This window comes from Lepisosteus platostomus, chromosome 6, assembly GCF_059453375.1.
Source record: "Lepisosteus platostomus isolate fLepPlt1 chromosome 6, fLepPlt1.hap1, whole genome shotgun sequence".
In the NCBI taxonomy this organism is placed as follows: domain Eukaryota; kingdom Metazoa; phylum Chordata; class Actinopteri; order Semionotiformes; family Lepisosteidae; genus Lepisosteus; species Lepisosteus platostomus.
Genome location: NC_142616.1, coordinates 14,706,467 through 14,778,290, shown reverse-complemented (window position 1 = coordinate 14,778,290; position 71,824 = coordinate 14,706,467). Strand labels below are relative to the sequence as shown.

The following is a 71,824-nucleotide window of genomic DNA, read 5'->3' as shown; positions in this document are numbered from 1 at the left end:
AGGACTTTGCTCACCTCCAACGCTTTCTGGACGCCGCTGCAGATCTTGGTGCCTCCACCGGCTGCAGAAGGCAGCGCACTGGCCAGCTGGGTCCATGCCGCCTGCCCATCGATGAGAACCAGACCCTTCAAGATCCGGGCAGAACCTTTGAACTCCACGATGCCCACTCGCGAGCCCTGCTCCACAATCTGGTCCAGGAAGATCATCGCAGCCTGCCGGAGCCTGTTGATCCGGTCAGACTGGAAGAGGGAAAAGGGAGTTAACACAGCTCACATTGTCATCTCCTGAAGGGAGACAGCTTCCTGAGAGGAATTTTGAAATATTCTAACTTGGAGATGATGATCTAGGTTCTGGTGCAGTTAATAAAGTGGTGAAGTTTTCAGATGATACTAAAATAAATGGGGGTTATCAAACACTGCAGAAGCAGGAAATGTAATTCAAATAGATTTAGGGTAAAGACCTGGCATATGACACTGAATGTAGACTAGTGCAGGGTTTTGCAGTGCAATTCCTGGAAGGCAAGTGATAATTTAGTATAATGAGTTCTCACCAAGAACATCCCACATTCAATTTCCGATCAGGGCACAAGTTTTATTTTTTACACAAAAATCCTTCTTTAAAAGTAAAACACTCAACAATATGTACTCTATGTTGACATTTTTATTTTATATATATATATCGCAACATGTTAAATATTAAAATAAAAAAATGATTGAACATGAAAGAGTTACTGTGGCAAACATGAATACTGTTAATGGTGGGAGTAAATAAACAGTTCTGTTGGTTTACACCTTAAAATTAAATTGTGTATATATTTTATAATTATAATCTAGAATAACAAAGTGATATTAAAATGCCACTGAAGAAAAAATGAAAAAAAATGAGAAAAGACCCCCCCTGAGAATAAAAAAACACAAAAAAGTAAAGGAGGAATGGTAGCTAAAAATAAATCAACTGAAGTATAATAACATCTCTGAATGTTAACACATTTAATATATGAATAATACATAAATAACTTTAAACTGGTTGTATTTTGTTGACAGTGGTTTGTCATTGTTTTCAACTTGCGTTCATAATGTGAGAATAGCTATTCAAAAGCTACAGTATGACCAAATGAAGCAGAATAACAGAAACACAAACTCAAAAACCTTTTCTATTATGCATCTTGTGTGTGTACTGGGTTCAACCAATCTTTCCTTTGCGAAACTCTTTCTGTATTTTCTATTTTTCTTAGGATGAACTACACATGCAATTCAGGTGGGGAGCTGCGTCAGCATGCGTAGGCTGAAAAGGAAGTAATAGGTTTATTCCAGGCTGAAAAAAAGAAGAAAGAAAACACAACGTTTCTTCTTCAGGTGTGAGAGAGACAGGGCAGTAGGCAAAGGTAAAGTAGCGGGAGAACAAAGGTTGGGAGGGAGGAGGAGTGACAGGTGGGAGCAGGGGACAGAAAGAGAGGCCAATCAAGAGGTGTGAAGTCAGAATGGGTGTAGGTTCTCTTAGGTTCTCTTAACGACAGACTACTCTTCTTCTAATTTTCTCCTTTCATTAGAAGTTTCATTTCACACCTCTCTACACCTATTCTGACTTCACACCTCCTGATTGTTGATTGGTTTATTTCTGCCCTAGCGTCATCTGGCTCATCAAGCCAGCCCTTGCTTTGCGCAGCTTTGCCAGCGCTTCACCCTGCGTAGCCGCCTCCAGTACAACTTTCTTTACCAGTAAGCTTGCAATTGTTTCTCCCATGCACAACACTACCTGTTTTCAGACTGGCAGATGCTGGAGGGAGCAATCTCAGCTTCCAGCCTTCGCTCTGCGCAGCAGCTCTCAGCATTGCCTGGCCCACCAGCTCCATTGCCTGATGCAGAAGTCTCTGTTTCTAGCCAGCGCTTCTTTTCACACCTTTTCTTTTCACTGCTCACTGCGTTGACCCTCAGGTCTGCCAATCTGCACCCCCTGCCGTCCAGCAAATTCATTTTCATTTTTCACTCTCTGGTCTGATAATCGCCATCTGCACCACTGTATCCAGCATCAACATTAGATTAGGTCTAGATTTGAAAGAGCTCAGAAAAGGAGACACTCCGATATTCGTAGGGAAACAGAGAAACTAAAAAAACCTGTTATACTGTAAATAAAATATCTGCCTTGCGGCAATTCTCAAACTGCTCCATCTAACCTGAATGCCATGATAGGCACACCACCAATTACCCGTACACAGCACCTGTAATACAAAGGACTACTAAAAGCTAAAACAAGCCCAAGTGCACACACACACATCAAGGAAAAAAATCCAAGTGCCACAAAAAGGATCAAAGATCCTGGACCAGTTATCAAAAGTGAAAGCAGGGAGCAACATTAAAGCCGGAAAGTGTATTTGCAAGAATAGTAATTACAAATCTTTTTAGAAACGCACTTGCAAGATAAACATCACAGTAACACACTTTTATGTTGAAACTAACTCTCTAGGGCACTACATGGTGGGGGATGCTCCCCACGAACCCCCTTTCCTGAAAAACAACAAAAAAATAAAAAGTACTTGCACAACTACTGTAAGTGGCTACGCTGAAATAAACTAGCCTAGAAGAAATAATTTGAAAAGCAAATACTTTCCAACCTCTCCAACATTAATCCCCAAAATATCCCTAACAACATATAAAACATACACCACTGCCAGACAACCAGCAAGATCCTAAAATTCTCAGCTGACACAATCCAACAGCTGACTTCTAAGGTGAAAAACAAGGAGCTATAGCTCAGGAGCAAAATATTATTTTCATGCCACAACAATCTGCACCAACAGAGCAATAACAAATGTGGGGATGTTTCAATTTTTGTGATGATTGTAGAAGAGCCAACTTCAGGTAGCTAATTTCCAACTGGATACATTTTGATTATGCCTCGTAAAACCAAGAAACAGACGTTTGTTAACAAATTTACCCAGCTGAGTAATCTCACTGTGTTAAATAGAGCCCGGGTGCTCACTGCTTCTTTACACCCGCAGTAGAATCCAAACAAAACAATGATCTCATGTGTAGGTGTGAAATACAGTAGGGTTAATAACCTCTTTTCAAAAAGATCTCAGATTTGTTTTAAAATGTTTACCTGTTGTAACTGTTAATACAATGGCGAATATATTTGTGATTCTCTCACAATAAAATAAGATGCAAGCCATATTCACATTTCAGATAATTGCACATATCACAGTATGTCAAATATTAAAAATAATATAAATAATAAAGGAGTAACATGAATACACCTCCAGGCGAACAATCTCCAGGATGCTTGGAAAGAGCAAGAGAAGTTAAATACATCCTTAAACAGAAATTGCAAGTGTATACAGTATTTAGTTTTAAATACAAATGTTGATGCCAGTATGTATATTTTTAAATTATAAAATTTAAAATCTTAATTTTAGTTTTTTATGTACATATTTTTACTGGCCTGTTTTATTGTGGTGCATAGCAGCTATTTTAGTTGAACTTTTCTGATGTAGCACTAGAAGGAATATTTTGAGCCTTGGTGGCACATTATATCCTCACATTAGTGGAAGGGAACTGAGCTTTTATTTCCCCTTTTTGTCAATTCACATTCCCTATAGTCACTAATGCAACTCCGGCATAGAAACTCCAATTCCCATGAGCCCCATAGGGACTACTTCCTGGCAGCATCCACATCTCCTGGTACTAAGAAATCCATGGTTTTAATCTGGTCTTTTAAATATGAAAATTTTAAAGTCACTATATCTATATATATTACTATAATTAAAATCTTAAATTAAATTTCTAATAATCAAATCAAACTAATACTGTATGTATATTATATTGTCATTTTTATTAATTTTATATATCACAGTATGTTAAATACTCACTTTACATTCACAATCTCTTAAGCCCATAGTGTTACGCATTCCACTCGTGCCGCTCTCCCTTCTTGCATTCCCACGCGCACACCCTGTAAGACAAGCTCACGCCTCAAGTAACGCCAATCACCTTTCTCTCCCTTCTCTATCTTAGTTCTCCTTTTTCCTCACTTCCCCGCTCACTATTGCGGATTCTCTTCGAGCTCCCTAGTGCGCGGTTTTCTCTTGCTTGTCTCAGGTTTTTGAACTCCTAGTCTGTCTTTCGTTTTCGCTTTCGTCTAGTGATTTGGATTGCTACTTCCCTGTTTGCGCCTCCGTGTTCCGATCGTCTCGCCTGCTTCCTGGATTAGATTTTTGCCTAGTGTTTTGGATTGTTGCTTCCTGCTCGTCTCCCTGTGTGCCGACTTACTCTCCTGCCTCCTGGTTTTCGTTTTTGACTAGCGAATCTGCTCAGTGTTTTTCTCTAGTCTAGAGTCCAGCATAGGAACCTATTGCTCTAGCAGCCCTATCTAACACATAGCAGTGGTGGGGATGTATCAGATATTAAGAAGGAAGGGAAACAATAACTTCAGCCGCAAACCCCACACCCTGGACAGACTGAGAAAGGTGTTATATCCAGTCAAAAGGGTGCAGTGTTGCAGAGGTCAGCACATTTGCAAGATAATGAGAGGATATGAACTGCAGCAGCCACAAGTCATGTGCCGATGTTAGTGGTTTTCAGATAAATCAAATTCCAATAAGATTTACTACAGTAAGTCTTCTTTTTCTGTTTCAGATAAATGAGACAACTAGAAAGTCGAATCAGTCAGGATCTCAGTATTTAATAAGCAATTCATGGGGTTATTTCTCAAGAGAGGTGAGGTGAGTGTGAGAGAGGCTGGGAGTTTAATAATTTGATAGTGTGGGGGTAAAAACTGTCATTGAGTCTGGTAGTCCGGGCCCGAATGTCCTGGTACCGTTTTCCAGATGGTAGAGGGTCATAGAGTCTGTAGCTGGGGTGTGTGGGGTCTTTGATGATGCTTAGAGCTTTCCTCAAGCACCGTCTGTGTCCTGTGTCCTGTATCGATGGGAGGGCAACCCCAGTGATGGACTGGGTAGTTTTCACCACCCGCTGTAGGGCTTTGCGGTCAGCAATACTGCAGTTGCCATACCACACTGTGATGCAACCTGTCAGTGTGCTTTCTGTAGTGCATCTGTAAAAGTTAGTGCGGACCTGGGGACATATATTAGCCTTCTTCAACCGTCTTAGGAAGTACAGGTGCTGTTGCGCTTTCTTGATCAGACAGGTGGCGTTGAGAGACCATGTGAGGTCCTTGGTGATATGGATGCCAAGGAATTCGAAGTTCCTGACCCTGTTCACTTCAGTCCCGTTGATGTGGATAGGGGCATGTCCGGTTTGCAGTTTCCTGAAATCAATGATCAGCTCTTTGGTTTTGCTGACGTTGAGGGTGGGGTTATTGTCTTCACTCCACATTGTAAGGAGATTAACCTCCTCCCTGTAGGCCCTCTCATCATTGTCTGTGATCAGACCTACAACTGTGGTGTCATCGGCAAACTTGATGATGGAGTTGGTGTTGTGTTTGGCCTTACAGTCGTGGGTATAGAGGGAGTAGAGCAATGGACTAAGCACACACCCCTGGGGGACCCCAGTGTTCAGAGTTAGTGTGCTGGAGGTGTGGTTTCCAAGCCCGACAGCCTGAGGTCTGCCTGTCAGAAAGTCTCGTATCCAGTTGCAGAGGGTGGTGTCAAGACCCAGTGCACTGAGTTTCTTGACAAGTTTCTCTGGAATGATAGTGTTAAAAGCTGAGCTGAAGTCGATGAATAGTAGTCTTGCATATGTGTTCTTTTTATCTAGATGGGATAGGGCAGTGTGTAAACAATGGAGACTGCGTCATCTGTGGATCTGTTGGGCTGGTAGGCAAATTGTATTCTGTATTCTGCTTATTCAAATACGGTAAGGGGTGTAGAAGTGTTGTGAGTCATGTTTTTTTTATTTTCCATTGTGTGGAATTAACCTTTTTCTTATGTCTTGCTCCTTCAGCCAACATTGCTCCCCACTTGAACCTTTGTTAATTTACAGTATCTCAAGTCCCAGTGTTTAGCTACAGGAGATCTGTTTGCAGTAAAGGTATTTAACCAATAGATACAATCCATTTCTCTAAGATCAGTACATACTGTAGTCTTCTTTCTTCATGGCTTTGAGTTGTAGACACAGATTTTATCCATTTATCCCTACTACCTTAACAGTACTGCTCAGTACAGCAGCATGGCTTTAGTTGCTCATGGGTGTGATATGAGGAAAAAAAGAGGTAATCTATGTGACTGGGGATGTCTGAGGCACAGTATCTTTCTACTGGAGCTCACCTGTGCAATGGAAGGCTGATACATGATTGAGACTTTTGTATTCTGCTCTCTGTCGGGGATGAAGACGCAGCTCTTTGTGGGCAGCCCCGTGCTGGGGTCTATCTCACAGTCTGTCTCCCCACTGGGGTTCTTCAATGTGCCCCTAATGTGCTCAGAGCACCTGAGAGAGTATGGAGGGGCAGCTGGTACATTGATTGGGCACTTAAAGGTCATGAGCATTGTGCTAAGTCATGGCAGACGTGTAGAGCATTGGAGAAAGGAAGACACTGAACTTTGAACTTCAGAGAGAAAACCAGAGTGAAAGTTGTTGCTGTAATTCAGCAATAATAGAGGAGCAAATATCTCCTAAACACAGGATTTTAAAACTAAAACTGAGTTGAATTGATGAAGAAAGCATTTTCACTCACCTAACAGCTTCTGTCTCACCAGTTTCACTCATATCAAAGGGTTCCTGGAAGTTAAATTCACTGAACACCCCCCATCGCAGGATTGCCCAAGTATACACTAATACACGACCTGGAGCACAGAAAGAGGAGAACATTAAAGTCTATTAACACAAGTTGTAAGAGACAAGGGGATTAAAACAGACTCACAGAACATGTATACAACACAGAGAAAACCCTGCATTTACATCTTCAATCTGTTCCTATTGAAATAGCCATAGTTGATAATGTGATTACTTCGCACTCAACCACTGCTTTGCCTGTTGTGCACTTCTATAATATTGATAATAATAATAATAATAAAAATAATAATAATAATAATAATAATAATATTGATGACTGTGCTTCCTGATCTGAATTTTCAGTTATTTTTTAACCAAATTTTTCTTTACCAAATCTTTATCAAATTCTTTACCAAACTAAATGCCCCCATGATCCTGCTCAAGGTCTCCAAAATGTTGTCAAACACCTACAATGGAAGCCCCTGTGCAACAGGACCTTGACTATCTCCAACAAGCATCCTCCACTGTCCTCTCACTGGCAACATGGATCGTAGCACCCCAGAGCTCCAAACTAATGACATCAAGATGATCCAATTATATGCTGTAATGGGTGAAGACCAAAATATGTGCTATAACATGAATCCCTTCCTGACTCAACCATAGTATAAAAGAAAGAAGGACTCCTATTAGGAGTTCATGATTAAACAACATAGGGGAATGGGCAAGCAATGTCTTCTACCCCAGTATAAATCAAATTCTGAAGTCTAGAATCTTGAAGGTGATACCAGAATTTCATGCTTTGATTGTCAATAGCAGGATTATCATTGTCAAACCACACTGACAATGGATAAATCTAAGGCCTATAATAAAATTGATACACTAGTTTAGAAGAAGCCAGGCTTCCTAAGAATCTTTCAGACTATAAAACCAGTCGCTTCTTTTTACATTCAAATTTCAAAATTCTGTGTGTCCCAAGAGCCTGAAAAGGGAGAGAATGACATCAAAGCATTTGAGGGAAATATATTCATTTGTGTGATAGCAAATTAAAGTTGTTCACTATAATGTCATGGAAGTAAAAAATAATGAATAAGAAAGTCTTTAATCAGTGGCAATTGGTAAGTTAGCTTTCTCCGCTGCAAAAATGTCATGGCAGTAATGCTGATATTTTGACAATTAATTTCATACACTGAAAATCATTTCTAAAATTGAAAAAGTAGGGATTGACAGACATTGTTTGCATACAACCATATACCATCTGCATAGAGTAATACAGATAATTTGAGGATTGTTACCAGTAAAAGGGGCAAATGTATTAGATGCTGAGCTAGAGGCTCCAAAGACAAGGCCAGTAACAAGGCCAGTAAAAAGTGAGTTTTACTGATGAGTGACTCTAACTGTGACTGCAAACTGGGATGGATACGTGTCCTTTCAGTACCATTGAAAATGGATTACAATATCTAATGAACGTTACAGATGAAAATATTTCCAAGGACAATATGATATTCATAAATCCTAACCATCAAATGATTCTCCTGTTTCACATTCAGAGAGTGAATCTGACCCATTCCTGATATGATACTGTATATACTCAATATTAATTCAGTCCCTTTTCTATAGCCAAATTAGGTTAGTAATAAGGTAATAAGGGTGGTTGGCATTGCTACAGTACCTTGCAGGGCTCTGTGTTCAATTCCTGGGGTACTGTCTATGTGGAGTATTACACATATACTACATATATAATGTGTATATATAATACATATAATATTGTAGCGTTTTGCAGGTTCTTTCTCAGAACTAAAGAACAGTGGAGACGCGATTAACCAAGCACTGGCTTTATTTTACAACCACACCAAAACCAAACACAGGATCTACACACACATGAGGAGACTGACGAACACGTACACACATTTAGGGTGGTAATTACCTAACAACACACTCTACTTTTACAGGACTACACAGGGCACTAGAATTACTAGGACATTATTTACACAGGCAGGGTCAGCCGCTGGTCATCGTGCTGACCCTCAGACTCTTCCCGGCTACCACTCCCAGCATGCCCAGCGGTACTACGAGCGCCTAGGGGCGCTTCCTCCTCACCACCAGGCGAGGGCGTTACACTGCCCCCACCTGAAGCGTCTGGCGTCTCGCCGACGTCGAACACCCCCCTCAGGCTGTACTCGTATTCGGCCAACTGCTGCGGAACCCTGCGTGAGCGGCCGCTGCGCCGCGGTGACGGCTGGCGATCCACGGACGCCCCACTATCGGCCGGCTCCGGCCCCGGCTGCTCCTCTGGAGCCTCCCCACACGGCTCCTCCTCCCGGGCCCGGTAGGGGGCCAGGCGGTCTCGGTGCAGGACCACCACTCTCCCCCGTGTTCGCAACCGGACACGGTAGCAGACCTCGCCCACCACCCCGAGTACCTCAGCGGGCCCCTCCCACGACGGCGCCAGCTTAGGGCTGAGGCCTTTGCGGCGCCGCGGGTTGTACACCCAAACCGAGTCCCCGCCACCCCCGGCGCAGCACCCCGTCCTTTACCTCCAAGGCCTCCCACAGGGCGCAGAGGGCCTTGACGGACTTCGGGTGCGGGGCGAGCTCCTCTCGTGTAGGCCGCACTCCTGCTGCCCTCCAGCGGAGCACCGGGCCCATGTCAGGATCAGCTGCCTGACGCTGCGCCAGGTCTGGCAGGCCCACCCCCAGCGGCCCCTCCCGGGCCGTGGCCGCGGCGCTCACCCCCGCCACGGTGCGGACAGCCTCCTCACGCTGCTCCCGCCGGGCGCAGTGATGGCAGTCCGCGGCCTCGCAGGGGCGCCGCGAGAGAGCGTCGGCATTGAGATGGCGAGACCCCGCACGGTGCACGACAGTTAAGTCGTACTCCTGCAGGATCTCTATCCATCGCGCCATCTGTCCCTCTGGCTCCTTAAAGTGGAGCAGCCAGGTGAGGGACGCATGGTCGGTCCTCAACCGGAACCGGGTCCCGAACAGGTACGGCCTGAAATGGTGGACCGCCGCCATCACCGCCAGCAGCTCGCGACGGGTCACGCAGTAGTTCCGCTCAGGCCTAGTCAGAGCCCGACTATAGTAAGCCACTACGCGCTCCCCATCCGGCCCCTCCTGCGCCAACACCGCCCCCACCCCCGAGTCACTCGCGTCGGTGTCGAGAATATACGGCAACCGCGGGTCGGGGTAGGCCAGCACGGGGGCCCCCACCAGAGCTTCGCGCAACCGGCCAAAGGCAGTCTCACAGCCCGAGTCCCAGTCAAAACGGCGGCCCTTGTCGGTGAGGCGGTGCAGCGGGGCGGCGATGCTGGCAAAGTCCCGGACGAACCTCCGATAGTACGAGGCCAACCCCAGAAAGCTGCGGAGCTCCGCGACGGTGCGTGGAGTCGGCCAGTCCCTCACTGCGGCGACCTTACCTGGGTCCGTAGCCACCCCTCGCGGTCCAACAACGTCCCAGGAAGGTCACCTCCCGCCGCAGGAGCTCGCACTTGCGGGGGTTGAGCCCCAGGCCAGCACCGCCTGGAGGTTCGTCAAGGCCTGGTCAAAACTCCGTGCATGAACCAGCAGATCGTCCAGATATAACACGCACTGGTTCCGCGGGACCGATGCCGGCACCCTCTCCATCAGCCTCTCGAACGTCGCCGGGGCATTGCACAGGCCAAAAGGCATGACAGTAAACTGCCAGAGGCCCTGGCCGATGGAAAAGGCCGTCTTCGGGCGAGCATCGGGAGCAAGCGGTACCTGCCAGTAGCCGCAGCGGAGGTCCAGGGAGCTGAACCAGGTCGACCCGGTGATGTAGTCCAGGGCGTCATCTATCCTCGGCAGGGGGTAGGAATCTTTCCGGGTGACCTCATTCAGCTTGCGGTAGTTGACGCAGAACCTCCACGAGCCATCTTTTTTTTTAACCAGTACGGCTGGCGCCGACCACGGGCTCGCGGAGGGCTCAATCACCCCCGCTGCGGCCATCTCCCGGATCTTTTCCTCGACGGCGGTCCGCTTGGCGTGGACCATGCGTCCTGGTGGGATGCGGATGGGCCGAGCGTCGCCGGTGTTGATCTCGTGTTGGACCAGGGCAGTGCGGGTGCAGTCCTCATCCCTCGCCGCAAAGAGGTCTTCGTTCTGGGCGAGTAGCTGCTGGAGCCGCTGCCGCTGGTCCTGATCGAGGCCCTCGCAGCTCCGCTGGAAGAGGTCCTCAACGGCACGCTTCGCTTCCACGCAACGCTCGGCCCCCGCCGCCGCCTTGTCTGGCCCCCCGGCCGACTCAGGGGCAGGATCCGGCACGCTCGCTCCCCGGCTCGCAGGCCTGGTCTGCCCCGGCGACTGATGCCGCCGCCGCCGCTGCCTCTTGTTCCCCCGGCTCCGGCAAGCCCGCGTCCCTCGGCCTTCGCCGGACCTGCCCTCCACCAGGTGCAGTCGCTCCCCCTGCCACACCAACTCCTGCCGGTCCAAGTCCAACCTGGCCCCCACTCGCTGCAGTAGGTCCAGCCCCAGAATGCAGTCCTCCTGGATGGGTGCAAGGTAGCAGGGGTGGCGCACCGTCGCTGCACCCAGACGGAAGGCAAGCACCCGTTTCCCCCGGACTGCAGCGAGCTGTCCCGTCACGGTCCTCAGCCGCAGGCTGGAGTCCTCCCATCCTGGGGGGTTGGTGCCCTCGGTGTCGGGGTGGACGCCCGGCCGAAGTAGGGTCACTGATGAACCGGTGTCGAGTAGGGCCAGGCAGGGTTGGTCCTCAATCCGGCAGTGGAGGTACAGGCCCCGGCTACAGCCGACTCGCCCCACGGTGGCGTGAGGGGCGCCGGTTTTTACAGCGCTCTCCGGAGCGGGGGTTGAGGTGTTCAAGGGCGGCCTTCCCCGCGCTGAGCCGCCCTGTTCCCGTTTCCCGACGCCGATCGGGGAGAGCGAGGTTCGGGTGCCCGGCAGACCCGGGCTCGGTGTCCTCTTTTCCCGCAGCGGTCGCAATTCAGCGTGCGGGGCTGTTCCGCGGCGGTCGCTGCACGGGCTGGCTCCTCTTCCCCCTCGCTGGATTCCTCCGTCGCCGCCTCGGTCAGCCGGCAGGGCGCACTGCGTCTGCTGGCGCTGCCAGTCACCCCGAACACTACCTCAGCCCGTGTAGCAAGGGCCAAGGCCTGCTCCAGCGATGTTGGCGCGGCCAGCTGCACGTGGCGCCGCAGCTCCTCGGGCGAGAGGGCCTTGAGAAAGGCCTGGAGAGCCATCTCCCGCTGCGCCTCCCGGGGGAAAGTTGGGTATCCTCGGCGGGCGAGGAACATGACATCCGCGGCGACCGGGCCCAGTCGCTCTCCTGGTCGGCGCCGCCGCAGGGCCAGCCTCTCCCGCATCAAGTCCGGCGCCTCCTCTACACCGAAGCGCAGCTGGAGGGCTGCTGCCAGCGCCGTGTAGTCGCCTCTGTCCTCCTCTGGGACGTCCAGGAGCACCTGGCAGGCCGCTCCTTCCAGCGCCGCCGCCAGGTGGCCGGCCATCTCCGCCCGGCTCCAGCCATTCGTCCGGGCCGCGAGCTGGAACTGCGCCTCATAGGTCTCCCAAGGCGCCTCACCATCGTAGCGACCTGGTCGCACCCGCGCCGATGGGTGTGGGAATCGCTGATCGGCTCCGGCAGGGAGGGCATCCTCTCTCCGGGGCGGCCGCCCCAATTCCACTGGCGGGACCACTACTGGGTAGCCCTGGTAAGGGCTGGGGCCACCTGTCGCACCCAGGAGTTGCTCAGGCTCCCTATGTGCGCCGCCGATGGGTTCTGCGTCTTCCAGCGTCAGCCGGCGCTTGATGGAATCGGGTAGTGTCTGCCACGAGCTGTTCATTCTGCCCGCTTCTGACACCAATCTAGCGTTTTGCAGGTTCTTTCTCAGAACTAAAGAACAGTGGAGACGCGATTAACCAAGCACTGGCTTTATTTTACAACCACACCAAAACCAAACACAGGATCTACACACACATGAGGAGACTGACGAACACGTACACACATTTAGGGTGGTAATTACCTAACAACACACTCTACTTTTACAGGACTACACAGGGCACTAGAATTACTAGGACATTATTTACACAGGCAGGGTCAGCCGCTGGTCATCGTGCTGACCCTCAGACTCTTCCCGGCTACCACTCCCAGCATGCCCAGCGGTACTACGAGCGCCTAGGGGCGCTTCCTCCTCACCACCAGGCGAGGGCGTTACACTATATACATATATAATGTATATATTGTATATGTACATATATATACATAGTATTACACATATAGTACCTATGTGGAGTTTATATATTCCCCCCACGTTCACACGGTTTTCCAAACAGTCTAAAGACATGCGAGGAGGTTGATTGTCTTCTGGGAAATTTATCCCTGATGTGAGTGTGTTTGTGTCTGTGTGAGCCCTGCATTGAACTGGTGTCCTGCCCAGGGTGTATCCAGCCTTGTGCCCTATTCTTTTCAGTATAGGCTCTGGGCCCACTGTGACCCTGAATTGGATCAGCAGTTATTGAAAGTAATGTGATCTGGTAATGTATTGAAAGAACATAATTTCCTGTAGTTGTCTGGATACTTGTATCCATACCTCTACTAGGATTTAATTTACAATCCAGAAGCTCATGACTAGCTGAGACATCCAGGACTCAGCAGATACGTGTGGTTCATCACACAAGGTGGAAGAATGTGTTAAAATACACTGAGTGCATTACAAGGGTATGTCCAGCAGAGGGAACCCTCTGTTCACTCTTTCAGACTTGAAAATCTAAATCCCTTCATAGTATTAAGACTCAGCAGCACCCAGTTCCACGGCAAGGCAGCCTGCAGTCAAAACAATAGAAACACATTTCGGACTGATTTTAATATTAATTAAAACTGTCATTGTTGTGCAATGGATATAGAGTTTGAATGCTAGACTGCTTGTGCTGGAAGTCTTAAGTCAATTAATTAATTATTCATCTTGAAAATTCACTTTTACGTGTTTTGCGGTTACTGTTATCCATGGTGACCTACTTTTTAGACAAAGTTTACATAAAGCAGAGATTTAATAAATTATTTAAGAAATAATGTTATTGTCACAGCTTTTATTTATGTAGTATACGTACTGCGCATACAATACAAGTCCAAAAGCAGCTATTGTAGCATCTGTCTGTCTAAACCAGTGTCAGATGTCCTGTCTGGGAGTGCAAGAAATGCCAGAATTAAAATGATTCTAGATAAGTGTGTATTTTTAAATGTTTACTTTGCAATTGTAAAATATAATTTCATGTCTTTCATTCTTCAGTTATTAGTTACCTAGTCATACCCTGTACCCTATATCTCAGGTTAAAAGAACTGGTCTACTTCAACAATTATTCACAAGGGGTGTGAGAACACATGTTCACAAGAGGAAAATTACCAGAGGCAGAAGAACATTGCTGTTTCCTTATCAAGGCTGTCGACCCCTCCTTGGGAGGTACTGTAGTTCAGGACGATTTGTGGCTCCTTGTTCCCTCTCGTGCGCAGAGATGCATCTTTGTTCATTGTGCACATAAAGACTTTTTTGTTCTTCTTTGAGCAGTAACAGCATGATTGCTTTCAGAAAAAGCATTGTTTAGGAATTCACAGATCTGCCCTCCCTATTCAAAAGGGAACTCTGGCTTATTTTTTACTCTATGTTGGCAGGACGTGAATCACATGTTATGTTATGACCATACAGCCCTTCACTCATATCCAGCACAACCTGTAGGCCCTGATTCTTCTCAGGTGCTCCTTCAGATGGTTTTCCAGAATAGACCTGCAGATATTTATATATTTTAGGCATATTTATTGCATATGTTCTGGGCATAGCTAGATTTCACATCACGTGCTGCCCAAATTTCGATGCCTTACTTTGCAGGCTTGTTTGGCTCATGCACCATAATGTGCGAGGCCAGGATTGCACAAGAGGCAGGATCTCGTCCTATTTTACCCCAAACATCTCTGATCGCAGCCAGCTTGTCTCTTTCACAGTGAGTGGGTCTGGCATGACGATGATTGAAACAAATTACATGAAATTCTTCCGGTTACATGGTTGCTGAAAAAGTTCCCACTCTGGAAACTACACAGGGAAAATCCAAGGGAAAATCCAAAGAATTTGAACTGTCCTGAGCCTGGGTTCTGCCTCTTTGTAGAGACAGTAGGAAAAGCTGGATGGATGGTGTGAGTAAACATGAACTCATGCACTGTTTGTGCAAAACTGACTCATGAGAGCTGTTTCTCATTTTGGGTTAGAAATTTAGATGATTTAAATGATCTAACCGCACATTCTCGTGTCCTTATTTCTAGAGGACAGCTCTTTGTTCCAGATCCAGTTCCAGATATACGGCCTTACAAAAGTATTCACCCCCTTCCCATGGTGCCCCACTGTTGCTTTTGCTGATTTCAGCGGCAGGTGAAAGAAGCTTCATATCATTTCTTTCAAATCAGGGAAGAAAACGGAATGATACATTGATAAGAACTACTTCTTTTTCATAGTCATTTTATTGTCTTTTAGTGTATTTTTGTCATGTTCTGGTATATAAAAAGACTCTGTTCATAACATATAACTATATATATATATTATATATTATATATAACATTTTTGTTAGATTAATTATTACATTTGTTCTAGCTTTGGTTAGGCATTTGGTTTTGAGTGTTCTGCCCCTAACCCTGTTTTTCCCATAAGCCCTGTTATTTTTATTGCGCAATTTTGCATACCGCGAAGTTTTACAGGAATGCATCTATCACGTTATAGCAGAGACGCCTGTACTTTAAAGGAGAAGCTGTGGTATGATGCAAAACAGACTTCTCTGTGAGAGAAAACTGAACAGTGCTGAAAATAAACACAAACAACATCCCAATTAGAACCACAGCGCGGACAATATGTTTTGTCTCGAAAAAGAAAGAACTGGAGGAGTAAGCAATAAGCAAGGAGCAGCTTATCCAAGGAAGATGACAATATTTGATGATGAAAAAACTAAAGTAACAGCCAAAGAGATAGCAGATAACCCCCAGAGTGCAGAGGTAAAAGTATCTCCATTCACTGTGCTCAGAGGACTTCAAGAGGAGAAACCCAAGGGCAAATCTGTCATCAGCAGTAGACCAGGCTAGATCTGAGTTTGCACAGAATTTCAAAGATGTGCCACAGTACATTTCTGGACAGATGAGATGAAGATAAACATTCATCAATGAATTGGCTACATTACTCTGCTCTCCACCCCACTGATAGCTGCTGTGTGGTGAGCGTTCTGGCGCACTATGGCTGCCGTTGCATCATCCAGGTGGATGCTGCACATTGGTGGTGGTGGAGGGGAGTCCCCATTACCTGTAAAGCGCTTTGAGTGTAGTGTCCATATAAGCGCTATATAAGTGTAAGCAATTATTATTAATTATTATTATTATTATCAAAGAGATGGAGAGTCTCTCTCTCCAAAAGTGTGTGGAAAGAGAGGAACTGCTGATGCTTCTCAGCACACTATCTCATTTGTGAAGCGTGATGGAGTTGGTGCCATGGCTTGTGCAACAGACTCTGGAAATGACTCTGGTCTTCATTGATGATGAAACAGACGATGACAGCAGCAGAAGGGTTTCTGAAGTGCACCAAAACTTTTTTCTGCTCCACGTCCAAAACAAATTCCTCCAAACTCATTAGGAGACAACCCTGCAGTGATGACCCAAATATAAATATCAATTGTTGTGCATGCATTTCACATTTTGAAGAGGAAACCAAAGTCAAAATAACTCCACAACCAAGAAGCAACAGAACGTAGCTGCAGTATAGGCTTGGCAAAGCAACTCAGGAGTCTGGTGCTGTTGATGGATCACAGACTGGAAGCAGTCATTGGTAGTGTATGCATGTAATTGGTACTATTTGTGACTATAACAGCGCAGCCAGATCTGTTTCAAAACTGGGTTGGGCTACCAGACAACAGCATGGAGACACTGCAGAACCAGAAGGAAAAAGAAGTGCAGTACCTGCATTTTCACCAGTTTTTTTAGGGCATAGGCTTTGCCTTCTTGGAAATGGTTTCCCTATTTAGGGATTGAGAGAGGAAACAGAAATTGCTTACTCTGGTTATGAAACAGACATTTGCGGTCTCTCCGACAGTGAGAAATCTGGTATAAATGAATAGTGTCGCCATCTCCTTTTGAATTGTCGTGTCATCGAAATGAACAGTTTTGGATAGTGCTTCAGGACAGATTTTCTGTCTCCACATGCTGGCCATGCATTTAAAGTCACCAATCACACCTCGATCCACAGGTAAGATCAAGATATTCCCAAAGGACTACTCTCTCGGATTGTTCGCCTCGGCCACACCTCCCCCGTGCACCAGCGCACCTTGGACGCGCCCCCCCTGTCTTCTGCCCCGTTTTCCTGCATGACGTTTCCCCAGTGTTTCCCCACTCCGTCGGACTCCGTTCGTTACATGGCCTTCACCAATTATGGCCTCTTAATACTCCCCATGTCTGAACTTGCTGTGGCTGCCGTCTATGACTACACCAGCAGCTGTAGTAGATGTGGAAGCTGAGCTAGTATTCAGAGCTGTAGCAACTCCCTGTGTTACCTTGATCTTGTCAATGAGCGCTGGGTTCTCAGGCACACGGGGGTTGATGGCGACGACCACCCCCCTGTATCCATTATTAATCAGCTGGACTGGAGACCCCAGAGTTACAGAGACCGTCCAGCACAGCAGCAGCACAGAAGACAACATTCCTTTGGAGCTCAGTAGGAGGGTTTGCTGTGTGTGCGCTGTGTTCCTGCACTATTTATTGAAAGACCCAAGCAGGGGAATACCTGTTGGGAGTGGAACAGCTGGAGCATGTCTCCACTTTTCTCCATATCTCTCCTTCTGACGCAGTCTCAGAAACACTGTTTTGCCTTTTCCTTCCTCTCATACTACTGTATTGTCTCTCAGAAGAATAACACAGTTTTATCACCATTACTTTGCACTTTTAACCCATTCTCTAATTACAGTTTACAGTGTGACGGCCCATACCTAAATCATGATAAAGAACAATTATCTTCAATTTTGAAGTAAGACCATAGCAAAGAATACATATGTTTTACACATTTTTACACATTACACACCTGCTACACACAATTGTTACTGGTGGTTTGTCAGACTGCAGAGAGATTTCTTTCCTGTTTGGCAATGCACAAGAGTGACAGAAAGTGAGCATTTCTCACTTTCTATCTACTGGTACATATTTTGGAAAATTACACGAATCCAAGAATTAATCCTCTAAGTCACCCTACCAGAAGTGAGGAACCCCCATAGCTCAGACCTCAAGAGAAGCTCAATCTCTCAAAGCAAAGTCACATTTTTTGGCTGAACTTATGAAAAGAATAGTCTATTTGTTTGCTAGAGGTTGACTTCCAGGCAATCCGGTTGGACTCCTGCCAGAACAGCTGAGAAGAGCCAAGAAAACCAGCTGCAGTTACAACAGAAATCTCATTGTCTGTCAAAACTGTTACTACTGTACGCATACTAAGGATTTTATTTTTGTTTGTAACAGGATCACAAAGATTCTACTTAGAACGGCTTCCATACTCTCCCCTACCTCTGTATGAAGAAACATCTTGTGTTTTGTGGCTCACAACTAAGGTTATTTTCCAAAGATAAAAGGTTTTCTGAGGGGTTTGTCACCTTTTTACAAGTAGAAATATCCTGTGAAATGAATGAATCTGTGCCCTGATGAAATGAGGTAAAGAAGTACACAAGCTTATTCACAGGTATGTCATGCCCATTCTCACAGAAACTCTGGTTTGTGCACCTGAAGCACGAGGAAACACTTAAAAGGGAACCCCAGTTCCAATTTCTCAGACCAGTTATTACATCTCAGTAATAAATTCATTGACAGTATAGAAAACCTTTACGTGACTATGCTCAGGACCGTCTTTTGTGTTTTGAACCCAGCTTGCTTCTTCAACAGCTCTCACGGACCATCCTTGTGCCTTGTGTACCTGTGGCTTTGAAGCCCTTTTTTTACTACATCTCTTTACTACTCTTTCAGATACCTGCTGTGCTCTTGGCCAGTATACTACTGGCTTTGATCCTCGCTTGCTTGTTACAAACCTGTCCTGGCGAAACGTCCCATTGGCCTTTACCAGTCATGGCTTCCTAATAATCCCCAACTATGAACTGGCATCGTCACTCTGCTCTCCTCGCCACTGAAAGCTGCCATGTGGTGAGCATACTGGTGGACTATGGCCACCGTCACATTATCCAGGTGGGGCTGCACGTTGGTGCTGGTGGAGGGGAGTCCCCATTTCCTGTAAAGCCATTAGAATGGAGTGTTCAGAAAAGCGCTATATAAGTGTAAGGAATTATTATTATTAAACCTGGATTATGTTTTTCGTTTCACCTTTGCCTGCCTGTTCCCTGCCTGCGCAGCTGCTTCACATGCAACTGGATTCATCCTTCCATCCCACTGTTGACTTTGGAAGTGCCTGGTTAGAGGAGGCTGTCATTGCGCTATTTAGACAGAGCTGCCTGAAAAGTTAAAGGATGAGCTGGTCTCCAGGGATCTACCCCACGAACTGGAAACTTTAATTAACCTGGCAATCCTTTTGGACAATCATCTTCATGAAAAGAGAGGAAATGTCTTCATACCAGACAAGATTTAGACAAGATGGACTTTATTTTTCTTACAATTTAACTTTACCATCCCATACAAACTAAAGGCTAAGACACACAAGACCAATGCCTTCACAGACCTTAAAAATCTGACCTACTGTATATAGAGAAGGCTTAAAGCCTAAATCCTAGACAGGCAAGATACACAAATTTTCAACAGACCCGCAGCCCATCATCCCTCCCTCCTGCATCATTGGAACCACCCTTCTGAAGGAGGAACAGCCAGCGTGATCAGCTTTGGCCTCTAATCCTGCATCTCCAAACACTGCTTGACAAGCTGTTCATCCCTCTTGCTGCCAGGTTGGAGGTTTTGCTTCAGGGACATATTTTGCAGCTTGCTGGCTATCCCAGTATGCAATGAACCAAAAACCTCTTTTCACGCACGATCCCCTGGCAATCCTTGTTGTGTGCCCAGATGTGCTCCACGAGGCGGGGTGGGGCTGGTTGTCATACACTGGTCTGTGCACCTGAAGCACTACTGCTAAAAGACAAGCCTCCACTCGGTTAACTTGTCAATTACTGCCATACGTTAATATGGTCGTAGATGTTTTCCACATGTGCTCAGTTATCCAATACTGACCTTGTCCACCAGTGGATATTTCAGAACGGTAATGACAGTCACTTCTGGATTATACCGTCTGCATAGGGTCCTAAATATGCACTACACAGGAGTCAGGACCAGCTCCCATTACAGGAAACCCATCAAATATGTAGCTGCTTTGTGCCTATTGCTTACTGGGATAGGTCCTGGTTTCCCCTGTACTAGATAAAGCAGTCAAAATGATGGATGGGACAAATAGATTATTGCACAATCAAACGTGTTCCCTTCTGAGTATTTTATTTAGACAGAAGGCAGGTTGATCGTAATGTCTTCATTACTTCATTGAAAAATAGTAGATGGGTGAAGATACAAACCATTTCTTATTGAACTGAAAACATTCAATCTGTACAGTCAATCTTAAGTCAATGACATTATACTTTTCATCAGTGAGGATTTGAATCTGTAAACTTAAAACATGAATTAGCTGTTAAAAAAATAAAGAAGAAACTGTCAGCTAACCGAATGTGCCCCTCAAAAAATCCAAGGTGATAAAATAAAAGATGACACTCTGAGCTGGACTAAAAAGCTGAATGCATGAAATTGCTCGATTAACTACAATTCTGCCAACCCTTTTGAAATCCGAATAACAAGACTGAAAATATGTTTAGTGATATACAGTAGCAAATTATCTGACAACAGACACAATTACGGTAATTATACACCAGGTTTTAAATTCCGTACTTTAAAGCAAGGGCAGAAGCATGATGCTGTGACATCACAGTGTTATATAAGGACCTGTGTGCATTTCAGATACTCAGATCCAGCAGAACCAGAGCTGTTACCAGCAGAAACACAGAACAGAATCCAACAGGAGCTGGGGAGGCGTGTCCCTGGGATAGGGGCAACATTAAAGGGTCAAATGTGGACACTTGGGTGATGGTGGAGGTCTCAGAGGTGCCCCCCTCTTCATCTGTGGCACGCAGGGCGAGGTAGACCACTGATTGGTTCATGGCAGCCAAGGGCTCCAAAGGCAGGAGGAGAGTCTGGGTCTGTCCTGCTGGAACACTGTGCAGAGAGGAGGTGTTGAGGGGCAGAGCAGCAGTGAAGCTCTCTCTCAGGGCCTGTGGGCTGAGGCCAATTCTGATGTCATAGCTGGAGACTGGAGGAGAGGGAGAGGAAGATCAGAGGGGGGAGGAACAAGGACTGAGGACTGGAGGAGAGAGCCTTCCCATTGTAGTGATGGGTGTCCAGTCAGTGTGTCTCTCACCTGTCCCAGTGTAGTGATGGGTGTCCAGTCAGTGTGTCTCTCACCTGTCCCAGTGTAGTGATGGGTGTCCAGTCAGTGTGCCTCTCACCTGTCCCAGTGTAGTGATGGGTGTCCAGTCTGTGTCTCTCACCTGTCCCAGTGTAGTGATGGGTGTCCAGTCTGTGTCTCTCACCTGTCCCAGTGTAGTGATGGGTGTCCAGTCTGTGTCTCTCACCTGTCCCCTGTCCCAGTGTAGTGATGGGTGTCCAGTCTGTGCTCTCACCTGTCCCAGTGTAGTGATGGGTGTCCAGTCTGTGTCTCTCACCTGTCCCCTGTCCCAGTGTAGTGATGGGTGTCCAGTCTGTGTCTCTCACCTGTCCCAGTGTAGTGATGGGTGTCCAGTCTGTGTCTCTCACCTGTCCCAGTGTAGTGATGGGTGTCCAGTCTGTGTCTCTCACCTGTCCCAGTGTAGTGATGGGGGTCCAGTCTGTGCTCTCACCTGTCCCAGTGTAGTGATGGGTGTCCAGTCTGTGTCTCTCACCTGTCCCCTGTCCCAGTGTAGTGATGGGTGTCCAGTCTGTGTCTCTCACCTGTCCCAGTGTAGTGATGGGTGTCCAGTCTGTGTCTCTCACCTGTCCCAGTGTAATGATGGGTGTCCAGTCTGTGTCTCTCACCTGTCCCAGTGTAGTGATGGGGGTCCAGTCTGTGCTCTCACCTGTCCCAGTGTAGTGATGGGTGTCCAGTCTGTGTCTCTCACCTGTCCCCTGTCCCAGTGTAGTGATGGGTGTCCAGTCTGTGTCTCTCACCTGTCCCAGTGTAGTGATGGGTGTCCAGTCTGTGTCTCTCACCTGTCCCAGTGTAGTTATGGGTGTCCAGTCTGTGTCTCTCACCTGTCCCAGTGTAGTGATGGGTGTCCCGTCTGTGTCTCTCACCTGTCCCAGTGTAGTGATGGGTGTCCAGTCTGTGTCTCTCACCTGTCCCAGTGTAGTGATGGGTGTCCAGTCTGTGTCTCTCACCTGTCCCAGTGTAGTGATGGGTGTCCCGTCTATGTCTCTCACCTGTCCCAGTGTAGTGATGGGTGTCCAGTCTGTGCTCTCACCTGTCCCAGTGTAGTGATGGGTGTCCAGTCTGTGTCTCTCACCTGTCCCAGTGTAGTGATGGGTGTCCCGTCTATGTCTCTCACCTGTCCCAGTGTAGTGATGGGTGTCCAGTCTGTGTCTCTCTCCTGTCCCAGTGTAGTGATGGGTGTCCAGTCTGTGCTCTCACCTGTCCCAGTGTAGTGATGGGTGTCCAGTCTGTGTCTCTCACCTGTCCCAGTGTAGTGATGGGTGTCCAGTCTGTGCTCTCACCTGTCCCAGTGTAGTGATGGGTGTCCAGTCTGTATTCTCATCTGTCCCAGTGTAGTGATGGGGGTCCAGTCTGTGTCTCTCTCCTGTCCCAGTGTAGTGATGGGTGTCCAGTCTGTGTCTCTCACCTGTCCCAGTGTAGTGATGGGTGTCCCGTCTATGTCTCTCACCTGTCCCAGTGTAGTGATGGGTGTCCAGTCTGTGTCTCTCTCCTGTCCCAGTGTAGTGATGGGTGTCCAGTCTGTGCTCTCACCTGTCCCAGTGTAGTGATGGGTGTCCAGTCTGTGTCTCTCAGCTGTCCCAGTGTAGTGATGGGTGTCCAGTCTGTGCTCTCACCTGTCCCAGTGTAGTGATGGGTGTCCAGTCTGTGTCTCTCACCTGTCCCAGTGTAGTGATGGGTGTCCAGTCTGTGTCTCTCTCCTGTCCCAGTGTAGTGATGGGTGTCCAGTCTGTGTCTCTCAGCTGTCCCAGTGTAGTGATGGGTGTCCAGTCTGTGCTCTCACCTGTCCCAGTGTAGTAGTCATCTCCAGGTGCAGTCCACTGCAGAACGACAGTGTTGTTGACCACAGAGGCGGTCAGGTCGGTCACTTTTCCAGGGGGGAAGTCATCCCTGGGCACAGCTGGCACTCCCTTCACTGTCACTGTGCCCCCACTGGCAGTGCGGCTGAAGCTGCCGAGAGCTGTGCTAGTCTGGCGAAGAGAGGGGGCGCTACGACGCATCCTACCTATGAATTAAAAGAAAGAAAGATTACAGTGTTACAAGGCTCCATACTGAAGGTCCCAGCTGTGACTATGTGTGTACAGTATGTGTGTGATAGGCATAGTTATAACACAAGTGTACTGTACACAGTTTTTGTGTGAGAAACTGATAGTCAAATTGTGTTGTTTCTGTCTGTACTGTGTATTCTATTGTATAGTGTGTTGTATGGTGAATGTTATAGTATGTGTATTGTAGTGTGAATGCTGCACTGCATATATGTTCCTGTGCAAGTTATATTGCATGTATGCGGTGAATCATTGTCAGGGTTACCCTGTCAGTCGGCCTCTGCTCCAACCACTCATCACTCAGTTTGGACTCCAGTTCTCAAGCTTGCTCCCTTCATTCTTTGAAGCCTCCTGTGTTTTGTATTTTTGCTGGGTTTCTTGTTAATTCAATCACGATTGCTGGATCTATGCCTTGCTTCATTACTGTTTCCCGGATTGGACCTGCAATGCCCAACCTTGACTTATCTTCTCCAGCGAAACACAATCTCTCCTGCTTGAAAATTCCCTGTGTGCTTCTGCCTGTTTCCACCTCAGCAGGATGTCTCCAGCTCTGCAGCTCTGTGACCGCAGATGTCAGCTAAGATCTCTGCTTTGAACCCGTCCCCTTCTCAGCTGTGGCTTTGAACCCCTGCCTGCGCGCAGCACTACTCTGCAGTCTCTGTCAGTGCACCCCCTGCACTCCCTGGGTCTCATCCGCCTTGTGCCCAGCAAGTAAGTCATCTGACCACTCCCTGTGTACTGCGAGTCCCACCGTGCAGCAGGATCAGTACAGTTGTATTGTGTGTATTGCCGTGTGTGTGTTACAGTATGCCGATTGGCACTTGCATGTATCGTGCCCTTTTGCATACATTGTGTTTCGAAGTGTTTCGTACCACTGCTTTGTCGAGGTCTTTCAGGAACACTGTTGTCGGGGTACAGTCTGGTCTCCACTTTGCCCTCCACACCCTGTACCTCAAACTTCAGGCCGTATCTCCCATTAGCCCTATAGTTGTAGAAGAGACCTGAGTATATGCCATCATTTTTCTTTTTATCAGCTCCTGCAAAGAGAGAGGAGAGGGAGAGAGGGACCAATAAACAGTGATTGGCTGATTGTAGCCAGAGAGAGAGAAACTGCCTTAAAAATCACTTGAAAATCCTTCTTAAAGGCTCCTTTTATTATTCTCAATTATATATATAATGTCTTGCAAAAGTATTTAGCCCATTGTGCAGTTTTCACACTTTGTTACTCTAAAGATTGCTATCATGACACAAAAAACATTTTTGTTTAGGTTTTCTAAATGTTTGTCTGTTTCTCAATTCCTTGCTCTACTGCCTTCCTGGATAACAGTGGTCAGCAGCTCTGTAACAGGTAGACAGATGACCGGTGATTCCATCCTACTGTGGAATATGGCTCCAACAAGAACCACCAAAAAGTACTTAGTTCTGGCATCATAATGACCCACTACTGTGGAGGATGGTTTACAACAGCAGTGATCTCTATTGGCCCCTATACCAGCTGCTGTTGTACCCTTGAATGAGATACTGGACTCAGATTGCTTCAGTAAATGCTAAGTATCTTTCAGTACTTTTTCAAAGTTGTCTTTGGAAATGAGAACATATTCTCAGTTGATATGTCTGGTTAAATAAAGGGCTGTAGCTCCATGGCTCCCTGAACTATACTGATACACTGTAATCAGAAAATGATGAACATTCAATAGACTTGCCTATACCACCATCGAACAGATCCAGCTTCACTGTGTTCTTATCACTGAGGTCCACTACGGCCTTGACATCAGCGTTGATGACAGGCCGGGCGCCCTGGGACAGCTGCGCAGAGATGACAAGGGGCTGGGGGTAGGTCACCTCGGTCTCGCTCATGCCTCCAGTGACAATGACCGGAGGGACACATTCATCAATGGCTCTGGAGGTCACTTGCAAAGTGAAGGTCTGGGGGGAGCTGTGGGTATTGACAACTTCATAGCTCCATGTACCACTCTGCAAAATTTGACCAAAAAGGAGAATTGATAAGCAACTATTCAGCTAATGTAAGCAAGCTCAGTCCGTTAATAAGGAGATCACCTCTCTGTACCTTTCTCTCTCACCCTCTCTGTACAGCCTGGACACAGACAGAACCTCCTCATCCTCCTTGTTGGTAGTGAGGAATCCAGAATAAGTGCTTTTAACAATTTATCTTCTAAAGATCAAGCTGCATATTCTTTGCCTGTCAGCAGGAAACATATAGCAAGTGGTGTCCATTCATGATTTCACAAAATACTTTCACTAATACTTTGTTTGTTACACTATATTAAAAGACTAACTTTATAACCGTTCCTAGAGATTGGCTGTGGCAAGCTACTCTCCCACATGCATGCGTAATAAACGACTCCTCTTTCACCAACATCAGGACTCTGTCATTTTATATGACACTACAGTAGTATAAGGATGTCTAACTCATTTCAGCTCCTTTCCCTCATGTGGATTTTCATTCCCACCGAGGTCAAATCACTCACTGAGAGTCCACCCAGGTTGATGACAGGTGAGAGTAGTTTAGCACATGGTTTTATTATATTTGTTTAAATCAGTGAGGATGGACAAAACCATGATCCATTCATTTTCTAGACTACTTTATGTTGTGTAACCCCGGCATCCTGGCCAAATTTCCCATTGGCCCTTACCAATCATGGCCTCCTAATAATCCCCATCTATGAATTGGCTTCATTACTCTGCTCTCCTCCCCACTGATAGCTGATGTGTGGTGAGTGTTCTGGCGCACTATGGCTGCTGCACATTGGTGCTGGTGGAGGGGAGTCCCCATTACCTATAAAGCGCTTTTTTGTGTCCAGAAAATCGCTTTTTTAAGTGTAAGCAATTATTATTATTATTATTATTATTATTATTATCTAAAAAAGGGTCACAGGGCAGCTGGAGCCTATCCAGCAGTCAATGGGTGCAAGGCTGGTACACCCTGGACAGGACACTAGTCCATCACAGGACACACACAGACACACACTCTCACACACCCTGGGCAGGATGTCAGTGCATCACAGGGCAAATACACAGACACACACCCTCACACACCCTGGACAGGACACCACTCCATCGCAGGACACATCCAGACACACACTCTCACACACCGTGGACAGGATGTCAGTCCATCGCAGGGCAAATACTCAGACACACACTCTCACACACCTTGGACAGGACGCCAGTCCATCGCAGGACACATCCAGTCACACACTCTCACACACCCTGGACAGGACACCAGTCCATCGCAGGGTAAATACACAGACACAGACACACACAATGCCAGATGCCAAGTCACCTACTAGCATGTCTTTGGACTGTGAGAGGAATCGGGGGCAGCTGGAAGAAATCTGTGTGAACTACATGCGTATAACACCCCAGGCATACATACTGTATGTAATACAATCAAATCTTACAATAAATCCTTTTGGGGAAGACGATACAGTATATGCAGCAAGTGTTTTTACTTGCATTTATTAATTGTAAATGATTAAATATGGAATTGTATTTTTTTAAAAGTTTGATGTTCAAAAACAGTAACTAATTTAAGTGGATGACATTATTTGACTACTAAAATGAACTTTTCTAGACTGCTGCTCCGCATGTATTTAGTGATGAAGACTGTAGTCTAGTCTATAGTATAATCTGATCTAGACTGTAGTCTAGTTTGTAGTATTGTATAGTCACATCTAGACTGTTATACAGTATAAGTCATAGTAAGAATATAGTCTCAACACAGTATAGTCTGATCTAGGTTATATTATAGTCTGAATTTTCAAAACCAGAAAAAGTACAAATGCAAAAATGCTAGCAATGCTAGCAAGGTACAAGTAATCATAAACGTTTGTATGTTAGTAGACATGTGGCGCATGAAGTTTAATGTGGATAAATGCCAAACATTAGAAGCTGGCTGAAGAAGATATTCTCTGAATATCAAACAGGTGATATTTAACTATAAGAAACAATAAATCAAATAAGATTGAGCATTTTCTACTGATTACATAAGATGAATACCTTATGGATAAACGTAGACATCTCTAACCAACTCCCAAATTACAGAATGTCCTTTTCTGTTTAATAATTGTTCCTGTGTGTTCAGTACCTGAGCTATTCCAGGGATCTTAAACAAGACGATTTTCTCCCCTGAGTGTATTTCCATGTCGTTATTTTTGTAGGATCCTCCACTCGGGCTGCGGACTGTGATGTCCGGCTGGGCGTGTTCCCAGGTGAATGTCAGCACGGTGTCGTTGCCCACAGTGGGGTCCACAGGGACTTCACCCTGAAACTGTGACCCCGAGTCTGTCTGACTCCCTTTGCTCAGCAGCTGAGGGTTTGGAGGAACAGAGAGAAAGAAGTCAAGAATGAAAATCTTCAATGTGTATAAAGAAGATAAAGAATATAGGTTTTTAAAATGTTTTTAAATGTTAATGTTTAAAGAGTTCAGGTTTTCTAAAAATTTGTTCTTAAAGTTAAATAGTCAAATTTTATTTTTAGATTTATTTGAAAGTTACTTGGATATTGTTGATGAATCTTACTGAAGGTAAATCTTGCCTCTTTTTGCAATCCATTATTTTTTCTAGAATCACATTTGAATGGATACATTTTGATTTCACAAGGCCTAAAGCTCAATATTTCATTACAATGACTGGCAAAAGCATTCACCCCCTTCCAATGATGTCCTGTTTAGTTGAACAGGACTAAATATTTCATAAAGATTGTTTTATGGTGCATCGTTTTCTTTATAGTAATATGGCGCATCTAGATTTTATTTGATTCGTCTTTGTACCTTGAGAAGAAAGGGAATTGAATTAAAGGTTGCATAATTAATCATAAAACCTTTAACCTTTTCACCTGTAAATTTAAGTTAGTATCTCCACTCTCTCGATATTCTGATGAGCCAGTTGATTTCTATAACCACCTCCACCTAAGTACTTCATGCACTTGCTCTGCACTTCTGAGTGGATTTCCAAGAATTCATGACATGTCCTGTCTGAACGTTTTGCTTTGTTAGCATTTTCCATGTGACCAACATGAGTAGTTGACATACAGTACGTGACACCTGAAGAGGTTTTGCAACATCTTGTTGGGACATTCCAAAGCCTGAAGCATTCTGCGCCCTTGATTGCTCCCATCATTAGCCAATGGCTACATTACTGTGTCACGGATGGGTATTATAACACCAGGTACAGTGAGAACAGCTCAAAGCCCCACCTGGACAGCACTGGTGATGTCATCTCCAGACTGAGAAGTGATGCTACCGAATGAGATGATCAGTTCGTTGGAGTCCAGTTTGTCACTGGCTGAGAAACGTGTTCCTCCTGTACAGTGACATCACAATGGATTTGAATATGACAGTACCAGATGAACAGCACTGCAAGACAATGTGATGTCTCTAAACATCAAAGCATAAAGGTGCACATTCTTGTCAGACTGAACAGAAGTGTTTAGTCACAACTCCAGTCACTCTGCCTACAGCACTTTTACTGCATTATTCTGCACTTTTAGTGCACTAAAGCACTTATTTAAATGTGTTGGCATATGTGCAGTAATTCGGAGCCTCTGTTAGAATATTATAAAATATCATCTCCCATAAGACAAGGATAATGCGGTCTATTAAGCAAGAAAGAAACTATAAATATATCCATCCATATTCTAACCATTTCATCTAATTCAGGGTCATGGGGGAACCCGTGTTTCTCCCGGCAAACACCACTCCATCACAGGGCAGACAGTTACAAACACAAACACAGACACATCAGGAGCAAGTCTTCCAGAAGCCAACCAGCATACTGTACATTTGGACTGCAGAAGGAAACCAGAGCACCCAGAGGAAATCCATGCAAACACGGCAGAGAGAGTCCCGACCTCTGGCTGAAGTACCTGTCTCTTTCGCAAACTCCTCCAGCCGGGGGTCGGCACTGGGTCCCAGAGCGATGGTGTGGACGTGGACACCACTCCTCTTCACTTCCTCCAGACAGGACCCTACGCTGCTGTCTTCACCGTCCGTCAGGAGAATGATCTCGTCCCCAGCCGTGTCCCCGTCATCCTGTCGGAGAACCTGGGAGAGGAGGAGCTGGTCAGGACAGCCGTGTGGAGCAGCGCTCGGGGTTCAAATCCCAGGTGAGACACTGCTGCTGTGCTCTTGAGCACCTGAAATGTTCTACTAAAATCTCTTGCCTGTATAAAAGGAAGTTGCTTTCTATAGAAGTGTTAAACATGCAGGCACAGTGGTGAGCATTGCTGTCTTGCAGTGCTGGAGCTGGTTCAATTCCTGGGGTGCTGTTGTGTGGAGTTTATGTGTTCTCCTGTACTCTCATGGTTTTTGTCTGGACATACTGTACTGGCGGTTAATTGGCTTTTGAGAAAACTGGCCATGGTGTGAGTGTGTCTATGTTTATCATGCAATGGACTGATGGCCCAGGGTTTATCAGGGTTTAACCAGGTGGGGCTGCACATTGGTGGTGGTGGAGGGGACTCCCCATTACCTGTAAAGCACTTTTAGTGGAGTGTCCAGAAAAGCGCTATATAAGTGTGAGCAATTATTATTATTATTATCATGCCTTGCACCTGTTGCTTGCTGGGATAGACTCCGGCCCCCCTCAACCCTGTACTGGAATAAGTGAATAGAATGCTTAAAATTATAAAGACGTTTTTACAGGGGTGCTGTGCTATGTACCTATAACTATACACCCTCTACAATGCACATGAGGTTATTTTAATCATACTTCCTGCCCAGACCTTGGTAGACCTGTAGGAGGTGCTATAATCACAAATCCTTACAGGCGAAGCACCTTGACATTCTTGATTTAAATTCAAGTTTCCCATAATTTTCAATTTATTTAGTTTTAATAAAATATTGATCTGGTTTATTACGCAATATTCTTTTTACAAAAAAGATGTACAGTACTTATGTCCACACAACACTTACATCTTCTACACAATGTGCCGAGGCAAGAAAATTGTAAAATGATTCCAATATATAGTTAAATGTGTAAAATTCTGGCAGGTCAATGCAGAGCTCGCTCACCTCAAACGCTTTCTGGATGCCGCTGCAGATCTTGGTGCCTCCATCGGCTGCAGAAGGCAGCGCACTGGCCAGCTGGGTCCGTGCCACCTGCCCATCGATGAGAACCAGACCCTTCAAGATCCGGGCATAATTTTTGAACTCCACGATGCCCACTCGCGAGCCCTGCTCCACAATCTGGTCCAGGAAGATCGTCGCAGCCTGACGGAGCCTGTTGATCCGGTCAGACTAGAAGAGGGAAGAGGCAGAACTAATACCACTCGTTTGCCAGAGTTCCACGAATCTTTGAAAGGCTTAAATGAAGAGTCTGAGACAGACTTTGTTTATTTGGAAATTTAAAGGTGAGTCTGAGAGACTGTATGAATTGCTTGTTTAGAATACAGTAAGTGGTTTAGCTGCTCAACTTGGATGGTTAAGGTCTTCAAGAAAAAGTTATGATAAAAGCTCAAAGGACAGCAAAACCTTTTGGCTGCGGTGTTTTGATTTTTCTTACTCTGTGAAAAAAGGCACTTTGAGTGCTTTTAAACCTCACAGCTGTATTTTTGTTCTGTCTGTTGGACTAGGCCTACTTATTTTAAAAATCCTACAGTGCCTTGCGAAAGTATTCGGCCCCCTTGAACGTTTCAACCTTTTGCCACATTTCAGGCTTCAAACATAAAGATATAAATTTTTTATTTTATGTGAAGAATCACCAACAAGTGGGACACAATTGTGAAGTGGAACGAAATCTATTGGATTTTTGAAACTTTTTTAACTAATAAAAAAATGAAAAGTGGGGCGTGCAAAATTATTCGGCCCCCTTGCGTTAATACTTTGCAGAGCCACCTTTTGCTGCGATTACAGCTGCAAGTCGCTTGGGGTATGTCTCTATCAGTTTTGCACATCGAGAGACTGAAATTCTTGCCCATTCTTCCTTGCAAAACAGCTCGAGCTCAGTGAGGTTGGATGGAGAGCGTTTGTGAACAGCAGTTTTCAGTTCTTTCCACAGATTCTCGATTGGATTCAGGTCTGGACTTTGACTTGGCCATTCAAACACCTGGATACGTTTATTTGTGAACCATTCCTTTGTAGATTTTGCTGTATGTTTGGGATCATTGTCTTGTTGGAAGATAAATCTCCGTCCCAGTTTCAGGTCTTTTGCAGACTCCAACAGGTTTTCATCCAGAATGGTCCTGTATTTGGCTGCATCCATCTTCCCCTCAATTTTAACCATCTTCCCTGTCCCTGCTGAAGAAAAGCAGGCCCAAACCATGATGCTGCCACCACCATGTTTGACAGTGGGGATGGTGTGTTGAGGGTGATGAGCTGTGTTGCTTTTACGCCAAACATATCGTTTTGCATTGTGGCCAAAAAGTTCGATTTTGGTTTCATCTGACCAGAGCACCTTCTTCCACATGTTTGGGGTGTCTCCCAGGTGGCTTGTGGCAAACTTTAGACGAGACTTTTTATGGATATCTTTGAGAAATGGCTTTCTTCTTGCCACTCTTCCATAAAGGCCAGATTTGTGCAGTGTAAGACTGATTGTTGTCCTATGGACAGACTCTCCCACCTCAGCTGTAGTTCTCTGCAGTTCATCCAGAGTGATCATGGGCCTCTTGGCTGCATCTCTGATCAGTCTTCTCCTTGTCTGAGCTGAAAGTTTAGAGGGACGGCCAGGTCTTGGTAGATTTGCAGTGGTCTGATACTCCTTCCATTTCAAGATGATTGCTTGCACAGTGCTCCTTGGGATGTTTGAAGCTTGGGAAATCTTTTTGTATCCAAATCCGGCTTTAAACTTCTCCACAACAGTATTACGGACCTGCCTGGTGTGTTCCTTGGTCTTCATGATGCTCTCTGCACTTTCAACAGAACCTTGAGACTATCACAGAGCAGGTGCATTTATACAGAGACTTGATTACACACAGGTGGATTCTATTTATCACCATCAGTCATTTAGGACAACATTGGATCATTCAGAGATCCTCGCTGAACTTCTGGAGTGAGTTTGCTGCACTGAAAGTAAAGGGGCCGAATAATTTTGCACGCCCCACTTTTCATTTTTTTATTAGTTAAAAAAGTTTCAAAAATCCAATAGATTTCGTTCCACTTCACAATTGTGTCCCACTTGTTGGTGATTCTTCACATAAAATAAAAAAATTATATCTTTATGTTTGAAGCCTGAAATGTGGCAAAAGGTTGAAAAGTTCAAGGGGGCCGAATACTTTCGCAAGGCACTGTATAATGGATCGTGTCAATGTCCAAGGGTCTGTCACACTATACTGTATATAACAATACAAGCTGGGAAATGCTGAGCTTAAAGATGCTACAAACAAAAACTGATGTAGTTCTGTTCACATACGGGCTGACCTAGTCATCTTTCTTAAAGCAAGTCTAAGCAGCTTCACTCTTCACATTAACTTTTTAATAAAAACATTTGCAAAATATGCAATTTTGTTCATAAAAAAGTTAGTACTTTCATAAAACTAAGTTCAATTTTAATTTTAGTACATTAATAGGTGATGATTTTTACGGGGTAAGAAGTGGACGTAGGCCTAGGTGGTCCACCGCATCTGTGACTTGGATTAAGTGGTCCGCGGACCATAGAACTTTGAGAGCCACTGCTCTAGACAATGTGGAGAAGCAAGAAAGTTATATTATTATTAGAATACATAGATAAAAATGTAAAATTAAAATCAATGGATGTTATTAGAATATAGTATGACGCACTAGCAAAGCTTCCAAATTGAATCTGCAAATCTGTCTAGTTTACGAACCATACCAGAGGAAAAGGCTCCCATCAATGATATATTATATTACTGTATGTACTGTACTGTATATTGGCATACTGTATATGACACCAGAAGCACAGACTGGAATGTGCACTCCAGTGGTCCACATTTCATCCTGAAAATAACACCCTTTTCAAGCGTCCATTTCATTCCTAAAAGGTGAGGTGAAAAAAAACTTACCAGGTTATCTACTGTTGGAAAACAAAAATCACTTTTCCTTTACTGAAAGTGCAGAAATGAGCCTGTTCTTATACAGTAGCTTCATTTCTACTGTTCAAGTACTGCCTGACAGTATTGTGTCTAATTTTGTATATTGTGTATTGTGTCTATTCTTGTAAATGACCCTCATCAGTGAGAGATAAAGCAGAGAGCTCTGGGAGTCAGAACTTGCTTCTTGCTTTTTGCTTATGAACCCCACAGCAGCACACAGGGGAGATTTGCAGACTCCTTCAAGCCAATCATCTTTCAGCACATGGGCAGCACCGCCCTCTTACTGGATGCTCAGAACTGATTGGAGGAGACGCACATCCCTCATGACAGCACCAATAGACTGCAAGCTGGGTATTATCATGACCCAGGAGAGGCCCTGGCTGGCAAGTCCAATCCTAGAAGTGGTGACGCCACTTAACAAACCCAAGTGTCCAATAGAGCTGCCTAGTGACATGACCCAGGCTTGAATTCAAAAACTTTGACTGAGCCTCTCAGGACACCTTACCTTGATGTTATGTTTAACACTGTACTTTCATTTGAATTGCATGGTAGGAAAGTCATATTGGCATCTTCCTTCCACCTGTGTAAGACTGATGGGTAAAGGCCTTTGTTCTGCCTGTCTGATATTGAAATATTGATACAGTATGTGACTTTTCATGACATAACATCACCATTTTCATGCAGGTGAAACAGGTCTCAAATCTTGTTGTCTTAGTACCAGCAGGAGACATAGCCAACAGATTCTGTGCATGTGCACCACAGACCACCACAAGAGAAATGTTTGCTTTTAAACTTAATTCAATGCACAAAGAAAGGGAAAGAAACTGATACTGTCAGTCTACTGTATATATGATTAAAAAATCAGGCCATGCATTCACTGAGCTGCTTTATACAATGCAGAACTCTGGCAACTGTGACTACCCATCCTTCTCTTGGTTGTGTAATAATGAAAACGTACCTGTGTCATGCTCCCGGAGGTGTCCAGCACCAGACATACCACTCGTTGTCTGGCCCTCAGCAGAGTGAAGGTTGGACTGGGGGGATCTGCTGTCATGGGGGCGTTGTTGCCACCTTTGAAGTCAGGAGTCTGGCTGATGACGTCCCAGACACTCCTGTAGTCACAGAGCTTGTTCTGGGCATTCTGCACCCAGAAATTGTGAGTGTTCTCATCACAGAATGTGGCTTCCTTGGAGCAATGAATAAAAAAAACATATTATATGTAGTATATAGACATGTGTAGGTTAATTCCACCCTGGAATGTAAGTAATCGGGGGGCATGATGTCACAGTGGTTCTTATTACTGCCTTGCTGCCCTGGGACCCTGGGTTCAATTCTGAATATGGGGTGCTATCTGTGTGTAGTCTGCATGTTCTTCCTTGGTTCACGTGGGATTCCTCAGGGTCTCTGGTCTGCACCCCAAGTCCAAAGACACAGTAGTAAGTTAATTGGTTTCTGGGAAAATTGTTCCTTTTGTGAATGGTGTTGGTGTCTGCCCTGTGATGGACTGGTGTGCTGCCAGGGGTGTATCCTGCCTTCACCCATTGCTTGCAAAGGATAATCTCTGCCTCCCCTCTCAACCCTGAATTGGATGAGATGGTTAGAAAATGGATGGATGTAGAATGGTTCTTCATTCTATATTTCCACATGGAGTTGACCATTTTTTGTTTCCATTGCAGCCAACACACAAGCTGAGAGCTCCTGACTCAAACCTTTGTTCATTTGTCTCTAGTCCTATGTTTACCTACAACCTACAGATCACAGTTAAGGTACAGTATTTGACCAACAGGCACAATTGACTTCTTCATGACCGGTCTACTTTCTTCATTGGCTTTGAAGGGGTAGAGTTGTAGATACAGATACAGTATTTCCATTTCTGCCTGCTATCTATGTTAACAGTATACTGCTCACTACAGTACCAGTTTTCTGTTTTCAGGTGTGAAGTGAATAAAAGGCAAAACGAAAGAGCTCACATACAGTACCGTTTGTGACTGAGGCTGTGTAAGGAGCAGTCTCTTTCAATAGGAGCTCACCTGTGAGACTGAGACTGAGGGAGGAGCAATATCAATCTACAGGAGCTCACCTGTGTGACTGAGGCAGTATGAGGAGCAATATCTTTCTACTGGAGCTCACCTGTGCAATAGTAGGCTGATACATGATTGAGACATTTGTATTCTGCTCACTGTCAGGGATGAAGACACAGTTCTTTGTGGGCAGCAGTGTGCTGGGGTCTATCTCACAATGTCTATCTCCATCACGGTTCTTCAATGTGCCGCTAATGTGTTCAGGACACCTAAGAGTATAGGAGAGAACAGATAGGCAATTGGTACACCTAAGTGTCATGAGAAGTGTGCTGAATCTTGACAGTCATCTAGAGTAATGGAGAAGAGGAAAAACCTGTGTGTAGAGTCAGAGTGAAAGCTGTTGGGGCAGCAATAATGAAGGAGCAGATTAGATGCTTAGACTGAGATTGAGCTAAAATGTGTGTGGAGATCTTGCTGGAGAAGGGATTTCCACTCACCTAACAGCTTCTATCTCACCAGTGTCATGCATATAAAAGGGTTCCTGGGAATTCAACTCACTGAACACTCCCCATCGCAGGACTGCCCAGCTATACAATAATACACGACCTGGAACACAGAAAGAAATAGTGCAGTCTAGTAACACGAGATGTACTGTAAGAGACAGGGGGATTATGAAGAGACTCTTTTGTATATTTGCTTAGTTTAATAATACCACAAATTATGCTCAAAATGCATAACTGCAGCTAAGGAGAACAAGAATATATTTCACAATACAGCTTGGCTCATTGATTTCTAGCTTCCATTCTGAGTTACTATGAAGTTGGATCAATCTGATGCTTGATTAGAAGAAGTTAACAAGCTACGCAGAGCTCTGTTCATTGAGCTCTAATCTACCTACTCAAACTAAAGCACAATGGCACAACGGCTCTCCAGGTTTACAACCAGGATAAGAGGTGGACACCTGGATGCAAGCTAACTTCAGTGGGAGTCCGAGGTGCTCAGGGCTGCAGTCTTACCTCTGGGTCCATACATTTCAAGGGCCTGGTCATTCAACAGGTATGCAGGGGTCAGGTGGACATGTTCCCCTTCTTCACCACATTTACCAAGAGTGGAAGTGTATGGAGTACCGATGCTGTTGTCACAGAATGGATCAGCAACCAGCACACTTGCCTGTGACAGATAAATCATATATTGATATTGTTAGTGGTACAATAGTGGTACCTGTGTGAGTGTGTGTGTACTCACTTGTGTCCCATCCAGGAAGAAGCCCCTCCTATCACCCTTTGCTACCAGGAGAGACTCAGTTTTGAGGGGTCAGGGAATAGGGATATGATGAAAATTGAGGGTTAGGGTTCCTGGGACAATCTTAGTGTTGAGGGTTAAATGTACTGGAATAGGCTGTGGGTTGAGGATTAATGTTAAAGATTGGTTTCATCCTTAAAGATTGGTAGTCCTTAACAAGATTAAGCAGCATTGCTGTAATACATCACTCAACTGGTCGTAGTGAAATAGCTACTGTCTCTAGAATAGTAGGGGTTATCAGGAAATAGTACCAAATGAGTTTAATAAGATGAATAATGTCTGATTATACCTCGCCATTATGAGGATGTGATTTCTCCAAAAATTATCCAAATTGTCCACATTTTAATTCACAACTCCAGCATGCACTGAAAATGTCTTGGCCATGTTACACCTGTGGCTAATTTAATTCATCGCGGTTCATTATTGTTGAAGAAAGATATAAGATGTGAAGAAAGGGTTAACTGAGTCCTTTCTGCATGGGGACTGGACTTCTAAGTAACAGGCTTATAGTTATGGCAGGAAGGGGGTAACTGATAAGGATTCCAGAGGCCAGCTAGGAACCCCCCCAGGGAAAAAAACCTAACACTGACCATTAAGAGTGACCAAAGTCTGTGAACTGGCCGGACACCGTGACCTCCCCCCATTACCATGGTAACGAGCTACGTCAGAAGCGGCAGAAAAGAGCTCTATAAACTGGAAGTTTTGTACCAGTATTTCGAACAGTACTTCGGTTTTATTGTTCCTTACATGCAATAAAACTAATTTGTTTGAACTTCATCTCCGGATCCAGAACTTATTCGTCTGTTACAACATTGTTATGCCTTTAAGTGCACAAGAAATACAGTGTGTTTTTAAATTCTCTATAAATATTTATAATTAAAATATTTTTAGAATTAAAATATGTATTTTTCTGTATTAATGATCTAATTAGTACTTATACACAGTTACTAATAATTCTGTGAACTGCATGTAATTAAAAAACAATAATTCTATTTGTGTTCTCCAGTGTTATGACATACTGTCTCATTTCGATTTTTGGTAGAAACATGGCAACAACATTCTTTCTCAACAATATAATCAGCGTATTTTATGAAATTGTCGCTAGTACAGTATGCATAACATTTACTGTAATTAGTGCAGGAAAACAATTTAAATGTTGTACCAATTTCTCTAAAAACCACATGGAGCTGTGCTATTTAGGGGTTCACCACGGCCCCTGGCAGTTTTACAGAATAATGCAGTCCTGCAATTATTTGAAAAAAATAAAAAAGCAATGTCTTGTTTACATAGCGGTGCCTACAGAGATACTGTATAACGACTGACACCTTGCAAATTCTAATTCTAGAATCCAGATAGGGACATATTGAAAACAGTGCATAGACATCTAGCAGAAATAGTTCATTTAAAAGCACTTTTAAGGTTGGATTAAAATTGGATTGGATTAAATTGGATTAAATTTCAGTTTAACCTTATGAATCTATTTTTATAATACACTCACACTAACATATGTATATTTAATGTACAGGGAAAACAAGTCATTCCCTCAATTTCAGTCCAGCGTTTTCAGTCTAATACACATCATGAAATATTGTATATCTACTGTAGCACAGCATGAAATCCTGTAGAGATGCCTATTTTTTGTACCTTAAAATAGGTCTCAGTGCCTGGTTTCCTGTAGAGAGAGTTGTTTTCTTTCCACGTTGTGGGAATTAAAATCTTCACATCCTGGAAAAAAGCACGTTTCTTTGTGGCCGTGAACAGGTAAGGGGAAGCTTCGGTGAACATTTCCTGAAGAAAAAAAAAGCGAGAGAGGTGATTAATCAGTGTGTCTGCAGTGGTGCTGTCCAATTTGGATCCTGAAGAGGCGCTCGGTGTGTCTGCAGTGGTGCAGTCCAGACCTGGTTCTGGAGTGACCAGTGTGTGTACTGCAGGGCTGCAGAGGGCCCATTTACTGGCAGGGCCCTCGCCAACAGGCATGTCCGGACCTGGTTTTGGAGTCAGTGTGTTGTCAGTGGTCAGTGGTCAGTGGACTAAAGCAGGCCTGTCCAGTCCTGAATCTGGAAGGGTCAGGGTTTCTGCAGCAGGGCTGTCTTGTCCTGATCCTGCAGGGCTGGTCCTAGTGGGCAGGGTTCCTGTGCTTTATAACTGCAGGGCAATGAAAAGCTGAGAGAAGCTGTTATATTGACCCCATTAAGCTGATTGAGTTTTTCGGGAGCTGGGTTAGAACAAAAACCTGCAGACAGACACTGGCCTTCCAAACCTTCAGCCCCCTGTTTCCTCTCCTTGTTTCTAGTGTCCTCCCTGGTCTCACATCAACATTTTTTATGCTTTCAGATCTCTTGGTTTTCTTATCTCTTGGCCCCTGGTTTCATTTCACATGTTGCAGTCTTCTCAGCCCAGAGTCTCTCTGGTGTCCTACCCTCAGCTCAGCCAGCAGGTGTTCATTGTTTCTACTGCCCCTGTGTCTGGTGTCATCCCAGGTCCCAGATTAACCTTTTTATGGTTTCCAATCTCTTCCTATCTCTTGGACCCGGGTTTCATCTCACTTGTTGCTTTTAATGCCGTTTTTTTCAGACCAGAGGCTCTCTGGTGTCCCGCTCTGAGGGTGTCCTGTGACCCTCTCTCTCTTCACTTTCCACCTGACTTCTAGCACAACACAACTTCCAACCACTCTCACAATTGTTCAGGCCAAAATCATGAAGGCCTCAGGGTTAAGAATCTGAGCAAAAGGTCCGACCATAAAACCCCCATACTTAGCTCTCTTTCTTGGCTTCCTGTCTGGTACAGGGCGGACTTTAATATCCTTCTACTTACTAACAAGGCTCTCAGAGGTCAGGCACCTGTCTATCTAATGGAACTTATTAAAGTTTAGCATCCAAGTCGCTTAGATCACAGAATGCAGGCCTTCTTCATATTCCACGAATTAATAAAATAACAGTTGGCGGTAAAGCTTTAGTTACAGGGCTCCTACTGTAGCTTATGGAACAGTCTCCCACCCCATGCTCGGGATGCCGAGTCAATCTCAGTATTCAAATCCAGACTGAAGACCTATTACTTCAGCCTAGCCTACTCACACCTTACATCAAGGCGTGCTGCAGCCATGGCTGCTGGTGCTGGTGTACAGGCCATTGTGTGTCTGTGTGTTGGCCCACCAGGCAGATACATCTGTTCTGACCAGACTATCCTATCCTCCTCCCCACATGTCCGGATGGTGCCTGAGCTGGGCACCACCTGAGTTGGATGCTGGATCACTGCCATGGCTCCAAGAGGGACATCGTGGATATAGCTATCGTTTATGAGAATGTACTGGTCTACAGAGATCTGCACGGAGTACTGGCACACAGAAGACATGATGGATGGATTCATACCTTTATTCAGGTATTCCTTTTTTATTAATTGCATAATGTTAGCATGCCAAAAGGGGTTGAGCAGCCAATTGACATTGGACCCCTAGAGGTTATGTTTCTCCTTACTAGAGTTTTTGGTTCCTCTCCTCCATTGTCTTCTGGCCTTCTGTGTTCTGTATTCACAACATGTATGGTCACTTGCTTTGTTAAGTGCCATGGGGCAGCCTTGTTGTGAAAGGCCGTATATAAAAAGAAATTAAATTGAATTGAACAATTAGCTTACTAGCATGTTTTTTGCACTGTGGGTGGAAACAGGAGCTCCTGGAGGGTATCGGTTGTCATGTTTACAATAACATGTTTACAACTCCTCTTCCTGCAGCAACTGTGGTGGCTTGATGCTGAATTGCTTTTCCACTCTAGTCTGTTTTTACTCAATACCTAGAGGATGACCTCTTGTTTGGTTTCTCTGTCTCAGATTTCCTCTCCTGTCAACGTACAAATCTTGAATTGGCCACTTCTGACCCTGAGTCAGCAGACTCCTCATTCCTAGTTGAAGACAGCAATGGCTTTATTGTCCAATATCTTGATTCTCCCTTCTCCTTCTGCTTCTGCTCCTACTGTACTCAGTACCCCATCTACTGTCTCCTCTTATTGTTTATTCTCTATTGTGCACATCTTGTGTATTGTTTTTATTGTTGTTTTTGTCATTCTGTAAAGCAATTTGAGAAGCCACCTTTAAATATTATTATTATTATTATTATTATTATTATTATTATTATTATTATTAATTTTATTATTAGTGTTCTGCATCAACCCCATCAGAGTTTCAAGTCACAAGTATTCTGGGAAGAAACGCTAATTAAATGACTTGTCAGAAGCTCTTAACCCTTCAATTATTAACAGCCTGTTTTTTGTTTCCATCATCAGGTGCCTTCAGTTTCATAGCCAACATCTCCAGCACTTTCCAAACCTGCTTCTTGACCCCCATGTTTTGCATGTCATTGTCGTCAGCTTACCGGTACTTTGTCATACATGGATATTGAACACATGAAGCAGCCCAAAGATCTTCTACACTGTACCGGCTTTGTCAGATTGTGGTGCGCAAATTACAGTCTATCAGATTTTCATCTCTTTAAAATTGATTTCAGAGTCGGGTTGCCTGCTTACTAAGCACATGACTTCTACTACTTTTACAAAGTTGGAGTTTCTTAGATACGTTCTCACTTCTGAGGCTTTTTCCACCTCCTTGCCTGGAACCTCAATCGCATTCAGTTACATCTCTTCACCTTCTTGTCAGGGAAGTCTTGTACTAATAGTGAACTGCTATCCAATACCTCATTATACCTCATCTACACCTTGGAAATCAGGGCCACAAAAAGATGACATATATACCTTGAAAATTATTTGGCTCATATGTATTGTATTGTATGTGTTACATAAAGTCTGAATTCTGAATTCTGCTTGCCATTGGATACACTGGATCAAAAGATTATTTCAGACATAAAATTCCACAATTATTCAATCTGACAAGCAATAACAAAAAAAAAAACAATCATGCAAGTTGAAAATCCTATGTGTTTCTCATTTTGCCAATGTAGTGTACATTTTTGTGCATGTTACATATGATCACAGAAGCCTACAAATGACCATAAACACAGATATACAGTACAAATAAGAACAACAGGATCCATGAGACAGCGTCCATTTAATAACATTCAGTTTAATGATTCAGCATTTCTCTTCACTGTTTCCCTACAAATAAAAACCGAAAAATTATAATGGTATTACATTTATCCCTATCAAAATGATTTGTTGTGAGGAAAGCATAATTGTGTTGTGTTTTAATACAGGAAACTGGAGGGAAGCTGACATTTGAACAGGAAAACAAATTAACTTCCTCATCAAAGAACTGACAAAAGTATACGTCCTGTTTTCACCTCTCTAAGCTTGAAAAAGTGGTACGAGAGACATAATTCACATTCATGTGGTACAACACCAAAATAAAGACAAAAGCAGCAAATTACAGAAATGTTTTGGTTCTATTTCAACCCAGTGATAAATAAGATGATATCATATAGAAAATTAGAATTTTGTCTCATAAAGATCACCAATATCTTATTTGTATGGTGTGTTAATGTGTGATTGGTCATTTTGATATTGAAAAGCATCGTAATAAACTTCTTGATCAACCCTGCTTTTAATCATTCATCAACTAACTTTTTTCACATTACATGTTGTTGAAGAGGTTTGACGCTCAGCTCAACAGCTCAATTTCTAGTACTTTACAGATTTGGTCAACAATACTGTACTGATGCTTTTTGCTGGAGTTAGTAAGAACATCCAAACAGCCAAACAAGATAATCCAGATAAATTAAAGTTTAGACTTGCATGCTTTCTGACAAAACTGACCTTGTATTGCTGTAGGCATTGTTAGGTTTGCAGAATGCCTCTGTTTTTTTTATGTGAGGTTTTAAATTGAATTATCTTATAATACAAAAAAGAATCTGAATGTTCTGAACAACAACCTAATTTAAATACAATATACTGTACCCTGTAAGTAAAGACAGCTTCCACTAAGCTAAGTTAAAGACAGTAGCACTAGCAGCAGTAGTAGATGTTAAATCTGATTTAGTATTAGTAAGGCAACAACAACTCCCTGTGTCCTGAGGACCTTACCTTGATCTTGTCAATGAGCTCTGGGTTCTCAGGCACACGGGGGTTGATGGCGACGACCACTCCTCTGTATCCATTATTAATCAGCTGGACTGGAGACCCCAGAGTTACAGAGACCGTCGAGCACAGCAGCAGCACAGAAGACAACATTCCTTTGGAGCTCAGAAGGAGGGATTGTGTGGGTGTGCTGTGATCCCGCACTATTTATTGAAAGCCCCCAGCAGGGGAGTGCTTGGAAGTCACGAATCAGTACTACCATGTCTCCTGTTTTCTCCATATCTCTCACTGCATAGTCTCACAAACACTTTGCCTGACCTTTCCTTCCCCTAGTTTTGCCCTGTGTTGTTTCTCAAGAAATTAACTCTGCTTTAAATCATTAAATCATTAAAATCATTAATTTTTAACTAACACACTCTCTGCCACTTTAACTAACACACATTTGTGCCAGGATAAATACAGTATGAAGTGTTTTGGTAATGGACATTACCCACAATAGTATTACACACAAGGAACTTTATTTGTGAAGCAAACCGTTCGCAAAGTCAGTAAATTGATAATAAAAGCATGGGCAGCTATATTTTGCAGATGTATTTTGAGTGTACTGTATTTTTGGGTATATACAAGACACTACTGAGGTATAAAGACAAATCAAAAAGTTTGATTTGTTTTCTATTTTCAATAATTACTGTACTGAATTATATTGTAACGCAACGGGGGCTCAGGCGGGCGCCCTTGCCGCATTAGGTCGGCCCCTGCACCGTCCGGGGCTCGAACCCAGGACTCCCGCGTCTCTCTGCAGCGACCTAGCCCCGTGAGCCAAAGAGAGATCTCTCTTTGGCTCACGGGGCTGGGTCGCTGCAGAGAGACGCGGAAGTCCCGGGTTCGAGCCTCCAGTCGGGATGGGGCCGACCAGATGCGGCTAGGGCGCCCGCCTGAGCCCCCGTTGCATTACATTGGTGTCAGAAGCGGGGCGGGATAGCCCTTCGCCGGGGACGGCGATTTAAGCGGGGGAGAGTGTAACGCTTACGGCCGACAGGCGCTGTGTAAGAGCCGGCGTACCAGAGCGGGTGACGTCACCGCCCTTCCCTGTGATAGCAGGACCACAGCTACTGGGCTGTGGAGAGATCTCTCTTTAGCTCACGGGGCCAGGTCGCTGCAGAGAGACGCAGGAGTCCTGGGTTCGAGCCCCGGACGGTGCAGGGGCTGACCTAATGCGGCAAGGGCGCCCGCCTGAGCCCCTGTTGCGTTACAATATGAACACATTAAGACCACAAGTTACGAAGATACACATACCGTATCTAAAAGAGGCATATTTTTTCTCATACTCATACAACATTGTATTATCATACGACATAAGGACTTTGGGGTGTCCTGGATAAATTCTGCTCTGCACTTGATGATTCTGATACTTTCTTGATGTTGCTGCTACTTCTATTAAAACATTCAGAAATAATCAGTGTGTTTCTGTAAGGTTAGGAGAACCTCCCACCAGAGCACGGTGCAGCAGCCCCTCTCCACAGCAGAGCAGGGGGAGAGAGGAGCTGCTTCATCAATCTTACTCTACGTCCTAAGGAGAGAATGTGTGGAAACAAAAATGACACAAAATGGTACTTTTTCAACACATACTGTATTTAACCTCAAATGATTGCAACGTTTGAGATCCATGTGTGGGAAACTATGTGAACCTTTAGATTCACTAACTGTGGCACCACCTTGAGCTGCAATGGCTGCAAATAAACAATTCCTGTAAGCGCTGATCAGTCTCTCACATTGGTTTTGAGGACTTCTGGGGCTCCATAGAGAAGGTCTTCAGCTCTGTGACATTTGAGAGTTGCTTTGCATGGACAGCTTGTGGCTCCTGCCACAACATCTCCAGGGGGGTTCGGTCTGAATTTTCACCAGGCCGTTGTAAAACGCGGACCTGCTTCTTCTGTGTTCCTTTGTAGATGTGCTTGTGTTGTTTAGGACCATTCTCGTGCTGTAACACTCACTTTTAGCTCAGCTTCAGGTCTCTTTGAGAGTCTTCTGATACAATTTTGTATCAGCATTTGAAAGGAATTAGGTCAGGCTTTTCTTACACTATTGTTATATTAGCGTTACTGTAGTGTTGCTAATGCGCTACATGCCATTTATAATCTTAAAAATGTAAAATTCCCACATTTGATTTTGTGTGATCTTCACCTTCACACTGTTTTTATGTGCCATGTATTGGTTATTAACATGCTATGTTTAATCGAAATAATATGAAGAACCGTATGTATTCAAATAGTAGTATTATTATTTATACTTACTCGTCAAAAGACGATTGCCGAGATTTTTGCAGATTACTTCTTCGTTGAAAAACGTGACAGTATTTAACCAAAATCAATGAATATCAGCAATGCATTGTGAAAAAGATTGTGAAAAGATGCTGTGTTAGATATGTTTTCAGTTTCAATTATACAGTATATGCATTTATTAATGTTGTCGATATTACGGTTGCAATTTAACATTGATAATACATCGCCCTGTCATAGAAATATACCTATCAAGGAAGCCACGAGAGAGAGTTCTCACCCGAGTAAGGTCTTTATTTCAATATTGCAACATTGGGATCCCCGTGTCAGAGACTCAACTCATTACAAGCAGTACAGACTTTTTATAAAGATGTTGCAATGCAAGGGAAAGTACAGCACTTTGTTCCCTCCAATACTTCTCCTTTCCTTAGGACAAAACGGATTACACCCTAAAAACGAAAGAAGAAGCACCAATATATTTTTTTTCAAAGCTTAGCAGTTTCCCTCGGCTAATTTAGTCATCTAGACAGTCTTCTAAGAATCTGCACGTAGCACAGCAGTTACATATTTTCCTAAAGTTCTTTACATTTGAAGACTCAATTTAATTATTAGATTTCCATTTCAATTACCTCCTTTTTATACTTAAAATGTTTAAAAGTTAGATCCTTCATATGGATTCCCAGGAGGCTCCTGTCACGATCGTTACTCCTCCTCTTAAGGGCGCTCCAGCTCTTCCTCGTTCTGTCCCATTCCCCACACCTGTTCCTTATTCCAGCCCCTCTTTAGTTCCACCTTTAAAGCCAGACGCAGGGGTTTGCTCGGGGCTTCTCATTGAATCCCGTTTCGTGAGAGCCCGGGGTCCTGCCGCGTCTGGCTCCGTTATGGTTTTAGGTTCCTGTTCCTGATTCCTTGTCCCGCCGGTTCTGGCGGTCCCGGCGGTCCCGACCCGGTTCTGGTTTTTAATTTCTTTGGATGGATACCCTGGTCTTGGACTTTGCCTTCCGTTTTGGATTTCCCTTTTGGATTTATTCTTGGATTGTTTGCCCCGGACTCACTTCCCCTGGACACCAGCTCACCTCGGACACGCCACCCTGTCTCCTGACCCACTCCTGCATGATATTTTCCCCTATTGTTTCTTCACCTTTCGGATCGTGTCGTCCGCATAGGGCCCGGAAAGAACTGTTCCTGACAGCTCCCATACTTCGAATTCTTGCGTTCTTATCAGAATATACTGATGCGTAAACATTCATCACCATATTGCGAAGCATTGGAATAATACATGTCATACAGCAACATGAAAACGGGAAGACAAGTGTTACAGCTACTATAACCAGTGTTAGTAACTTAAAGAAAAACATTCCCCATGGTCCAAACAGTGACTCTAATCAGAAGAAGAAAGCGGCTGCATCTTTGATGCCTCTCTCCTTTTTCACTCATTAGTTCTTAAAGCACAGGTAAATCCCTATGGGCTGGAGCCCAGCATAATCCTAGGGGGTTTCCAAGATAGGTCAACAGCTGGGTAATAACTTTTGGGGAAAAATCTACACTTTGTCCCCCTGCCTCAGCTGTGCCGTTTTGCAGAACAATTCTAGCTGAAGTTGTAAAATTTCTCTTCCGTTCCTGCAAAACATCTAATTATGAACAAACAAACCACAATAATCATTTGCATCTAGGGAAATAACTCCCAAGGGTAACCCCCCTTAAAACTATATTGTTCTGCCACTAGATAAGAGAACCTTTCCCATGAAATCATTTTTTGACCTTTGTGATCCTTTCAGGGAGTAAATTAGCACAGAAGCAGCAGCTTTAGTCCACATGTTTTTCAAGCAGGATATTAACAGTATGATCATAATGAATAATACCAGACCCACAAATATGTATTGAACCGGAGACCCTCCCCAGTCTGTTCCTAGCACAGACTGTAGCCACGCACCAATGCCCTAATCATCTGGATTATAATTATGATTTTTTTTTTGTTCTTCATCATAATGTGCTGTTCTATATCATTAAGGTGCTCAGAATCGTCTAGAATACAAATACTGCTTAGTCTTCGCTCACCTAAACAGCTGTTTACTATCACCCTAATAGAGAATGGCCTAGAACTGTGATTATAGCGGGGAGCATACAGTTAGTTCCATTCTAATACATTTGAGTTAAAAAAAAAGATTAAAAGCAGAACTATTTAGCCATGTCAATAAACCTAATATGTAAAAGCCATTGCAATTGCTATAAAAAGCCTTTAGGCATTGCTAGAGAGTCATTTCTGCTATTAGGCATTGGAAAAAAAAACTTAAGAGTGGCCTTCAGGTGTGACAAAAATAGCCACTGATAATAATCTGATTGATTACAACCTTCTGTGTCAATAATTGACTGCTGGAATGCAGGTAGAAGGCAGCCAAAGGCCCACCCCCTAAGGGCTATGAATGGCTGAACATACAATGAATGAAAACGTTTTTATCCAATCAGACCTTTTTGAAGTGGTCGGTTTCAAAATTCAATTCCAATAGCCAATACGTCTCTGTTTCCTCCAGGTCTGGAGATGAGTAAGGTTAGCCTTTTGTGGATATATCACTAGACTTACGGATGACGAAAACAAGTTAAAAACATGGGACATATTCTTTTTCTCATAGTTTTTGCTTTTGCGGACATGTTTTGCTGGCTTACTGATTACTTATTGATGCGCTTCGGAAGCTTGCTTAGGTGCATCATCAGATAAAAAGTCTGTTATTGTGATCGATTGCCTCGGTGTATTTCGGTTTCCGAAAACGGTTTTGTGAAGCACCGGTTGTCTATTTTCGATTGATAAAAGGTTTTCTGTAAAGGTCTGTTGGTTTTTTGGTTTTGTTGGTGAAGCACAATGAAATGAGATGTGGTCTTCAGTCAATATTGACCTAGGTCGAACCTGCCAGCACATAGAAAGTTAGTAAGGGCCACACAATGGCATGGTGGCTCGTATTGCTATTTTGCAGCCATGGGGCCTTGGATTCAATTTCTGGGGTGTTATCTGCATGGAGTCTGTACAGTATGTACTCCAATGTTCACACACAGGTATGAGAAGTGTGTCTTAAGTCAATATTGACCTAGTCAATATTGTTCACGTAGGTTTCCTCCCACAGTAGGTTAAATGGCTTCTGGAAATATTGGCCCTTGTGTTTGTATCTGTTTGTGTCTTGCAATACTCCTGCTGCTTGCTGGGCTTGCTCCCCTGCACCCTTGTACTGGATAAAAAAGTGATGTTAGAAAAGTGATGGATCGAAGAACTAGATAACTGCAGAGTCACTTCTGAGTATTTTATTTAGACGGAAGACAGGTTGACTGTAAGGTCTTCATTAGCTCCATTGAAAAATAGCAGATGAATAAAGTCAAAACTTTTTTTGCTAAACTGAAAATACCCAGTAAGTATAATCAAATGTATGTCAATGACATTACATTTTGCATCAGTTGGCTTTTTGCATACAAAATTAGAAAAAATCCAAGGTCAACGACATCACTAAAAATATTTAAATAGATCTTCAATAGGACCACATTCGCAAATGCTCACTTTCAAGTTTTAGTTTTTACAATAGTTAGATATTAACTAATAGTTTTAGTTACTGTGGTACAATAAATCTCAAGTCCATGGCACTGCATTTTGGATCAGTCAGATTTCCACATACCAACTTTAAAACACATTGATTAGCTGATAAAAAGAAGAAATTATACAAAAAGCTTACTACATGTGCCACTCACAAAATTCAAGATGATAGAATACAATCCAATTTTATAGCAGCTTTGGAACAGGATGGGATTATCAATTTAATTGATCGCTTAACCCCAGTTCTTTAAAAATCCAAACAACATAGCAATCATGTATAAACTGAAACCAGACTCATTGCTTCACTCTGCCTGGAAGCTCTCCAGTTACTGCTACAACCATCACTTAATCCATTGTTTGACAGGCAAACAGCCCACAGCTGGCAAAATAGAGAAGCTTGGGAATTTCCAGAAGAAAAAATGATCACGTTGCACAGCCTGCAGGGAGTGAGTGTAATAATACACCAAGTTTTAACTTGAGTACTTTAAAAGAGAAGCAGTTTGCATGATACTGTTACATCACAGTGTTATATAAGGACCTGTGTGCATTTCAGATACTCAGATCCAGCAGAACCAGAGCTGTTACCAGCAGAAACACAGAACAAAATCCAACAGGAGCTGGGGAGGCGTGTCCCTGGGAGAGGGGCAACATTAAAGGGTCAAATGTGGACACTTGGGTGATGGTGGAGGTCTCAGAGGTGCCCCCCTCTTCATCTGTGGCACGCAGGGCGAGGTAGACCACTGATTGGTTCATGGCAGCCAAGGACTCCAAAGGCAGGAGGAGAGTCTGGGTCTGTCCTGCTGGAACACTGTGCAGAGAGGAGGTGTTGAGGGGCAGAGCAGCAGTGAAGCTCTCTCTCAGGGCCTCTGGGCTGAGGCCAATTCTGATGTCATAGCTGGAGACTGGAGGAGAGGGAGAGGAAGATCAGAGGGGGGAGGAACCCAGTGTCTCTCTCCTGTCCCAGTGTTGTGATGGGTGTCCAGTCTGTGTCTCTCTCCTGTCCCAGTGTAGTGATGGGTGTCCAGTCTGTGTCTCTCACCTGTCCCAGTGTAGTGATGGGGGTCCAGTCTGTGTGTCTTTCACCTGTCCCAGTGTAGTGATGGGGGTCCAGTCTGTGTCTCTCTCCTGTCCCAGTGTAGTGATGGGTGTCCAGTCTGTGTCTCTCTCCTGTCCCAGTGTAGTGATGGGTGTCCAGTCAGTGTGTCTCTCACCTGTCCCAGTGTAGTGATGGGTGTCCAGTCTGTGTCTCTCACCTGTCCCAGTGTAGTGATGGGTGTCCAATCTGTGTCTCTCACCTGTCCCAGTAAAGTGATGGGTGTCCAGTCTGTGTCTCTCACCTGTCCCCTGTCCCAGTGTAGTGATGGGTGTCCAGTCTGTGCTCTCACCTGTCCCAGTGCAGTGATGGGTGTCCAGTCTGTGTCTCTCTCCTGTCCCAGTAAAGTGATGGGTGTCCAGTCTGTGTCTCTCACCTGTCCCCTGTCCCAGTGTAGTGATGGGTGTCCAGTCTGTGTCTCTCACCTGTCCCAGTAAAGTGATGGGTGTCCAGTCTGTGTCTCTCACCTGTCCCCTGTCCCAGTGTAGTGATGGGTGTCCAGTCTGTGTCTCTCACCTGTCCCCTGTCCCAGTAAAGTGATGGGTGTCCAGTCTGTCTCTCTCACCTGTCCCAGTGTAGTGATGGGTGTCCAGTCTGTGCTCTCACCTGTCCCAGTGTAGTAGTCATCTCCAGGTGCAGTCCACTGCAGAATGACAGTGTTGTTGGCCACAGAGGCGGTCAGGTCGGTCACTTTTCCAGGGGGGAAGTCATCCCTGGGCACAGCTGGCACTCCCTTCACTGTCACTGTGCCCCCACTGGCAGTGCGGCTGAAGCTGCCGAGAGCTGTGCTAGTCTGGCGAAGAGAGGGGGCGCTACGACGCACGCTTTCTATGACTTAATAAAAGAAAGATCACAGAGTCAGTAGGTCCCAACTGTGACTATGTGTGTGTATGTGTATGAGACACAGGAATGGTGATAATATAAGGGTACTAAACTGATATTTTTATTGTAAGAATTGCATATTGTACTGTGCATGCTGTAACGTGCGGATTTTAGTGTGTTACATTGTGTATTACATTGGTATGTATTGTGCATGTTGAATTGTATCCTTTGTGTTCTTAGGTGTCTTGTACCACTGCTTGGTCGAGATCTTTCAGGAACAGTGTTTTCAGGATACATTCTGGTCATCACTCTGCCCTCCACACCCAGCGCCTCGAACTTCAGGCTGTATCGCCCGTTACCCTCGTAGTTGTGAAAGATAGCGGAGTATATGCCATCATCTTTCAATTGATCCCCAGCTGCAAAGAAAGAGGTACTGTATTAGCACAGCCGAAGAATAATCCACCAGTGCAGCTACAGCACACTGCAAGGAGAAGAAGAGAGGGGCCAAAAGATACTGACTGGCATTAGGAACTGCTTTTAAAGAAAACACTTCAAAATCCACTTTTTAAAAAGTCCTGTTCTGTTTTCAATAGGAAATGCTGTACAGTGCCTGGCAAAAGTATTCAGACTTTATATTTTTCATATAAAATAACTTTCATATTTTGATTTTGTTGCATTAAAGATTGCTAATGCAGTATGATGTAAAAGGTTTCCAAGGGCAGGTCTATTGCTCAGTTCCTTGCTCTGTTCTCCCAGTGGTGCAGTGCATGTCGGGAGCTCTGCTCTCTCCCTGGATAGCAGAGGTCAGCAGCTCCTGGGAGCCTCCGCTCCCTGATTTATCTGTCACCTGATCAACTGCCAGTCAGGTGACTTACTCTAGATGACAGGTAAATTCCCACATCCTTCTGGGAAATGTGGAACCATCAAGACCAGCCATCTTGTCTCCACCTACTCCTGTCTTACAACCGTTACTAATAAAACATTCTGATCTTTACCTTCACAAATTAGGCCTTCTGTTTTCAGAATTCTAGCTTCAAGTTGCCAGATAACTACTGTGGAAGGTGTTTTACAACAGTAGTCTTCTCTATTGGCTCTGATACCAACTGTTGTTGTACCCTTAAGTGACATACAGGACTTAAATTGTTGCACTTAAACGCTGTATCAGTCTATACTTTTAAAAAGTTGTCTTTCAAAATGAGAACATGTTCTGGTTTTCTGATTACATGAAGGGCTTTGTGCCATAAGAGGGTGGTGGTGTCACGGTTCCCCGATCTGCCCTGATATGTGTGCAAATGATGGACCGTCAGCCGTGAACACGTACCTGTGCCACCGTCGAACAGAGCCAGCTTCACTGTGGTCTTATCACTGAGGTCCACTACAGCCGTGACATCAGCGTTGATGACGGGCCAGTTGCCCTGGGACAGCTGCGAAGAGATGACGAGGGGCCGGGGATAGATCACCTCAGTCTCGCTCATGCCTCCAGTGACAGTGACCGGAGGGACACATTCATCGGCGGCTCTGGAGGTCGCTAGCAATGTGAAGGTCTGGGGGGAGCTGTCGGTGTTGACAACCTTGTAGCTCCATGTACCACTCTGCAAGAATTGACCAAGAAAGAGAATTCATAAACTTTAGTTATTCAGCTAATGCAAGCTAGCTGAATCCATTACTGAATGAGATCTCCTCACAGTACCTCTCGCATTTGCACTCTCTTAATGAGAGTGGACACAGTCTGACCCCTTTGTCCACCTTGCTGGTCCTACAATATGTGTCTCTAATTTAGCCCAGAGGACTGATTAAGTTCACACAGAATCACGTCAGCTCCTTTCCCTCATGTGACATTTCACTCCCACCGATTGCTAATTACTCATTCAGGGTACTGTAGGTTTGTCTTTTGATTTTGCAGGTTTTCCTATTTAACTGACCACCCAGACAGGAAGAAATTGTAAAATCCGCCCAGGTCTTGATGTTAAGCCTCGAAACAGATGAGAGCAGTGCAGTGTCTGGTTTTATGAAATGTGTCACAAATTGCAAGAACTAGTTGATCTGAACAGAAGGGGGACAGAACAGATATTATCCACCACCCCTTCACTAACCTCTTTATCCATTACAGTGTGAGCAGAGCCCGATCCTATTCCAGTAAGACATGTGTCATGGGTGCCGGTGAGGCATGCCCTGGAATGGCAGGAGAGTGAAAAAAAGACCCTATGTGTATCGGCAAGACGGGGCTCAGCTGGATTCACAGACGTGGAAGAAAGAGAGGATCTGGTGGACTCCGACAGGGAGGAATTGCCAGCCGAGGATGTCACAGATGTCAGAAGGGCATGCCAGGCCAGGAGAGCAAAAAAGACCCGATGCGAAGCAGAAAAGGGGGAAAGACGGAGGTTAGCCCGGGCTCTGGGGGTCAGATGATGTCGGATAGAAACCTATGCCCTCAGGCCACGGAAGAGACGACCTGGTGCTAGGCGGGTCTCAGGACATCCGAACCCTCAACACTGAGCGAGGAGGAAATGGTGACCCGGAAATATACAGCCGGGTCACACAAAGACACACCGGAAAGCCAAGCAAAACACAGGGGAACTTGGGATAGGACAGAGCAGAAGCGCCCTCTAGCTGTAGCGGGTGTGACAAAATGGGCACAAGGCGGGCTACACCCTGGACAGGACACCAGTCCATCACAGGGCACACAGAGATACAAATAAACATTCAGATCAGGGCAAGTTTTCCCACAGGGAAAACATGGGGAGTACATAAAAACTCCACACAGATAGGACAGCAAAAATTTGAATCCAGGCCCCAGATATTATAACCCAGAACGGATATTACATGTGATAAAATCAAAACGTACAAGAAATATGTTGGAGGAAGAAAATAAATGCAGCATGTTTATGTGTTTATTACTTGTAAATACGTTATTATTAAGTTGGGGTTCTAATTTCAAAAAGTTTAACATTTAAAATGATTTAAATGGAGGTTGTTCTTTGAATACTAAATGGTCATTGCTGCTTCTCACTTTATATCACTAATGTAGACTGCAGTCTGCAGTATAATCTAATCAAGACTGTAGTATAATCTATTATATAGTCTGATCTAACCTGTAGGGTAGTCAGTGGTATAGTACTGTCTGATCAAGACTGTACTGTAGTGTATAGTGTCGTATATTCTGATCTACACTGTATTATAGTCTGTAGTAGAGTATAATCTAATTAGGAGTCTATGAGTATAGTGTTATCTAGACTGTAGTATAGTCTACATATAAATATGTTCTGATCTAGAATGTAATATAGTTCATATTTACAAAAACAGTGTGTGCAAATGCAAAAATGCTAGAAAAAGCACAGGTAATTATAAAGGTGGAGAGAGATCACTTTATTGGCCATATACAATTTCTTGCATTAGGAATTTGTCCTTTCTCATACCCTAGCTTGCTCTCCATGAGACACACAGACAGGGAGAGAAGCTTGGGGTCAGAGTGCAGGGTCAGACATTTATACAGCACCCCTGGAGCAGCTGGGGTTATGGGTCTTGCTCAGGGGCCCAACAGATTAGGATTCCTCTGCCGGCCACAGGATTCAAACCAGCAACCTTCCAGCCACAGGCACAGATCCTGAGCCACAGAGCAACAGAGTTGTTTGTATATTAGCAGACACTTTACAATTGAAGGTTAATGTGGATAAATGCAAAGCATCAGAAGCTCACAAAAGATGATACACAGTACTCTGAATATCAAACAGGTGATAACTGGAAGAAACAACACATCAAGTAAGATCAAGGATAGATAGATTTATAAGCCTCTAACCAGCTCCCTAATGACTGAATGTCCTTATGGGTTTAATAACTGTTCCTGTGTGTTCAGTACCTCAGCTATTCCAGGGATGTTCAGCTTGGCGATTCTCTCCCCTGAGTGTATTTCCATGTCGTTATTTTTGTAGGATACTCCACTCGGGCTGCGGACTGTGATGTCCGGCTGGGCGTGTTCCCAGGTGAATGTCAGCACGGTGTCGTTGCCCACAGTGGGGTCCACAGGGACTTCACCCTGAAACTGTGACCCCGGGTCTGTCCGACTCCCTTTGCTCAGCAGCTGAGGGTTTGATGGAACAGAGAGAAAAAAGTCAAGCAACAAAAACTTTAATATTTAATGTTTAATGTGCTGTATAAATGGCTGACACTGCGGTCTGACCTCAAGCTTCTCTCTCTGTCTGTGTGTCTCATGGAGAGCAAGTTGGGGTATCCCAAAAGACAAATTCCTAATACGAGAAATTGTATATGGCCAATAAAGAGATCTCTTATCTTATTGAAGCCTGAAGCATTCTGAGCCCTTGATTGCTTTCAGAATTAAGAACGGCTACATTATTACATCACAGATACTGTAGGTATTATAACAGCAGGTACAGTGAGAACAGCTCAAAGCCACACCTGGACAGCACTGGCGATGTCATCTCCAGACTGAGAAGTGATGTCACTGAATGCAATGATTAGTGCGTCAGAGTCCAGTTTGTCACTGGCTGAGAAACGTGTTCCTCCTGTACAGTGACATCACAATGGATTTAAATATGACAGTACTAAATGCATGGCATTGCGAGACAATGTGATGTCCCTTAATATTAGAGCATTCAGGTGTACGTTCTTGACACAAAGATGCATTTAGCTCACAACTCTACACAGCCTTATTTTATGATTATTTAGATTATTCTGTACTTTTAGTGTATTCAAACACTCTTTGAGTTGATTTGGACATACAATATGTGCAGAAATTCAGAGTATCTATTAGAATATTTTAAACATCATCTCCAGTAAGGCTACAATGAGGGAGTCTACTGAGCACGCAAGTTAATACAAATAAATGAATGAATGGTTAATGATTAGTTAATGATTACTGAATAATAGTTAATGAAAAACAATCATACAAAGGAGATGGGAAAAGAATCAGGAAATGTGCAGTATAATCAAATCAGCAAACCCATGGCATTTTACAAGATTGCCGACAAGGATTTAGAGAGGGGCCAGCTAAATCCAAGTTTTGTTCAATGCATTGCAGGCCAAGGAAAACCTCCATGTTCCTGCCATGTTTTCAGAAGTGTTTGCTGAGAGGCAGATAGTTTCCCTTTTCCGGGATGCACAGAGAGGCAGTCCAGGTGTTTCCTGATCAGTGATTGTCTCCACACACTGCGTTACAGGAAGCTAAACTCACATGAAAGAGCACCAGACAGACTCTCAACCTCTGGCTGAAGTACTGTACCTGTCCCAATTGCAAACTCCTCCAGCCGGGGGTCAGCACTGGGTCCCAGAGCGATGGTGTGAATGGTGACACCACTGCTCTTCACTTCCTCCAGACAAGATCCTACACCTTTGTCTTGGCCATCCGTCAGGAGAATGATCTCGTCCCCAGCCGTGTCCCCGTCATCCTGTCGGAGAACCTGGGAGAGGAGGAACTGTTCAGGACAGCCGTGTGGAGCAGTGCTCAGGGTTGTGCGCTTATATCTAGAAGGTTGCGGGTTCAAGCTGCAGGTGAGAGACTGCTGTTTTACCCTTGAGCAAAGTGCTTCACCTGAAATGGTCCAGTGGGAGAGTTTGATCTGTAGATGTGAAAGGTTTCATTCTAGATCTGGTTCAGCTCTGCTGAGGAAGAGAGAGAGAGGCACCTGCTGTGTGGAGTTTACAGAGTGAGTAAGTGACATTTCAGAGCAGCCGGAAGACAAGGGTAAGCTGTGCCAAGAATATTTTAAAAGGCAATGTCTTGTAAATATGCAAAACTCTCTGCTCTAATTATGACATTTATGGTGTAGCAGCAATGCTTATTAGTAAACTAGAGAACTGAAGTTGAACTAGAGAAGTGTTGCTGTGGATTTTTAGTAAGGCCTTGACCACAGCATAGCTCTGTTGATTCTAGCATGATGGGTTGCAGGGGAGACAACCCTTTCTGACAAGCAGCACATCGCAGGACTGTAACACAAACCAGGACACTACTCTTCATAATGGATATCTGGCCTTTAGAGTTTCTGCGTCTACATATACAGCCCAGCCTCTACTCACACCCTAATAGCTAATAGACTGATTACTATTGATTAGTGAGCAGAAGAGTAGTTTGGCATGGAAGCAGGAAGACAGCTAACAGTTAGCAGCTAGCAGTACTGGTGAGTTTGAAATTGGAACGCCGTGGAGGTCAGTGGTGACCTGCAAGAGTACTCTGATGCAGAAAACAGAAGACAGCTCTCATGTTCCAAATCTAACTAGATCATAAGAACTAATTTTGAGTTGAACCCCCCAAAATAGAAGGAATATCAGCTGCATTGGGAGAGGGAAGAGTCTAGAGCTAATATCGGCCTATTTTATGCCAGTTTTCACCCGTAGACAGAATTAGAAGGACTGGAGAGAGAGGAGAGACAAAACACCAGATATAAGCTGGGGACACAGATGTGGTGGGCTGGATTTTTGACCAGACAGGCTCCCCAAGCAAACTGGAAGAAGAAACGCGGACGCTATGGTAGGCACAGAGCTACCTGTTTTCAGGAGAGGGTTGAGGCTGAAGAGAGCTAGACTCCTGTCCTAGATGAACATGACGAAGATGAGATACCAGCAATGCCAAGGGTGAAAAATGTCTGTTGGTAACAAAGTGAAATGCAGAGTTCTAGTAAGGAAGGACAGGGTCATGTTTAACCACGCAGATTTTCGACACAGGGAAGCAGAAGTACAGGATTCGAATTTGACCTCCACCTGAACTGCTGTTCGATGACACCATGAACTGCATGAAATTGCTCTCCCTGCTACTTGGCAGCCTTTTTCGTCACCATCAGCTCACTCACCCCAAACGCTTTCTGGATGCCAGTGCAGATCTCGGTGCCGCCACCTGTTAAAGAAGGCAGCTCGTTGGCAAGCTGAGCCCGTGCCTCCTTCCCGTCAATGAGAACCAGATCTATTAAAACGTGGGCGAAATGTTTGAACTCCACGATGCCCACTCGCGAGCCCTGTTCCACAATCTGGTCCAGGAAGATCGTCGCAGCCTGACGGAGTCTGTGGATCCGACCGCACTGGAAGAGGGAAGAGGCAAAGTTAACATAACTCAGACTGTCAGGTGGCAGCTCCTGAAGGAAGACAGCTTCCCGGGAGAGATTGCAAACTATTCCACCTTGGAGAAGATGATCTAGATTCCGATACAGTTACTGTAATAAACTAATCACATTTGCAGATGATACCAAAATAGGAGGATTATCAAACACTGAAGAAGCAGGGATTGAGATTCAAAGAGATTTAATTCACTACTGGGTGAAACGCCTGGTAGATGATGTTGAATGTTGTTGCATGCAGGAAGTAAAAACATAAACTGTTCATAACTATACAAAATGGGAAATACTGAGCTAAAAGAGGCTTCTGGCACTCTTCAAGAGTCAGTTCCATGTATAAGGGGTGAGAATGAAGGATTTTCAAGTCTATTGTTGAGAATATGATGTAAGACTTTTTTTCTATTTTTCTCAATATAATTGTAGAAGAAACCTTTTTTTTAAAGCTTCTTTTTTGCTGTTTAAATACTCCTTCCTAGTATAGTGGATATATATCCTCGTATTTGTCCATGAGCAATGAGAGAGAGTTCACAGCTTTGTGGCTGCCAAAGCTTTTTCGCTTTTTGTTCTTGGCTCAGAGCTATGAACCCCAATCTGATGCAGAGGGGATCACGAGGAAGTGTTTGCAGACTCCTTCAACCCTCCCACATTCAGGCCACTTGTCTTTTAACACACCATAGGCAACAGACTGCAAGCAGGGGGCGCTGCAGGGGGTATCAGAAGATGCCTGGCTGGTTACTACCCTTGAGGAATCCTGGTTACGGTCGCTAGTGACATGACCCCATGATCAGAGATCTCAACTTGCAATCAAACCCGCAATCATAGATCTCAACCCATGATGGAAACTGTGATCACAAAGCTCAACCCACTGACCTAGTTTTTTAGGACAGGTTCAGAACAGATGGGGAATCTTTTGGGCAGGATTCAAAGTATGAGAGACACAGGTTAGTAATGCTGAGAGCACTACCTGACATATAAGGTATCTCAGTACCCCATCTGTGGCAGAACAAGGTTTACAGTATATATTGTATAATCGATGTAATTGGTACCTGTTAATTGGAGGATGGTGGCAGGGACAGTCTGCCCTGGGAGGTGTTTGACTCCTTGTGCAAATGCACCTGGTTTCTGAGGAGTCCGAGGGCTGCGAGTACTGATTCACCCAGGTAAAATAATGGGGACACAGTTGATTGGTTCAGAGTTGATTTTTTTCGAGTCTCACTGAAAGGCTCATGTCTTTCAGTCACCTCAGCGTGGCATCTAACACTGCACTGGGGGGGGAGGGGCTCTGACGTCCCTCTTCATCCTCAGATTCCTTTCTCTGCTGTTTGTGTGTATGTTTTCGTCCATTGCCTCATGTCTCCATTGTTGCCCAACTCTTACTGTTCCTTTAAAATTACAGTTAGGGCATTGTAGGGTGAGAGAGTCTGAGCGAGCACAACTATTAAGTGGCCTTTGCTGATGGTGACGTCACCAGAAGCCGACATGCATCGGAAGGTCTTAAATCGTGTTTTAGTACCAGCCGGAGATGTGCAGTAGTAAACAGATTCTGTGCATGTGCACCCCAGACCAGTACAAGAGAAAGACTTGCTCTTAAACATCATCCAGTGCACAAACACAGTGCACAAACAGATACTGTCAGTCTATATATGACTAAACAATCAGGGCATGCATTCACTGAGCAAATTCTGTGAGTGAGACTGCCCATCCTTCACCCGCTTGTGTAGTAACGAAAACTTACGTCTTTCATGCTCCCGGAGGTGTCCAGCACCAGACATACCACACGTTGTCTGGCCCTCAGCAGAGTGAAGGTTGGACTGGGGGGGTCCGCTGTCATGGGGGCGTTGTTGCCACCTTTGAAGTCGGGAGTCTGGCTGATGACACCCCAGACACTCCTGTAGTCACACTGCTTGTTTTGGGCATTTAGTACCTTGGAATTGTGAGATCTGTCATCACAGAATGTGGCTTCCTTGGTGCAACAAATAAACACATATATTATAAACCATATACAATGGTTTGTAAATATACAATAAACAAGCAAAGTTTAATTTCTCACTGAAATGTACAAAGAATAAACACATTTTTTGGATGTTGAAAAGTTTTTCCTTCCTATTTTTCAGTGTGGAAGTAACCATTTCCTGTTCTTTGTTACAGCCAATACACACTGATGCAGCTCCCCACTTTTGTATCATGCCCAATGTCTACGTACAGTACAGCCCACCAGGTTACAGTTATTAGACTAATAGGCATAATCCATTTCTAATAGACTAGTACATGGTCTTTTTTCTTCAGTGATTGTGAAGGGGTAGAGTTGTAGATATTGATTTTTCCATTTCTCCCAGCTTTTTATCTCAACAATACTGTTCAGTACAGTAGGATGGCTTCGCTTCTTCACGTATGTGATATGAAGAATGGCAGCCTGTGACTGAGGCAGTATGAGGGGCAGTATCTTCCTATAGCAGCTCACCTGTGTGACTGAGGCTATATAAGGAGCAGCATATTTTTACAGGAACGCACTTGTGTGACTGAAGCAGTTTAAGGAGCACTATCATTCTATAGGAGCTCACCTGTGCAATGGAAGGCTGATACATGATGGAGACTTTTGTATTCTGCTTGATGTGAGGGACGAAGACACAGTTATTTGTGGGCTGCCCTGCGCTGGGGTCTATCTCACAGTCTGTCTCCCCATTGGGGTTCTTCAATGTGCCCCTATAATTTTTAGGGCAACTAAGAGATTAAGAGAGAGCACAGAGGGACAGTTGTTACACTGATTGGACACTAAGGTACCTGAGTATTGTACTGAATAGGTATCTACAGCAATGGAGAAATGAGAACCTGTGTGTTGATTCAGAGAGAAAATCAGAGGGAAATTTGTTGGGAGAATTAAAATATAATAAATAATAATAATAATAATAATAATAATAATAAAGAATAGATTCCAGTTATACTTAGCACTCCGGTGGATGGGAGAGATGGACCTTTGATAAGGTAGGAACCCAAACACGAGGTTCAAACAACCCAGTAAGTAAGGGAATAAGCATGAGCAGAGCGGGAAATGGGGCCGAGGAGGGAGAGCATGGACAGATGTGCCTGGAGTGGCTGAACAGCGCTGCACACTCACTGGGGCTGGGCTGAGCACTATGTGTGACCTGGAGGGGCTGTGGCCTAGAAGAGCTCGCAGCTTGCTGGCATGTTGTCAAGCGGGGCTCTTCGAGCTCATGGCCAGGCGGGCAGGAGCCAAAGCCAGGAAAGTCAGAAGAGACACTGTCCAAAACACCCGGGGGGAATCCATGGGCGTAGGTCCAAGCCGGGATTCACACTATAAACATTTCAAGCCTTAGGGGAAATCCCATAACAAGTTCAGGATAAGCCGGATCAGGAATCCTAAATGAACACCAGCGAGGGCACATGGGGACAAAGATAGCATCATGGGAACTTGGGAATAGAGGAACAGAGGTAGCAACCAGGAAATGAGAGACTGGGCTACAGAGGTAGCACACATGGTAACAATCAGGAACCCGGGAATACAGAAATGTGAGAGCAAAGGATGAAGAGAACAAACCTCAGAAACTATCAGACTATCAAACGACTCCATACCACAGCACCAAGTGCAGTCTGACCTGGCAGTAAGCAGCCTGCACCTTCTAAGGCTGGGGTGCTCATAATCGCACACAGGTGATCAGGCTTTGCTGTGGTACCAGCTGTTGACAAGAGAGGTAACCACGGCGCTGGAGCTGGGTTGGACATGACAATTCCATGCTAAAACTAAGACTGAACATGTATTGGTTTAGAAGGGATTGTCACTTACCTAACAGCTTCTGCCTCACCAGTTTTATCCATATAAAAGGGTTCCTGAGAGTTAAATTCACTGAACACTCCCCATCGCAGAATGGCCCAGGTGTACACTAATACTCGACCTGAAGCACAGAAAGAGGAGAATATTTCTGTGTGTGAACACAAGGTATGAAAGACAAGGGGTATAGTATGTGGAAGCTACAGTATACTGTATATACAGTACACTGAAGAGAAAAACCTGCATGTACTGAATGTGTTGAATCTGTGGTAGGTGGTAACCTACTTTGATACCTTCACAGCTTCTAACAGTACATGATTAAAAGAGGAGAAAACAGATGTCTGGCCCTGGTCAGTTTTGAAGCAGTTGTCTTCCTGTTAACATTCCTGCCTCACTGGAATGTTAATTCCTGGGGTTTTATCTGTTTGGAGATTGTATGGTTTGCTTGTGTTTACAGAGGTTTCCTCCTGGTTCTCCAGTTTCTGTCACGAAAGCGTTCTTTCCGGACCCTATGCAGACGACACAATCCAGAGTAGAGTACACGGGGAAAAGGCATGCAGGAGTCGGGAATGAAAACAAGGGGCGTGTCCATGGTCCACTGGTGTTTGGGGGAGGTGTGGCCGAGGCAAACAAAATGAAGGTATTTCTTGGGACAATGTCTTTCAGAAATCCTAACCATAAAAAAAATCCAATTTTTCACACACAGATCCTACTTGACCCCTTCTTGATATAAACTTAATTTCTAATCAGTGCTAATGGGTAATTGCATACATATTCATCCCCATGCTATGACAAAGCTTAATTAAATTTCTGTAGTTCAGGTGCACAAAAGGTATCGACAAGACATACAGTACAGTTGAATATCCTCTGTCTGTGAGTAATATCAGTGGTTGACATGAGTTCAGAATAAATGCACTAGTGTGATATCCACTGCTTAGCAAAGGAGCACCAGCTGGCTAGGGAAACAAGCAGCACAGTGAACACCAGCAAGCACAGGCAAGAGTGGTGACAAACGAAATAGTCTCGAGTCAAGGTACAATGAAACAATGGTCAAATCCAAGAAAATGTCGCAACAGAAGACGGGGAATTCAAGCCGACATCACTCATAAACAGGCCAAATAAACAGAGGAGTGTAACAAGCACAGGGGTGATCCAGGAACAAAGTTGAGACAATGTGAGGTTAGGAAACCAAAGTACAAAGTAGGGAACACAAGAACTTGTGTGAAAGAGCTAAGAGCACTGTCAGAGCAGCCTTTAAAGGGCATGATTCACCAGAGAGCAATAGAGTTAGTAATACGGCACAGGTGAGTTGAGCTTCCTGTCTCAGTGCATGTTGGCAACCAGCACAGTTGACAAGAGAGAGAAGGGACACGTCTGGCTGTAATGTAATGATCGGCAGATGGTCTACCAGATGATCAGTGTGCGTGAGCATGACAACCTGTAGGAGCTCAACCTGTAAAGCTGGTAGAGACCCGTCCAAAAGGACCTTCAGCAGTGATTGCTGACAAAAGGCACTTCCACCAATTATTGACGCTCATCAAAAAGCTTGGAAATACATTACGATCACTTCAACAGATGGACCTAATGATCTGCCAATTATGTCCCAGTGTGGGTGAAGAGCTGTCCCACCTGTTCACACTCAGTCCGGGGCTATTAAAGAACTCGCTTAAAGAACAATGCTAGGTTACTCAGTCATAGTGCTTTGTTCTTGTCTTGGTGTTGAGTTGTGTGTTGTGGATTTCCCTTGTACGGCTTGCTGTGTTTCCCGGGCTTTTCAACTTGCTTGGACTCAGCTGTAAGGTTTTGTCTTTGGAACTTTTGGTACTGTTTTTTTGTCCTCTGCCTGTTCTTGGATTAAGGCTTTGGACTGTTTTTGCTTTCCCTGCTTCTTGTCTTGTGTGCTGCTCACCTTCTGCTGTCTGTGCTTCACCTGGCTTAATGTTGCCGCATAGCCTCTGTAGCTACAAGAAAGTGCAGTATTTGACTCAGTGCTGAATACTTACAGTATACAAAATAACGTATTTGTTTGGGATTTTTCTTGCTGTTATTTCTGACATTTCCTCCTAGTCATTAGGAGGTGCCAATTACAGCTGCAAGACACCATAGGTCAGCTACTACTGCTAATGAGAAACTATGCTTGTCTTTATAGCCTTTACTTGTTTCCAATTCTATGTCCATCTGAAACTGAAAGTACTGTAACTGCAACTATTATTTTTCCCTTTTCACAACAGCTCAGTAGAAAGTGCAGATTAATTAGTTTTGACAAATAACCTAAACCAAAATATTGAATTTACTGTTGTAGCAGCAATGCTTATTAATAAGCCACAGATGTAAGTGTTGGTGTAGATTTGTTTTTTTTTCAGTGAGCTGCCTCTCTGTGGTACAAGCCCCAGAATATTTATTTTAAATATACATATATCTGTATTTTTAGAATGCTTAGTTTCTTGTTCTGTGTGGCAGGGCCACTGGTAATTTTACCCGAAGCAGAAGGAGGGTGCCCGTGTCCTCTCGATAAGCCTTTAAATCGCTGTTTCTATAACTCCCACTGTATAAAAGAGAATGAGTCACGTGCATGTTCTAAGCATGTAAGTACAGCTGTAGGTGAGTTACTTGTGAGACTCCAGCAGAGTAATTGTGTTGCTTAAAAGTACAAGTTAAAAGCAATTTTTTTGTTTCCTTTGAAGAAAGATAAAAGATGTGGAGAAAGGGTTAACATTCCTTTCTGCACAAGGACTGGACTTCTTATGACACAAGACATTCCAGACCTAGAGTTATGGCAGGAAAGGGGGGTAACTGATAAGGATTCCAGAGGCCAGCCAGGAAACCCCCAGGGAAGGAAACCTAACACTGACTATTTGGCCAATGTCTGTGAACTGTCCGAACACCATGACCTCCCCCCATTACCATGGTAACGAGATATGTCAGAAGCGGTAGAGAAGGCCTATATACTGTAAACTGGAAGTTTTGTACCGGTAGTTCGATCAATACTTCAGTTTTATTGTTCCTTGCATGCAATAAAACCCATCTGTTTAAACTTCATCTCGGGATCCCAAACTCATTTGTCGGTTACAACACCTTTCTAGTCTTTTTAGACCAGACGTCCAACGAACTAAGAGAAAACATATAGGAGAATTCACGCTTTTTCTATGATAGTGGGAGAAGTTTGTATTAAAAGGTCATAACCTGTAAGCCACAGAAAAGACCTCTCCCAAGGAAAAATACAAGATTGTCAAGTCAGGATATACTGTAGGAGCTGAGGGCCAGCTTGTCAGAGTGCAGTCATGGATGCAGAATAATTGCAGTCCACATGAGCTCATAATGTGAGAATTACCGTTCGACAGGTATTTATGCAAAACATCTGCATATGACCATGTAAAGCAGAATTCCACAAACTCAAAATATGTTACCATTACAAATATCGTGTGAGTATTGGATTCAACCTTAGAAAATAGTTTATTTAATCATTCAGATAAGGGTCTGTAGCATTATAACACGCTGTGGTAAAAATTCTGTTGACTCTTCCTGCACCCAGTATTTAGACCAAGAAATTTTACTTTATGTAAGATATTGGTGGTGCTTCAATACTAACTGCCTTGGCACACAAAGAGCGAGAGGTAAGCAAATAGACATCATTTGAAATACCTAATTACAGTATGTATTCTAAAGTAGTATAGCCGACTTAATTTTTACAATCTATTGTTTTATTAGTTCCTCGTGGCCTGCTCTTCAAGAAAGCGCTGTACGCGATCTTCCAAGACAATCAGGATAGTAAGAAAGAAAGAGGAAAGACGGAGAGAACAGAGAACATGCCATCTCCATTCAAGGATTCACTGTGCAATAAATTGCGTTTTGATTTGTTTATAGTCACTCCATGAAATGCCTTTCGTGTATTAACTTTAATGCTTTTATGTTCATATTCTATGCATCAAAATATGTACAGTATTCATTATTTTGTGAATCCGTGTGCAGACTGCTTGTTATTCTGTCATATTAATTCCAAATAGCCAGGATACACACCTTATTATTGCAATTACAATTGTATCAGTAAGTTCACACAATCCCTACACTGTATTTCATAATTGTTGTCATATTATTGTACTAGTTATTAGTTGTAACTTTGTTAATTAGTTTCCTTTAATCCAGTTTTTACGGTTCTCATTACAAACAGCACAATAGCTATAGTGAGTCTCACCAATAAGTTCATTGAATAGGGTGCTGTGATTGTTTCTAATTACACATTTTGATTGGCCAACTGGTGTACAGTATAGTTGAGCAGACTCTTCTGTATGTTTGCTCATTTAAACATTCTACAAATAAAGTTCAAAGCATACAACTGTACAAAAGTGAAGATAAATGTATTTCACAATAGCCTGATGGCCTGATTCTTAACTTGAATTCTCATGTCCTGTCAATCATTCAGGTCCTGTCAGGAAGAATCATTTGTTTAACTAGAAGAAGCTTTCTAGATCTCTGCTCATTGAGCTCTTAGGGGCTGTTACTTGACAGACAGAAACATCTAGAACTACAACTAGAAGCAAATACTAAGATGGCCACGAGAGAATGCTAGCAGTCAAGATGAATCAATTGCTGGAACAGGGAACAGCAGTGTCTGCTAACTTAGCAGATGTGCAGAGTGAAAGAAGGCTGCCGCATTAAGGACTGTGGAGAGGAGAGCTGAGAGAGATTGTGGAGAGAGGAATCGGACCACAGGAAGACCTGAGCCTCAAGAGAAAGGAATCTAACTACGGCAAACTCCGATATTTGATAGAAAGGGAAGACTTGAGAGACAATTCAAATCATGGGTGTGTCTGTGCCCTAGGACCCACATGATGACCACGCCACCTGTGGCATCACACTACCTACGTATATGACCTACTGCCTGAGACAGGCTGGCATAGCCGATCTGACTTTCTGGCCTGCTCTCCTATCTCAGATTCAGGCTGCAGCCCCCTGCAACACCCTCAGGAGGCCCCTGGACTCAAACTCCTGAGCCCTCACTATCCTGCAGTCGCTCCACCCCCTGCCTGGACTCTACCAGAGTCCTGCCAACAGGCCACCATGGTGTCTGGGACTCCAGCACACCTGGACACAAGCTCACCTCAGAATAATTAGTGAGTGTCTAAGGTGCGCAGGGCTGCAGTCTCACCTCTGGGTCCATACATGACGATGGCCTGGTCATTCAACAGGTATTCGGGGGTCAGGTGAATATGTTCCCCTTCTTGACCACAGTTACCAAGAGTGGAAGTGTATGGAGTGCCGATGCTGTTGTCACAGAATGGATCAGCAACCAGCACACTTGCCTGTAACAGAAAAGCTTTGGGTAACAACAGTGGTATCTGTGTGAGTGTAGCTTTCTCTGTGGACTGAAGTGGTGTCCAATTCAGGAGGCAGTTACTCTATGCTGCCAGGATAGACTGGGGATTGATGGTACTGGGATAAGTTGGGGGTCTGGAATTAATGGTACTGGCACTGGCTGAGGGTTGAGAATTTAGGGAAACTGGGATAGGCTGAGGGTTGAGAATTAAAGTTATTTGGAACAGGCAGAACTTTGAGGTTCAAGAGTATTGGGTTAGACTGGGGGTGGAGGGTTAAGGTTATATGGCAGATGTTGAAGGTACCAGGATTGGTTTAAGGGTTTTTCTTAAATAGAGTAATCAGCTTTCCAGTAATGCATCACACGTTAAGGAGCGTTAAGGAGCTGGTCCTACTGAAAAACCACTGCCTATGGAATTATAGAGAAATAGGACCAAATGAACTGGACATGATGAATATATCCTATTATTTGTAGCCATTCTGATGGTGTGATTTCTTCTAAAATGCTTAAATATGTAACCGTCTTCATTTGCAGTCCCCACATGTAGTTAAAATGCCTTGGCCAGTATTTAACACCTGAGACCAGTTTAATTCTTCAGAGTTCATTTTTGTTAGGCCCTTCAGTGCACATTCATGCTAACATACAGTCTGTATTTATTAGATCATAAGAAAATAAAATATGTTTGTCCCACAAGTGATGTGTTTTAGTTGTTTTTTTTTTTACATTGAGCACTTTAATGTTAATACTGTAGTAATGTTGTTACTGAAAGATAATTCAATCAAGGGATGAAAGTGTTTACTATTACTTCATATCACCAGCAGCTATATTACCCTGCAGGTAACAACTGGCAGCCCACTGTAAGTCAGCAGGTGTGAGCCTGGTCAGTAGCTGGATGGGAGACCTCCTGGGAAAACTAAGGTTGCTGCTGGAAGAGGAGTTAGTGGGACCAGTAGGGGGTGCTCACCCTGCAATCTGTGTGGGTTCTAATGCCCCATAACACTGAAGTCCCAGCTCTCCTTGGTCATCAGTAATCCCAGGGTATTTCTAAAACATATTAGGGGTGTTACCCCACTGTCATGGCCAAATTTCCTCCCGATACCAAAAAACCTAAACCTACTACCTCCTAATAATAAACACCCCCTTTTATGAATTGGCCTCATTACTCTGATAGCTTCTTTACTCCTTAGTCTGTAGTCTGGTTTCACACACTGATAACTGGTGCGTGGTGAGCTGCCATTGTGGGGCTACACATGGGTGTTGTAGGAAGGGGGTTGGCATTACCTAAAGGCCTTTGAGTGTTACATCCATTCATGCATGGGAATCCATATAACAGAAAGTTTATATTAACCGATTATTATTATTAGTAGTAGTAGTTTAGTCCTGATTAGTGGTATTTAAATTGCCATGCAGTAAAATCAGAATGGGACCATGTTGAAAACAGCACATAGAATTCTGTCATGAACAGGTTATTAGCAATATTGAGTTTTATCTTAACCTTATACAGGTATTTTGTATAATGAAACTGAATTTAAAGCAATCAAGTTACACTCACACTTACACACATCCTCACACAAATACAGTATACTGCATATATTTATTGAACATATACTGTAGATCTACCTGTCTCTCAACTTCAGTCCAGAATCTCTTATCTAATATGTGAATGTGTAACTAAAAGAAAAACATAACATAAAATACTATATATATATACAGTTGCACAGCGTAAAATCCAGTAGTGTTTTTGTACCTTAACATAAGTCTCAGTGCCTGGTTTCCTGTAGAGAGAATTGTTTTCTTTCCATGTTCTTGGAATTAAAATCCTCACATCCTGGAAGAAAGCTCGTTTCCTTGTGGCCGTGAACAGAGAAAGGGAAGCCTCGGTGAACATTTCCTGAGGAGAAAGGCAAATGAGGTGATTAATCAGCATTTCCACATCAGTGCTGTCCAGTCCTGGTCCTGGAGGTCCAGTCATCATGTCCACATCAGGGCTGTCCAGTCCTGGTCCTGGAGGGCTGGTCAGGGCTTTCTATGTCTCTTTATACAGTAACAGGGCTTTATAAAAGCTGAGAAATGCTGTTACATTGGCTCCATTGAGCTGATTGAGTTGAGATGAGTTAGAATGAGAACCTGCAGACAGATACTGGCCTTCCAAACCTTCAACTCCTTGTTTCTACTGCCCTTGTGTCTGGTGTCATCCCAGGTCCCAGATTAATCTTTTTATGGTTTCTAATCTCTTCCTATCTCTTGGACCCTGGTTTCATCTCACTTGTTGCTTTTAATGCTTTTTTAACCAGACCAGAGGCTCTCTGGTGTCCTGCTCTGAAGGTGTCCTGTGACCCTCTCTCTCTTCACTTCCCACCTGACATCTAGCACAACACAACTTCCAACCACTCTCACAATTGTTCAGGCCAAAATCTGAATCAGAATCAGAAGGTTCACACCTTGTACAGTATAGTTTACAAAACAAAAACAGGATAATTCAACTGTGGCTTATTCTACGTGGGCTGATGTTCAAGAACTGCCAGCTGGCTTCTCCCTGCTGCTGATTAGGATGACTACCTGTCACCATCTCGATTCACTGGGACTCAGGCCTGGGTTTGATCTGATTCATTCTTCGTGTAGTCTTACTTCTGCTCTCTCCTCGGTCTCTCCTCTGCTCTCTGGGAATGCAGTTTCAATATATTGTGTGTTTAGCTCATCTGTTACTTTGCCACTGGCCCCAGCATTCTATCAAGCTCACAGCCCAGCCTTTGGTACTGGATGGGACCTGCACAAATAAAATAATAACAACCCAAAATGAGGCAATCCAATGAAAAGTTATATCATCTCATTGGCCTTGGGTCTGTCCTGCATCCCACCTCTGGCTCAGACAGCAGGTGTTTACTCTCTCCTGGGCATCCAGTTTGGCCCCAGACTCCCTCCTCTCGGCTCCTGCTTCAGACATGATATGTAACGCATGGTATCTGCCTTCTATTTTAACGTTTCCACCCCTCCATTACTGCATTTCGCCCTGCTGCTCCTGATGCCACCTCTTTGGCCCTGAGTCTGTCCAGCGTTCAATCTGCACCCCAATCATGCACCTTCTCTGCATTTCCATACTGTGCTTGTAGGTTCCTTTCTTCCCTGTTTCTACATGGTGGTTTTGGGGTTCCCTTGTTTCCTTTGGTTTCTTTTGGTGGTGGAGCCTCCTCATCCTCCTCATCCTATAACTGGGAGGCTCCCTCTTAACCAATCTGGTAAAGCCAAAACCTTTTGTATTTAAATACCCAAACATCAGAAAGCATGTGATTCTTGGATGGCGTTATTCCATGTGAAATTCTTGTTTAGCCCAACGTGCCAGAATTATTACAGAATTATTACTCTTTTCACCAAAGCTGTGCCAGAGGACAAAGAACTCATATGCATCTAACTACACCAACTGCTCGTTAATATTCTTTGCAAAATCATTTACAAGGTGAAAAATGATGATTTATGTACTTATCGATTTATCCAGATAAACTAAAGTTTAAAATTGCATTCATCATGACAGAATTGACCTTTTGTTACTGCAGGTGTTATTACATTTGGAGAATGCCTTGTTTAAAAAACAAAGTTTTTAAATTTCATTATGTTATGCTGCACAAAGAAAGAATTTAAATATTCTGAACAACAATAATCTAGTTTAAATATAGCTATTCATAGCTTACATACTGCTCCAATGTATTAGAGGAAGCAATGATCACTATGCTGATAGTCGTACTAGCAACTGTAGCAGACATGAAATCTGAATTAATATTAGTAAAGCAACAGCAATTCTCTGTGTCCTGAGGACCTTACCTTGATCTTGTCAATGAGCGCTGGGTTCTCAGGCACACGGGGGTTGATGGCGACGACCACCCCCGTGTATCCATTATTAATCAGCTGGACTGGAGACCCCAGAGTTACAGAGACCGTCCAGCACAGCAGCAGCACAGAGGACAGCATTTCTTTGGAGCTCAGAGCGAGGGTTTGCTGTGTGTGTGCTGTGATCCCACACTGTTGAAAGACACACACAGAGAAATGCCTAGTGGGTGTGGATTAGCTGTAGTATGTTTCTAATTTTCTTCAAATCTCTCCTTGCCACTTAGTCTATAAAAAAGCTTCTCTGCCTTTTCATTCCTCTCTTGTTACTTTGTTGTTTTTCAGAAGAATAACTCAGATTCATCGATGCTTTCTCTGCTAGGTATCTGTGCCAAGATAATTACAATTTGCTGTGTGATGAATCACGATAAAGCACAAATACATGATGCCATTATTTGTGAAGCAAAACAATAGCAGTGAAAAGTCTGGACAGATACAGTATGTTTTACACATGTATTTTGTAAGAATGTTTTGGCATGGATTAAACATTGTCCGGGTGCACAGAAAGTACAACTGTTGTTGTTTGATGTAAGTTCTTTACAATTTTTAATAATTGCTACATATGAACACGCTCATTAATAAATATAGATCACAGTTACATTGAGACACAAGTCTATATTGGGCATTTTTTTCTCATAACAAACAATATACACGCTCCAGGACAGTGACTCATTGAGCCGAGGTCCTGCCCCAGTGCTGTGTGAACATCTGGCATCTATCAATTGCAAGGATAGAAAAGGACTTTGGCCAGTATATACGGTGTGTCAGACTATCAGGTATTGTGCAGAATGAGAACAAGTGAGCAGGAAGTGAAGACATCCGTGAAAGGTGAAAACGTGAGTGTGAGTAACTGGTGAGTGGGAAAAATCATGAGCTGATAGGCCCGCCTAGTGGGGTGAGGCCTGTCTGGTACAAGTAGTAACAGATCAGTATGGGAAAGAATTACAGTAAATTTGAAATGAAAAGAGAAATGCATTTACAAAGATACTGTATGTCAGAAACAATAAAACAGGTTTCGGGGCAACATACTGTAGTTTCCCACGGTGGTGTGTAATAGCTTCAGTAATTGCCTAATTGTTTAATTACTCGGAGAGCACATTCTCATGGCTGTAACTATGATTAGGGTTCGTATGTAAGGGTGTGTCACAAAAGTAGGAAAGAGGACATCTGGAGCAGCAGGTCTGCAGGGAGTTGGAGCAGTAGAAGTTTTAAAATAAGAGGTGCTCAACGTTCTCCTTAAACTAACAAGTGTAACAAGTTAAACTAACAAGCCATGACTTGCTTTCACACAACTGTATGGTGGAAACCAAACCCACAACAGTTCTAATCTTGATAGGGGTGGCACCTTCAAAATTCATCTACCCAATAATGTAAGCACTTGATTTTAATTATTTCCTTAACTGAGCCAATGAAACTAAGGGTACACGATGCAAGATGCAAGGAATTGGTTAGTCTAAACTCTATGGGATATTTTCATGAAAGCTCGCTTTGAGTCAGGAAGA

General features: G+C 44.2%; 3 protein-coding genes across 3 annotated transcripts in view; all 3 read right to left on the bottom strand.

Annotated features, from left to right (window-relative positions):
* LOC148660520 (calcium-activated chloride channel regulator 1-like) overlaps positions 1-274 on the bottom strand; it is an 11,041-nt gene extending 10,767 nt beyond the window's left edge. The window contains exon 1 of the mRNA XM_088637908.1: positions 15-274. Within this exon, the coding sequence (XP_088494034.1) occupies positions 15-206 (192 nt within the window). The 5' untranslated portion in view covers positions 207-274. The remainder of the gene's footprint in view (positions 1-14) is intronic.
* A 19,820-nt stretch (positions 275-20,094) lies between these two features.
* LOC148660519 (calcium-activated chloride channel regulator 1-like) lies at positions 20,095-42,724 on the bottom strand. Its single transcript, XM_088637885.1, has 14 exons — positions 42,523-42,724; positions 38,144-38,287; positions 36,214-36,367; positions 35,695-35,803; positions 35,307-35,466; positions 34,135-34,362; positions 30,202-30,426; positions 29,055-29,232; positions 28,386-28,492; positions 27,277-27,498; positions 24,875-25,145; positions 24,044-24,208; positions 22,910-23,131; positions 20,095-20,973 (listed from the first exon to the last, which is right to left on the bottom strand). The coding sequence occupies exons 1-14, from the start codon at positions 42,667-42,669 to the stop codon at positions 20,621-20,623; spliced, it is 2,685 nt and encodes an 894-aa protein (XP_088494011.1). The 5' UTR covers positions 42,670-42,724; the 3' UTR covers positions 20,095-20,620.
* Positions 42,725-48,071: 5,347 nt separating this feature from the next.
* Positions 48,072-70,601, bottom strand: LOC148660518 (calcium-activated chloride channel regulator 1-like). Its single transcript, XM_088637884.1, has 14 exons — positions 70,260-70,601; positions 68,191-68,334; positions 66,276-66,429; positions 61,145-61,253; positions 59,904-60,063; positions 59,078-59,305; positions 57,085-57,309; positions 55,521-55,698; positions 54,698-54,804; positions 54,141-54,362; positions 51,606-51,876; positions 50,536-50,700; positions 50,069-50,296; positions 48,072-49,271 (listed from the first exon to the last, which is right to left on the bottom strand). Exons 1-14 carry the CDS (start codon positions 70,404-70,406, stop codon positions 48,919-48,921), a joined length of 2,691 nt encoding a protein of 896 aa, XP_088494010.1. The 5' UTR covers positions 70,407-70,601; the 3' UTR covers positions 48,072-48,918.
* Between the last annotated feature and the right edge of the window lie 1,223 nt (positions 70,602-71,824).

Excerpts from the sequence above, each read along its gene's own strand:
- LOC148660519 (XM_088637885.1), bottom strand. The coding sequence starts at position 42,669 with ATGTTGTCTTCTGTGCTGCTGCTGTGCTCGACGGTCTCTGTAACTCTG. Across the intron at positions 34,363-35,306 it reads ATCAGCCTACTATTGCACAG|GAAGCCACATTCTGTGATGA; the intron begins GTGAGCTCCAGT and ends CATTGCTCCAAG. Across the intron at positions 28,493-29,054 it reads GGAGTTTGCGAAAGAGACAG|GAGGAACACGTTTCTCAGCC; the intron begins GTACTTCAGCCA and ends GTCACTGTACAG.
- LOC148660518 (XM_088637884.1), bottom strand. The coding sequence starts at position 70,406 with ATGCTGTCCTCTGTGCTGCTGCTGTGCTGGACGGTCTCTGTAACTCTG. Across the intron at positions 54,805-55,520 it reads GGAGTTTGCAATTGGGACAG|GAGGAACACGTTTCTCAGCC; the intron begins GTACAGTACTTC and ends GTCACTGTACAG. Across the intron at positions 54,363-54,697 it reads ACATCGCCAGTGCTGTCCAG|CTGCTGAGCAAAGGGAGTCG; the intron begins GTGTGGCTTTGA and ends TCAAACCCTCAG.